Raw genomic sequence first — 60,948 nt, forward strand, 5'->3', positions numbered from 1 at the left:
GAGGAAATCCTACATGTAGATAATCATACTAGGTCTATTACATGTTCCTTTGGATTTCAACCAAAGATGAAGAACTTGATCTTCCTTCACTGTATTTGATACCTAAACTACATAAGAAACCTTACAAACAACGTTATATTGCCGGGTCTTCCAAGTGCTCCATGAAACCTCTTTCTAAAGTATCAACATCAATTTTATCAGCAATTAAGACCGAGCTTCAAAGTTATTGTGAAATTATCTATTCTAGAGGTGGCGTAAATCAGACGTTTTATACTAAAAAATTCCAAAGATCTTTTAGTGTACATACAATCTAAGACTTTTTTATCTTGCGATTGTATTGAAACAATGACAAGTATTTCCCATTCCAAACTAAAACACAAATCGAAAGAATTGGTCCTGCTTTGTATCATACAAAGAATGGCCAACGTAGATACAAGTATCTTGTGTTAGGAAGGGATAAATCGTACTTTGGAAAAAATCACTCTGATTCAAACCAAACAAAAAATGACATTTTCAAGATGCTTGATTTCTTGATTAACAACATATTTGTTACGTTTGGAGGACGTGTTTTTCAACAAACAATCGGTATTACCATGGGAACAAACTGTGCTCCTCTTCTTGCCGACTTGTTCCTTTCTTCATATGAGGCTGACTTCATACAGGAACTTCTTAGGAAGAAAGAAAAGAAGTATCAGTATCCTTTAACTTCACCTACCGATAATGTTCTCTCGCTAAATAATTCAAAATTTGGTAACTATGTTTAACGCATCTATCCCATCGAACTTGAAATAAAGGATACAACATATACAGTTAAATCTGCCTCATATCTTGACTTACATCTAAAAATTGACAATGAGGGTCGGTTGAAAACAAAACTTTACGACAAAAGAGATGACTTCGGCTTCCCAATTGTGAACTTTCGATTTCTATGTAGCAACATGTGGTGAAGTTGAAATAATCCATTCGTAAATTTTACGGACGCCATCATGATTTGGTTGACCGTCATGGAATATCTGTTTCACAGATGACGACGGATATGTTCCAATTGTCGCAACTACAATCCCATCCCCTTTTCCTCGAATGTGACCTACCGAATCAGACTTATCATCGGGTTTGTACTTACATGAGCAACACGACGGGTGCCACATGTGGAGCAGGAGAACCTGAGATCACCCACAGGTTTTGGTTGGGTTCGTGTTACCCAGTCTTTAGTTTTCTATGTTGTTTTTTGTGTACTGTTGTTTGTCTGTTGTTTTTTCTTTCTTTTTAGCCATGGCGTTGTCAGTTTATTATCGACTTATGAATTTGAATGTTCCTTTGTTATCTTTCGCCTCTCTTTCAATTACGATTTTTACCATATTTTTTTGCTTTTTTGCCTATTTACTTGAAAAATATAATAGACAGGTAGAAACTTCAAAAAGCAAAGATGATCAATAAGACAAGACACAACTGAGTCACATTGCAGAAATTGTTTGTTGACTGCTTATAGGAGAGATCACCCTTAAATGACGAATTTTACCATTTTTTTTCGTTTTTGCCGATTATATTGAAAACTTTAATAGATAGATAGAATGTTTAAAATGCAAAAATGATACGCAAGACAAGATATGCAAATAGGTCATTTAACATGTAGATAAATATGACAGTTTTCTTCCTATAGGAGGCAATGCCCTCAAATGACAATATTAATATTTTTTGTGTTTTGGGCAAAAAGTATAGAAGATATAGAAAACCCGTAAAGAGAAAAAATTATTAGCAGTACAGATTTTACAAAAAAGAGATTTTAGTCATGAATAATATTCTAGTCTTAAATATTGGAGAGTGTCCATTGATTAAGATGCACATAGACCTAGGTGAGCGACAATAGGCGCTATATAGCCTCTAATTTAACTTCTCTACGAAATATGATAGCCAAAGGAACGAAATAGTATACTGCAATCAACTATAATTATATAAAACATAACTTTCAAATTCTAATGGATTATGTCGGAGATAATAGTGCCAGAAAATAGAAAGCGTGATGGAAAAGATGTAAACATCTGCGTACGATTTCAAGCTGTGATGTACCAGAAACAAATTAGAATTAAAAACTTAACTAGTGTATGAACATTTATGCAAAATCTATCTTCAAAGGCCTAATCGTTGGTAACACCAGTCTTATACCTCAATGACAAATATGTTGTTGTACTCGCAGATGAGGCCGAAAAAATCACTAACTATTAAAAAGGATTTAGATATAAACAATTCACTTGGAAATCCTCAGTACATATACCCATATGACACTTACTAAGAAGGAAATATTGGACAATAACAAGATCTAAATGATGGTCAATCGTCAAATTTATACTGTTGGTCATGATTTGAATTCTAAGATTGATGTCTGTACGAAACATGTTTTTTTTTTAAATACGGCTATTGAAATGCATGTCAATATAAAAAAAAGGAGAAGTGGTATGATTGACAATGAGACAACTTTCAACCAAAGTTCAATTAAAGTGGATGTGAGCAATTATAGGCAACCATACGGCTTTCAACAACCCATACCGTATAGTCGGCAATAAAAGGCCCCGACATGAAAAATATGAAACAATTCAATTGAGAAAACTAACGGCCTAATTTATAACAAAACAATTTACGAAAAACAAATATGACAGACATGAACCAACGACAACCACTGAACTACAGGCTCCTGACTTGGCACAGACACAAAAAGAATGTGGCTGGGTTAAAGATGTTTGTGAGCGCTCAACCCTCCCCTAACCAGGGACAACGGCGTTACAACACAACATAAGAACAGACTAAAAAAGTCAATTGAAAATGGCTTAACTCATCAGATCGATACAAAGCAAAAAAACATCTAACAAAACACAGATCGGACGTGGCAGGGTATTTATACATCCCTAACAACAAAATAGATACAACTTTATTTCATAAATACTGTCAGCTTACATGCATGGTCTATTTAAGCAATCACAAGGTCTTACATTTTTTTTTAGAGTTTTAACGCGTTGTTTCGATTACTTCAATGCTGCAATATTATTTAATATTACAGATAGTGGTATTGTATTAGTCTAGAAAAGAGAGGCGGAAGATACCAAAGGGACATTCAAACTCATAAGTCATGAATAAACTGACAACGCCATGGCAAAATAACATAATAGAAAACTAAAGACTGAACAACACGAACCCGACTAAAACTGGGGGTGATCTCATGTGCTCAGGAAGAGTATGCAGATCCTGCTCCACATGGTCGTGTTGCTCATGTAAGTACAAACCCGGTGAAAAGTCTTAATTAGTAGGTCACATTCAGGGTCTTGAACAGTAGTCTTCAGTACTCTGCATCTTCTGTCTTTTTGTAAACTGTTTTGTGCCTAGTACATATACCGTCTGATGAGTCAATCTCTTTCAAACTGATTTTTACATTTTGTTCTTAATTGAGGTGATAGACCTTTCCTATTGCTTGTTGATGTACACTATGTATTAACCTGTGATTGTGTAAATTTTATTCAGTCCAAACTATCGATAAATACCTCGCTAATTTTAGCTTTAAAAAGATTTAAACTTTGATATTTAAAGACGGTGGGTTAACCAAAACAATATTTTCATCAATGAGATACACTTATCTGTAAAGTAAGTGTTTATATGTCAACAGAAATCTTGCATATTCTGGTGTTCTCTTGAAAAGAAATATTAGTTATAGTCTCTCTCTCTCATAGTAGATCGAGAAAAGATGTAAAGAGGGAAGAGAGAGAGAGAGACTATAAAGAAATGTTAGTTATAGTCTCTCTCTCTCTCTTTTCTCCATCTACTATTAATTGTTTACGCAAAAATCGCAAAAATTGTTAAAATCATCATTCAAGGGCAACAATTCCTATAAGGAGTTAACTGACAACTTCTGTCATGTTGACTTTATAATAGATCTTGTCCTGCTGGTCACTTTTGCTATGTACAGTTTCTCTATATTTATTATATTTTTCATAAAACAAATCAAAAATGGTAAAAAAGTTCTTTCCAGGGCAATAATTTCTACAAGGAATCGACTGTCGATTTCGGTCATTCGGAACTATTTGTTGATCTTGTCCTGCTGATCAATTTTGTACCCATCTACTCTAGTTTCTGCAAACAAACCCACAAAAATAGATAAACATTCGCAATTCAATGGCAATAACTTCTATAAGAAGTCCACTGACGATTTCTACCATGTAAACTTATTTGTTTATCATATCCTTCTGATAATTATTGGTATTGCAGTTTCCCTCTATCTGTTATATTTTAAAGATAATAGCCAAAATCGCACAAAATGGTGACAATCGTATTTATGGGCAATAGCTCCTATAAGGAGTCGTCTGACAGTTTCGGCGCAAATGAATGGTAGGTAGATCTTGACATTGAGATTTTCTTTATCCATAACGGTCTACAAGATAACTACCATATATTTGCATTTTACCTCTTGTTCCATTTTTAGCCTTGGCAGTTATATATGTTTGTTGGCTGGCGGGATTTTTGGTTATTGGACACTTTGTTTTAAACTGGATACCCTAAACATGATTGTGATTAAGTTTGGTTTCAAATTACTCAGTAGTTTCAGAGGAGAAGATTATTATAAAAGTTCACGGACGATAGACGCCATGTAATTGGAAAAGCTCACACTGGCCCTTTGTTCCATGTGAGCTAAAAATAAGAAGATGTAACTTTTGTTGTATGACTGCCAATAAGAAAACTATCCACCAGAGACCAAAATGTATAGTTATAAGCAACTATCATAATAGGTAACAATACGGGTTTCACATACCGTATATAATCATCAATAAAAGGCCCCAACATGACAAAATATAAAACAATTCAAACACAAAAACAAACAGGCTGATTCATGTAAAATGTTCTATCAACAAATATTATGTGACTGAAACAAATACACAAGAAACCTACAGAGGTCTTTCTCTCCTTGAAAATAACTGGTACAATTTAAATTATCATTCCATTGCAATCCGATAAAATGGCATTTGGGGTGTTTTTCTCTACATGATGTAGAAACAGTCATCCTGATATTGTGAAAACATATCTAAGCCTTCTTCAGATGTACTAAACTTAATTGTTCGCTTGCTTAACGCCCAACGCTTACTATGTCAAACATATTCAGGATGTCAACTTGGTCAATAACTTGTAAAACTTGTCTTCAAAGGAAGTCATGTGACACTATACGGCATAAACTTTCATCTGTCAATGAGTTTATCCGGAACGGCTACCTACTGTGTCTTTCTTCTGATATCATCAAAATGTTAAAAGATGTCTTTCTCTCGATATCAACAAAACGGATCTATCACCTAACAACCTTCAAGAGTTAATAGGCATGAATGGCTGCCTGGTATTGATAGAAAAGTTATTAAATCAGACTTGCGTGAGAACAATTCGATATACACTATTAGGACATCAATCTTTTTTTGTATATGTGTGTTTTTCCTTGAAAAAATGAACTTACATTGAGCAGACCACTCGATAAATCAGTGTCAGTAAAGTTTCCTTTAAACTTTTCGTCTCTGTTTATGTTTTGGTTTTACTCTTTGTACCTTGAGATCAAAAATAGATTAGATCTATATCGTAAGAAACAAGCTCTATGACATAATTTGTTCTGTTGTTGTCTATTTAAAAATCGTTTCTTCCATTGACGAGTTAATTAGTCCCTACAGAGAAACAACAATAACCCTAATATTGGATTATCACAATACGTTATCGTATCAGCACCGAAGCTAAAATTAGAAGTAGAACGTTTGCCTCATAAGTTACTGACATGTGTAGGTCTTTAGAGAGATCATAGCATGAGGTGTTCTTACAATACTGTACATACTTTACTTATTTTACAAGCGTATGCTGATGTAATGAATGAAATTTAAAATTCATTAACGGTGTGCTGACCATTGCCAAAAAGATAGAATTTAAAGTGTTTAATAACACATGTAGATTTAATTAATCTATTTTCTTTTCAATCTCGGACAAGGATAGAATTATTCGGGACAATTGATGCATTGGAGCATTTCGCATTATTATTTAGTATGTGTATTTAAACAGCTACTAAAGGTTAAGTAGAGTAGTAAAGTAATAGATATTTAATACATTTGTATATCGCTTTACCCAGCTGATTGTACACACAATTATGAGGCTCATTGGATTTAACTTTGGGAAATGAAGTATACACACCATGATCGTGGCAGCACACCAAAAATGAGAGAATACATATGTTAATGCGAACCACAAGTGCCTCCTTGCTATATGGTGATTCTTAATGGAACGTAATTTGCTATGCAACAAAAGTGCTTTATTTCTTTCTTTGTATTACTATTTTTCATGGAAGTGGTTGCTCAAGATGATTTTTCCGGTAAGATATTTCTCCTATAAACCTTTCCTGTTTAATTTTGACTTCACTTAAATCTACGTGTTCATGAATCTGTAAAATATATTTAAATAATAATATAGGGAATATCCTCTCTGCACGGATATAGGGGAAATGGGAGCACGTTAAGGTCTATTTGTTTTAAACATTTTCCCATCTTCTCACACAGGTCTAAGAGTCTTGTAAGTGAAAATGTTTGAAATCTACTTAAATTTGAGATGGTTACAGGGTGCACCTCTTTCAAATTACCCTACTTGTCCCTCCAAAGGTAAAACAACTGGATGTAACTTAGTGTTAACGATGCAATGACGTCAATAACAGATAATAGTCCTAGTTGGCTTCATATATTTGTTAATTCAATTGTAAACATTCCCCAATGTCTACTACGTTTTTGAATTCAAATGATTTTATAGTCATGCTTTATGTAGCAATGTCCATGATATGCACTGACCAGTGGTTTGTTTCTCCTTAGTCATTCTAGTGGATAGGCGGTCAGTGCCAGGTTATGATGTATTTGTGTGTAAACTAATTTTCACCTCTGATTTGCCCATTGATATATTGACATTGTATATGGTCACCCTAGAAGGCTTCTAAACAAATTTATAATTAGGTTTTAAGTGAAGAATATAAGAATTGTAAAGTAAATAATTTTTTTATTAAACCGATATTATCAAACAATTAAGATGAAGTAAACGGTACCGTATGTTGTATCTTTTTGCTGTAGTTTCTTATTTGAATTTTCAAATAGTATTATTCTATGCTTCAGTCATGAACGTGATCAGTTTCGTGTGTTGAGAAGTTGAAAGAAAAACGTTCGTATGAGAATTTTCTATCATGGAAAATATATTAATGAACATAATATATATTTTATATCTATGTATAGCAAAGAAAGGTTAACATAATGAAAGTATAGATTAAATCCACGTCATTTGGACTCTGGTGGATAGTTGTCTCATTGACAGTCATATTACACATCTTTATTTTATATTGATTAACAGATAGACATGATAGATATACATTTTCTAAAATTCCTAGAGCATTTATATAGGGGTTAAGGTTGAGTATTTGAGAAACAATATTAACTCTGCCTTATGTTCATGCACCTGTCCCAAGTCAGACACCTCGTTAGTGCTTTTTGTTAATGAAATTTAGGTCTTTGTTCACAACTTCACTTAGAATGCTTAGACATGAATTATAGACACTCATCTCCTTTATTTATGTATGTTTATGTGCTGTTTAGTAACTGTTTCATTAACGTTACCCAAAATATCCTTTCATTCATATTTCTTGAATTGCTCATGTTGATAAATCTCATATTTACCATCTTAAGCAGAGACCTTGAAACAGAAAACCGAATACAAAATTACAATGTATAAAGCTTGTTTGATGCCCCATGCAGACTTCGAAGACTATTGCTAACTACGGACGCTTGAAATAAAAAAATATACCGTTAGATGTGTTCATACTTTTGTCTGAGAGAACATAATTTATGTATAAGTTGTAATGGGCTTAGAACTAGTTTTCAGTGACTGCGAGTATACTCTTGTGTCGGTGCTTTGTGTCTATTGGTTTTATGTTAGTTGTTTTTGTGCCTCGTACCGATCTTTTAAGTTAAACCAATTGCAACTGATTTTTACAGTTTATTCTTGTGTCGTGCTGTTACACCACTGTCCCTCGTTATGGGACAGATTGAACATTAACACACATGTTTAACCCCGCCACATTCTTTATGAGCCTGTCGCAAGTCAGGAGCCTGTAGTTCAGTTGCTGTCGTTGGTTCATGTCTATCATATTTGTTTTTTGTAAATTGTTTTTTATAAAGTAGGTCATACGTTTTCTCGTTTGAATTGTTTCACATTTGTCATTTCGAAGCCTTTTATAGCCGAATATACGGTATGGGTTTTTCTCATTGTTGAAGGTCGTACGATTGCCTATGATTGCGTACATCCACTTCAATTGAACTCTGGTGGATAGTTGTCTCACTGGCAATCATACCACATCTCCTTATATATATAAATAGTTGTATATACAGAATGTACACAGCCATGTATCACCATCACTGCTGGTGATCCGATGGATAAATCTGTTGTAGAGTTGTCACTGGTTCAGACGTACTTATATATATATACAAGTCTAAATTGAAAACATATATATTTATCTTTTAATTTCAATGAATGCTTCTACTAATCCGATAATACTTTGTCACTGAAAGTTTCAACAAATTTATCTTAACAATCGGCAATCATTACTTAACCCCTAGTTACATTTATTTCTTTATTATTATGTTTGAATATACTTTTTAAAAATTATTATTTTATATTCAGTTTTTGAAAAGGACGCTAAGCCGTAAACACCGAACTCAATATTGTAACATAAGTATATTCTTGTTGGATTGTTTATTAAATTGTTCAAATTTATCCCGGCTTGAATCTTCATTTGATAGCCAGCATATATGCTGGTTATACTGATGTTACAAAAACTTCATGCATGGTTAACAACTGAATAATTTTAACCGGGTACGGGACAGACGATTAAATACGGACTACTAAGCTTTTGCCGTTGCATCGATCTAGGTAGTAATACAAAATTGCAAGATATCAAAGCTAATTTATGCACAAAATGAGATGAGCCTTTTCAAAATGTTTGAACATTTATTTCTCGTGATGCTTTGTTTTGAAACAAAATAATTGGAAATACTTAAGTATCAAACTTTGTTTAAGAGTAATAAGCCAAACTACACCAATAGTACAGACAGTACATTAACCAGCCAAGGAAAGCTATCTATATTGTTAAGAACACAAATATTTTATTTTGAATTGATGTTGTAATTTTAAGACATCTACACGCATCTATGCTTATGCATTGTGTAGACATGTTGGTAAATATGCAATATAGAAGTTGTTCCTCTGAGGTCGTTCATTAATTAACCCTTTTCTAATTAATGGAAAGAGAAGAATAAACATATTTTGGCAGTTATACATCTCATAGGATACACTATAATAATAATTTCTATATATTTCGCTATTCAATGGCAAAACTTTACACCATTCCTGTCTTCTCTTGGGATTTGCATAATTTATCAGAAAACAATGATATTGAATTAGATCAGTATGGCATCAATTATGCAGAAATCCAATTAGGTGCAACTTGAACAATATGAAGGCTTAACATGCATTGTCGATATATATTTCTGTTTCTTTGTAAACATAAATATATTTCTTTGTTTTTGCATAGAAGACAAAGCCAAAATTAAGGATGTATCTGTTTGAGTGTTCCAAATTGACAAGTAATGAGTTGGTAAAAATCCTAATAAATAATTTATCCGAAATCTAAATTTTATATAATTTCTTTCCTTTTTTGTGAACAACATGCACAAGGTCAGTTAAAATAGAAAAGTCTTGGGTAGACTTCTATAATTTCGTCCACCATGGAAAATGACTCTCTTATTGAAAATACAAATAGTTTGAAGAATGGTTGTCCATGTTGTCTATTCTATCGTCTTTTGGAATGAACCTAATCTTAGAAAAATCTAGAGGGTCGCGACGACACGAAAGTCTCCGCCTGCTGCCAAGTATTTAGGAGCCGTACAAGTAGTTCCGTGAAAAGTAGGTCATCTGCAATAAAAGCGAACTCGATCTGTAAATCACCAATTATTATAATAATCAACTCAATATCTAGATACACATAAGCTGTTAGATATCGGAAGGACGGACTTGTGGCTGGGTAAGCGTAACACTATCTGCTCCAGTGGCATGGTGAGACTGATCATGTCTTTTAGAATAACTGTTGTTTGGTTGCTGTCTCATTGACATTTGCCCGAGGTTTTATTTTATGTATTTTAACTCGCTTTCAAACAAAGTAATTAACTTTAACTTGAAGAGAAGCCAAACATTCACTACAGCTAGTTACATGTATATTTGAGTTTATCTGCAGACCACGTACAGTACGTGCAGTCAAATTAATAACGTTTATACAACAGTTAAGTTCAATATACATGTATGCTATTAATGATAAATTCCCGACTATAAAAAATATATTTCAGTGACTCAAAATCGTCGATCATTAATACTGACGTCTAGCCAATTAAGAACCTATATACTCATGATACGCATTGGCTCTCATCAAGGTCATGCTCGAATCTGTCAAATATTGAACAAAGTATCAACTTCATTGATTTGATATATAATATATTGTCTGCATGGTCTGCAGCTGTTATGCTGGAGTTGCAGCGCCGTCTGTCCTAACTCATCTACACAGTGTACAAGGGAGACAACTGATGAATTAGTAACGTCACAAATAAAAATGGCCATGGTGGCGAATTTATGCCATGTCCAGTCGGAAAAGTAAGGGAAATATTAATTCGTTATCCCGCTTTTGTAAATGTTTGAATCAATACCAATTGTATTTTAATTATGCCCCCGCCGTAGCGGAGGGGGCATTAAGTTTTACCCTTTGTCCGTCTGTGCGTACGTACGTCCGTCCGTACGTCCGAACATTGGTTTCCGTTCTCTAACTTGAGTTTGCCTCAACCAAATATTATGAAACTTATACACAATGCTTATTACCACATAACACAGATCAAGAGTGAATTTTGGTGGTGTCACTTTAATCGTTCTAGAGTTACGCCCCTTTATAAATGGAAAAATTACAAAATATTTAGTTTCCGTTCTCTAACTTAAGTTTGCCTCAATCAAATGTTATGAAACTTACACACAATGCTTATTACCACTAAATACAGATTAGGTTTGCATTTTGGTAGCGTCACTCTAACCATTCTAGAGTTATGCCCCTTTATAAATGGAAAAATTGCAAAATTTTTAGTTTCCGTTCTCTAATTTAAGTTTGCCTCAACCTAATGTTATGAAACTTATTCACAATGCTTATTACCACAAAACAATGATCAAGTTTGAATTTTTACCGTTCTTCAGTTATGTCCCTTTATAACTATATGCTATGCAAGCGGGGGCATCATCATGTGGACACAATCCTCATTTATATTTTGTCTAAATCGTGGCTAAATTGTCCCTTTAAACTTCTGATGTAAGTCATTTACAATTTCCCGTTTCGTTTTGTTTTGCTTTAATTGGTTTCAGTTCCAGTTCTGACGTTACATGGACCCCTTATCCGTAAGGTTTTCTGCAACTGAGGCATACAACTGTTAAGGTTTTATAAGTCCACCATTTCCTATAAGTCAACATCAACCCAAATGTTTTCCTCAAAGATTTCGAATTTATAATCATTTAAAAAGTCCAATATGAAACGGTCTTAATCAGTTTTGTCTGTTTTGGGTTTTTATAGTAACTTTTACTAGTTAAGTATAATGTGTCGCATATCAATATATATATATACGTATGAGGTTCATCTCCAAATGCTTGTGGAACTCTTTTCTAAAGACACGTTGATTTATTGTTGGAATGTCGGAAGCAAATAATGGCAAAATCGCTAAAAAAAAATTTAAGAAGTTCTCAAGTTAAATGAATATAATTTTACGAATACATTGTCAAATATTTAATAAAACAAAATTCGATAAATTGTCATATGAGTAACCGATTAATAAGCATTATAATCCGGACTTGTATCCGGGGCTTATTACGATGTGCATCCTCATACTTGTATGACAGTCATTCGTGGTATCCGTGGTTCAAAAATGCACTCGAACTAGTAACAGCAGAAATACCTACAAACATACTAACCTCTATAAACGCAACAACTTGTAATCCTTAGATTCATACAATCAACAAATAATTAAGTATCAAAGTTAGATTCAGGTGCATATCAGGGTCATTAAAAAGGTAGCAATATAACTAGAAATAATATTCAACATTACAGATACGATGACCAGTTGGATCCTTAACTTTCAGCATCAAAAATTAAATGCTCTTGTACAATGACGAGGACCATAAACATGTTATGACAATAATAATAAATTTAAATGATGATTTGTTGATTGGGTCGATAATTCCGACACCTCGTTTAGGTAAACTGCTACGGTGTCTGCACCTTAAAGAATCTTTTCAAAAACTATTTGAGGGGTCCGTATGTGGTTTGTTGCAAGGCTGAGTTTATAGAAATATGGTCAAACTTAGACTTCTCCCACGGGGTAATAAAACTGATGTTAAAAAGGGCGTCCGATTTGGCTATGCAGGGTTTATGGACATGAAAGATACACAGACACTTCCGGTCGGAATGCATAATGTTTACCCTATCCAACATACCCTCATTTTCACCCTTCATTCTGGTCAAGCCATTTTGCAGAACCTATTTATGAATGAAACATTTCTCCATGATGGTTAGGCAAACATGCAATCAATCAATCAATTAATCAACCAATTATCCATAAAATATGTGGTAAAGGGTTACGGTTATTAGAATTCTAAGATTGGGCTTCTTACTTCTTGAACTAAATAATATTTATACAAGTATTTTTTAGCAGTACGAGTAAAAATCGGATACAAATAGTACATATCCGAGAAGGACTTATTCATTACAGATGAACATAGTACTATTCATCAACGAATCGTAACGTTTTCTTACCTTCACTTTAGTATCGTTCTTTTTGATGGTGCATTTATCTCATTTAAGTCAGTTATTATAATGCAAATAAGACTTCAAAGGCATTTATATCTCAAGCTTTTATTGTTATATTGGTTTGGATTAACCCATATCCACATGTTTTCCTATAGATGCTTACTACATGTACTAGTTGGCTAACGTATAGTGCATGGCCAAAAATATTTGTCACGTATATCTTTTTCCTACACATTTCTTTCAAAACTAAATTTTTGAAAAACTTATTGTGGGGTAATTTCTAGTTGGATTTTTATCCACCTGGTACAAACAGAAGCAGTAAGCAAGCTGATGGGCGTCTTTGACCGTTGGAGATGTATAAATAAATATCTAAATCCGATTGGAAAGTGTGCGGTAAATTCATTACCTCATGTTGAGCGATTGCCACGATTTATGCACGTAAAAGAAAGTTTGCAATAACATCCTTGGGGTTCCGAAGGTGACCAATTTAAAAAAAAAACATGTCTGCCCCTAACTCAAATTCCCACTTTTTCACATACAGTGGCAGTCATATAGTACCTCCTTTTATTCCAGTCGGCCTATTTAGAAGCTTCATAATTGAACTGTTTAATCTATTTTCGTCCTGAATATACATGAAATATTCGCCACTGAACGTTTAGGAACCTTATTCAACAAAGCGGAGACAAAAGTTGAGCGAGGTAAACCGACTACGAATTTATTGCATGAGTGAAATGCCACCTTCTATTATAGCACACATTTTTGTTGTTGAGTCAAGTCTTAATATGATTTACCATAAGCTTTTAATAAGATTAATTTACCCCCAAGTCCAAACAAATAGGTGAAATAATATTTAACTGGAAAAGATTAAATATGCAGTAATAATTTGAGGTTTAAACACTATATGTAGATTGCTATCAGTGTAAGTTTATATAAAAAAAAAATTATATAACGGTTCAGGTCTGCAGGAGGTATGCACAAGGTCCAGTATCATATATTACTCTCAAAACATAACTAGCGTTAAAACGTTGAAGGCGCACAGGAGTTTACCAAATATTGCTTTACCCCACTTACATGACAAAAATGTATTTACAAAAAAGTAAATGTATTTATAGTCCAAAATATTTCTGATCAACTAATTTTACAATCAAACTGTAAACTATGATTTTCTATATTGATCTATGCATTTTAACTGTAAGCAAATATTTAAATAGTGATCTCCTTTGAAATCAATAAATGTAAGATATACCTACTTACTTTTAACAACCTACTTCTGTACTAGTAGTTCAGGTTTAATGTTTGTGGATTCCATATAACAAACATCTTCTTTGATTGTTGATAAGTTTTAAATTGTAGAAACACAAAGCGTACAAATAAGAAGTTCGTAAACGGACGATATTTTCGATTTATTATCAAATTTTACATGAAGGGTTGAGTTTTCAGAAACGGTTAAACCATGCCACGTGTTGATATGTACGTCTTGGTCAGGAACTTGTTCCCTGATGGTCTTTAATTGTATATTTCTTAATGTTGGGCTTTTGGAAATCTTGTGTTGCTGGCTGGGTTTTTGGCATATTTTGGTTAAATGTATATTCACAGCTTGTCTATGCTTGGGCAAATGGAGTTTTTCAATTTTATTTGAAAGACGAAAACCTGCATGAGGATTTTTTTTTTTTTTTTTAACTTTTGGTTTAATTGCTATGGTTTAACGGATATTTTGAATAGATATCTATAGAGGAAGGGTGGACTATGGTTTAACGGATATTTTGAATATATATCTTTAGAGGTAGGGTGGATAATGGTTCATACAAGCGCAGACGTCATGCATTTAGTATCTTTACCATTCATAATGTAACCTTGAAGCACTTAAATCAACTGCATGTCTTTTTCGCATATTCCAAGAAAACTTATTTGAAAGTTGCTGAGAAGACAGTATATAATAAATATAATTTTAATCCATCAACCAATTGTTTTGCTGAAAGACTGTCATTTTGCATATAAGTGATCCACATTACAACATGCACAGTAGTATTGTGCTGCCAAAAAGGAATGTAGAGGTCAGCTGTCTAACCCTCATTTACTATGCAAAGTATTCGAAAATCACAATTTCATACCCAATAACTACCCTAGTGGCTACCACTCTCAGAATGACCAAAAACCTTTTGGTTGAAGACTGAACTTTTTACGAATAGATCATATTCTAACATGCAATCGGAAAATGAAAATCCGAAAATATTTTTAATGGATTTTCTAAAACAAATATTTTTATTCAAAATGTATATTTTTACTATCTGAAATATTTACTAAATGAAACTTAAAAAAACTATAACAACTATATGTAATATCAATATACCAAGATACATAAAAAGAATTAGTCTAAAAAAAAGAAAACAATCACATGATTACGTATTGACCAATCTTGAAATCACATGATTACGTATTGACCAATCTTTAGTTCGTCCGCCATTGACAAAACTAACGTTATTAAGGAAATGTTTGTTAAAACACAAATAGAAGTGATTGTTTTGCAAACGCCAATTAGTCAACCAACCTTACTGGAAAACATCCGGATTTTTTAATTAGCATTTGTAATTTTTTAACTAAAGACTGGAGAACATGAAATATATAAGACTAGACAAAGTGATGCCCCGCACTCCACTCTGAAGTAATTGTATCATAACAAAGTCAATGTAGAACTTTCTTTGAGATTTTATTGTGTCTGGGAGACACAAATGATGCCCCCGCAGATGCAAAGTGTTATTTTAAAATAAGTTCAACTATCTCCCAAAAGTGCAAATATTAATAAAAATCAAAACCCTGACCACATGCACACCTTCAATATATGTACAAACAGCCAGTAAAGTGAAAACTTCCTAGCATTCAAACTGTAGGAGGAATTATCTGGAATAACTATATACCCAAAATGGGACGGACGGGTGGACGAATGAAAGGACGGACGAACGGACAGGGGTTAAACAATATGCCCCCCCCCCCACTTTCAGTTGCGGGGGCATAAAAATTGAAATTTTCATACAATAGAAAGGGTTATTTATAAAACCAAAATCTAGGCGCCTCGTGTGATCACAGACCAAAGAATCGAGTTATGAAAAAGGCGATGTGGTAGGATTGCCAATGAGACAAGTTGAACTATCACCATAGTCCAAATGACGCGGATGTAAGCAACATTTTATTTGGTTAAAACTTTATAGAAATATACAACACATTTAAGTGCAAGAATTTCCACTTCCATTTATCATTTGTATTTGGGTTTTGAGAAACCGCATTTAGACTACATACTGTAATCACAATATATAGGCAAGTAACTCTATTTAGAATATAGCAAAGTGCTCTCGACTAACGCTAACGCTCGTACTTAATCATGAAGAAAGGGATTATCATTCTCTTACATATACATAGATAAAACAAATAACATATATTACTTTTATGATTCGTTTTTATATAGTTAAAACCTAACTCCGGCTGGTTTTATTGTAAGATGTATAAATGTCATAAATAAAACTATATACTATCCACAGTTATCTTCTGAACAACTGGCCGTACTACATTTCATAACAAATATCACAGTTTATATATTGTGATTAATTTTTTTTTCTTATTTTTTACAGTCCCAATCAAGTGCTATTCCTGTTTCGGCAAGGCAGAAAACAGTTCGTGTGCTGACCCCATTGATTCTATGCATAATAACCTCCCTCAAAGCGAGTGTATGCATGGCGTATGTATGAAAATGACCAGATATGTAAATCGTAAGTTTATGATTGTTTTTTAGAAGTTCACTTTAAACAAGTAGCATTACACCAATCTGTTTCGTTTTTCGTGAGATAAAATCCATTCACCCACTGGACAAAATTCACAACAAAGAATTGACGCTTTAATTGCTGTTCTTCATCTCAACGTCACAATCTGACAAGGACATCCATGCTAGAGACGCCAGTTTGGCTGTGCTGGATGTATAAACACACAGCCACGTCCGGTAGGAATGAGAACGCTAAATCCAATGACTAGTGTATAGAGAGTGCACGCCACGTTTCTGCACGTTAAAGAACCATTGAAACAACCATTTGAGAGGTTTCTGGTGATAGAGGAGACCTGGTGTACGAAAATTTGTGCTGTTCCCCTATCCAGGATTATTTCCATTTCCAATGCCAAATTAAATTTCCCGCCCTTTACCCAGTTCAACCCACTTTGCAGAACTTACCTTTTTGATGTATAATTATTGAATCGGTCTGGTCCTGAATATACATGCCCTGGCCGTTAAGCAAACAAAAAACAATCAACCAATCAATAAAAGCAGTAAACTATCTCGTGTAGAGAGTGCCATTGTAAACATATTTTCTAAAATTTTTATAATGCCATAGTGAATTTTCTACTGAATTTAAAAAGCCAAAGCATGTTAAATGTTTCCAATATGTGTTCAATGTGTTTTCAATGACATATGAATTGACAGAACACATTCTGAACGCAAGAACATTGTTTATAGAGATAATAAAGACAATAAATTTTCGATTAGTGTAATAGACATTTAATTAGTTTTTATTCAATTGCACATAATTGTCTGATAGAGATAACCCAGTGTTACAGCACATAATTATACGATAGGATAAGACAGTATTACAGCATTTGTTATTCTTTATGCAATGCAGATTGGATTGAAGCCAATATCAATAACATACTTCAGTAATCACAACATTAACAGGGGTAATATAATAAATAATTACATTTGATCTACGACCCTCTTGAATTGGGAAAACAATTAGTAACGTTACATTTGGGTTGGCACATCTAGTGAGTACTGATGCCCAAATAGTAGATATCCATAGCAGAGGATAGTCGGGGCTACTTTCCATTACATTAAAGTATCCTATCCAGATACGGGACCCTCCCTGAATCCCATATCGCTTCATTAGCTTCTCAGAATATAAATAATTGAATTATTGTTTATCAATTATGTGCTTTTGTTTGGTCAAGATTTATTTGATATTTATTATGTGTATTTTGACCATGGATAGCCTTTATCAAAACTTATAAATTTTTTTAAATAGTTTGTTGTCCAAAATATAAAATCAAATTAGCTTCGTTAGAAGTATGTTAGAAATTTATATTTCTCTTCGTGAATAACACTGATTTTAACCGTTTTTTTCACACATGTGTTTTATTTGAAAATAAAATGCAAATAAGAATACAATACAGTTTACAACTGACATCTCCCCTGTACACATGTATACGGTCCTTGCAACAGACACCATTCGTTTAATTAACAAAATTCATGTATTTTATAATTTAGTGGCATATATAGATTATATATCTTCTAAACACAGCTTTTCATACTATTTTGTTCACACTGGCTTCATATTTATAATATGTTCATATGTTAAATAGGGGGCCTAGGTGGCCAAGTGGTTTAAGTAGTCGAACTACTGAGCCACTACCTGCCACGGTCAACAGTGAGTTCAAATCCCGCACGTGACAGGTGCGCTAGAATCCAATCTTAATTGACTACAGCTAGAATTGTCAGTTTTCCTACCGAATGTCGGTTGTTCTCTCCGGCTTCCTCCACTAATAAAACTGTCCGCCACTAAATAGCACAAAACCTGAAAATGGTGTTAAACACCAATCAATCAATCATATTAAGTATGTTAAATACTCTTTTCTCTGTATTCTGGTTGTTTGTATAGCACTGTATGCTTTTTGATATTTTATATCAAAACTAGAAGCAATAATGCGATGTAAAGAACAACTATCAATCCCCCCTCCATAAGTCAGTGAATTTAATGTATCATAAAGTTTGAAAGACATTGCAGTCAAGACTTTGTCCGATATCTTTCGTCTTCCAATTAGTCCTGTTGGTGAACAAGAAGTAAAGGTAAAAGGATTTTATTTCTTTGTTTGTGCAAATGATGCATGTAACCTTTTCATAAAGACGAGAAAGAAAAGAAGACTAATGATAATCAACTAGAGACAACCAGAATAGACTGTACGGTTGTGATCGTGGAGTATCTTTTTAAAATATCATATAAACATAATAACTAGTGAGAATAAAATAGTGTTAGTATGGCTGTCTTTAGAGTTTTTATCTGCTATGTACTGTATATACATTCTTGATAAATAATTGATATTTTCAAATTGAGATAAAACTGTTCTAGGCTGGCAATCTTTGGAAAACTTTCACTGCCAAGTCTCTTTTCTGAATATACGCCCCTTTTGTTTATGAAATGATATCATTCTTTTTACTGTATTTCAGACGTGCTTATGATGGAAAGAACGTGTTCTGCCAAGCTCAATATTCACATCATGCTTGTTGATGGAGTTTGTAGGAGGGAAAGTTTTGGAAATGGATATTTATGTATGTGTGGGAAACATCTATGCAACGAAGGAAATAGTCTAAATCTTGCCAATACATATGTGTTTTATCTATTTTTCTTAATATCAGCAAACTGGTTGCTATGGTTGCGATGACGCCACACAGAATTCTATAATAAATTTATCTATGCAAATTCCTGCAGGGCGCACGTGGTGTTCTATTTCTATTCATCGTCTGCATGTAACAGATTTTTCCATGTGGAATTCATTTACCTGCCGAAGTCATTAATTTATACGTCGTTTTCATTATATTTATCATGTTTATTTATACGAGTGTTTATTTCGTCTCGGTTTTTACGTATCTTTAATGATTAAACTATTTTACAGTACTCAGAATAACGTTGTTTCAGACGGAAACGCGAACATGCGCTTGTTACGTATGACTGTTTGCAGCAGCACTGAAGGTCAATCTTACCAATTTTGAGTACTTACATAATATACACATGTGTATCGAAAAGAGTCAAATATTTGTCGTAAATGGCATGCAGATGCAGTAATTAATGACGTATTAACATGTATTTTGTCTTGAAGAAGGACATCTTAATCCATTTTGCCAAAATTAACGAACAACAAAAAAAATCTGAAAAGTTACCACAACTACATTCGATCAGTCTATAAGTAACTTCAATACTCGTATCATGCGTATTTTGGGCATGCTTTTAGTTCTGGATAGGTGTGACGGGATTGCTTCCCTTGAGTAGTAGATACGTAGCCAGCCGTTAGGGGTTGCGCTAGGGAAGTACTTCTTTTGCTCAGTCGGTTAGAGCGCTGACTAGAAACACTGAGTCCGGGGTTCGAATCCTGGAGGAGACTTTGTGGTTTTCTAGAAAGAATCATGCTCTCCGGTTACAAAGGCAAAGTAGTTAGAAATCATGATTACTCCGATTAAGATTTATTAAATTTTAACACATTATATTATAGAATTCCTGATCTATAATAACCCTTAACAGGACAGGGGCGCATGATTTGGGGCCACTGCTACATGCAGTACATCAATATTCCCATTTGCATGGGGAAATGTAAATGGGAGAACATTTTATATTTAAAATTTAGGTTCTTAATAAAGTAATATTTTTTCTCGATCCGCGTCGATCTTCGAAGAATATTTTAAAACCAAAATTTCTGTTAAAAAATCTAGTTGGAACTGGTGAAATAAATTTGAAAAAAAGTAATATCTTTTGGGAGACTTATTTATAACAGTTTCAATTCGGAAATACTGCGACTACTTCCTTTTTTCTTTCGTTTGACTATATTGCCAGGGAAAAAATAGATAAAAGACAGATTCATTTACTATAGAACTTTGACATATACTCAAAATGTGCTATCTGTTTTAAGTCATATATTAGCATTTTGTATTATAATATTTTCAAAAATAATGCTTAATATTGTCTGAAACTCAAAATGCACACAGTAATACTATGAACTTAGTTAAGATTTAAAGACTTTTTGAATATGACAATAGTTGCGAAATAGATACTTGGCTAATTATCTCAATGTGTAAAATCAAACGTAAAATATGTATGAAAAATATCCCAATCGCGGAAAATTTTAAACTTCTGTTTGGCTTTACTGGATGTATAAATACACATCCACGTCCGGTAGGAATGAGAACGTTAAATCAAATGACGTGTGTATAGACAGTGCACGCCACGTTAAACAACCATTGAAACAACCATTTGAGAGATTTCTGGTGATAGAGGAGACTTGATTTCCAACTACTTTGTCCCCGATCGGACATCATACTCCAGCGTATACCTAAAATTTTGAAATAGTCTGTTAATTTTTGTGAATTTGTTAATTTAAGCCGTCTTGTATGTTACATTGTAATTTGAATTTGCTGACTGCAAATCACAGCATTACATGTTGAATTCATTGTATAATCATATAGTCATGTGCTTCACTTTAGGCCAATACTCTTGACGAAGACTAAATGTGTTCAGTCAAGATTCAATGGCCGATTTGATATTTTATATGCACTGTACCAACTGTTTTAATGAGCCACCGATATATAAGAACACCTTTGTATAATGTTTGTTGATATATACAATTTTATGTATATTCCTAGTTGTTTATTTTTATCCACATTGTACAGAACATTAATTGTATAAACTGTTTAATTTATTAAAATAAAATACACCTCATTACAACATTATGGTGTTTTACTTAGCAAAAGAAAGATAACTCTGTTTTTAAATTTAGAATTTGTTATCTTCATTGTTATGCCCCTTTTGATATGATAATAAAGTTATTGAATGTTTGTTCATGTCAATCAAACAAACAAATATTACAGACCCTAAATGCTGATAAAAATTGCAGCTTATGCTGATTATTGAACAGAGGGGCAATTGTGTTTTAGTCTTGGAATATTCAAGGCAGATATTTTCTTGCGTTAGTCGGTAATTTGAAAATCAAACTGCAGATCTGTTAACGTTTACTATGACAAATCAAAGCACGCAATTATGTTAACATATTAAATATAAGCAAGGCAACTTGAACAAAAGATCACTCGATTTACGGAACTTCACTCACTTAAAACATAATTTAAGTTCAAATAAATTTACTTGGACCATCTTGAAAGTCAACTGGAACCTCTTTTCGAGTCGATGCCGACTATTTCATTATAATTTAGTACAGAATAAGAATATTTATTGTTCCAATAAAGGGCCCGTGAAGGGCAGCATGACATTCCATGACAAGTATGTGTAGGTTTTTTTGTTTTATAGTATTTTGGTCTTAAGCGCAAGATTTTGTCTGATTTCCACTGCAATTTGTATACTGAATGTTTATGTCTGACTGTATTCAAGTTTAAATAATACTCATGAAAATAAGTTCTTCAGGAGTCAGGTCACAGTGTCAAAGTAATGGCGTTAAAGAAACCCATGCTTTTAGCGTTTCATAAGAATACTTGTACAGATAATTAAATCATCTTAGATTCCCTCAAAAGTTATCAATTTAGCATATTCATAATATCTTGTTTTAAATAATGTCTTTGTTGATACTAACATCAATTTTATATATATTTTGATAGTTTAATACATACAAAAATATATTAAACTAAACATGTACTGCTATCTAGGCATTATGGTTCTTTAATAATATTCCTGTCGGTGCTTGTATTTTGGCATTGCACAAAAGTCATGGTTGCTTTTTCTAAGACTGCTCGTGACGTTTTCTTTTTTTTTTTATTAAATCCGACAGAGGTGTACATATTTAAATTTTAGTCTCGAAGAACATGGTTAATTCTTTAGTTGAAATTGGGCTTTGAGCTATCTTTTTGGAACTACGAGTTCTTTCAGATCGGTACTGTTTGCCTGTTTGTTATTTGTTTTATGCTATATAACCGACCTGATGAGTCAAATCCATTCCACATTCTGTATGTGCATGTCCCAAGCCAAGCACATTTTGTTATTGCTGGTTGCTTTCAGTCATATATTTTTGTTTATTGTTTTAGTATAAATCAGGTGGTTGGTTTTCGCTTTTGAAGTATTTCAAATTTTTTCATGCCGGGGCCTTATACGGTATGGTTTTTGCTCATCATTGAAGTCCGTAAGTTGACATGTAATTGTTCGCACCTTTGTCCTTTTTTCTTGACGGATAGTTGTCTAATTGGCTATCATAACACACCTATTAAACAGTTTGCAGTTTTTTTAGAATAAAATTAACATTCAATATGAGACTGTTTTCGAATCACATACATGTAGCAGTTTTTGTTTTTCATTTAATATATATTCAGAATTGAATAAAATTCTTTAAACAATTTGCTCGCTGTGAGCAGAAATAAATGAAACTTGTATAAAAAGATCTATGAAAGAATCATTCTTTCCATGATACTATCAATAATCAATTAAATATTTTGCACACTAACATCTATTGAACAGACTTGCTCAGTTCTGATGAAGAAAATATGTACAAGTCCACATCATCTAGATACATTAAATCAAACTACAGGATACTGTTTTATGTTTAAAGTTGTATCTGCATTGGTATTTAAATAACTTAGGAACACATAAATTAAATCACTCGGCAGACCTTTTCCCAATTTTTTTTCATGAAGATTGTTGACGCAATATAGTTACTATTAGATGAGTAACTTATGTATTTTTGTTAGTTGTTTTGTCATTAGTACCGAACTGATGATTCAAGCACTTTCAAACTGATTTTTACAGTAACTGTTTGTTCTAATGTTGTACTGCTACAATACTGACAAACATGTCTAACTTCGCCACATTCTTTATGTGCATGTCCAAAGTCAGGAGCCTTTAGTCCAGTGGTTGTCGCTTGTAACCATTTGTTTGCCATCATAAGTGTTTTTAGGTTAGTTTTCTCTTTTGTATTGCTTAACATTTTAGGGCATTTTAAAGCTTACGATATATGGTATGGGTTTTGTTCATTGTCGAAGGTCGTACGATGACCTAAAATATGTGATTCTCAACATTCTATCCCAATGATATTGTATAAAACTGTATGTCAAAGGGGTGACCATTTCCGTTTTACTAACGTGAAACTGTTGGGGGGATTAAATGACATCACTATGATATTTAACAGGATAACAAGAATCACAAAAAATACTGGACAGTATCATAGACATCAATCACCAACACCCGACTCCTCCGAAAAAAATGGATGTTCAAACAAAGGCACACAACATAGAATTACACATGGTCCCAGTTGTACGTACGGAACCCGCCCCCTCCCCCTCCCCCAATACTTTTTGCCTATCAAGACTATTTGTCGTAGATTTTGCTACACAGAATATCGCTATCGGATGTTATGCGTTCGGAGAGTCTTAGAATATATACAACTGCATATTGATAAAACGATATGATGTTCACCGGAGCATATCTTTGGCAGAATTACCAACAAGCGTGTTCTTAAGGTGACATGCAACGGTGTTTATTTCCCACGCATCACAACCAAAGAACACAGTTGGATCACATCCCAACCAACTAAACTGCATCGCGCCATCAATGTAAAATTCTTCTATTGCCAGCTGCCGATACTATATGCCAGGCTGCATATAGCACGATTTTCTTGCGAAAAAAATAACATCGTCATACCCTGACCATCTAGATCATATTTTAATCCGATTGAACATTTATAGGTCAAATTGGATCGGCGCGTGCGCTAGCGTCAACTAGCCCCTCAATCTTTTCGGCAACTATAACAAACACTTCAACAAGAGGGACAAAGGATACTACAGCATTTATATCATATAATGACGAGCTCAAGACGATACTTAGCTGATTGGATAGCCAATAGTGATCACATCAGATTTTGATAAAAACATTATTTGAAATACAGCTCTAGATATTTGTTTGGATATTCGTATAAAAAAAAGTATGACTCATACCATTTTAAATTCTGAAGTGAAATATATTTCATGTTTAAATTCGATTCGTAATTTATATTTTTAGTTTATCTTAAAACTCGTCAAAAGTCAATATCTTAATTTTTTGTAATTTGGAGAATTTATACTAAGTTTTCCTTTTTTTCTATTTCCTTCACGCATTAGACAGATATATCATGTTTAGGAGAAGCATTTGTGAAAAATACGCGTCTCGAGAAGAAATCACCGATCGGCTAAGGAAATTTTTCATTTTCTCTGGTATTTTTCGAAATGTCGAATGTTCCTTAACATAATGAAGCTTTCACTTTCTTAACTAACCAATCCCTTCGGTTTTTCGTTTGAATTGTTTCACATTTTGTTATGTCAAGCCTTTTATAGTTGACTTCACGGTATAATATTTGTTCATTGATGAAGGCCATACTGTGACCTATAATTGCTTAAATCCACGTCATTTGGATTCTGTTGGAGTGTTGTCTCCTTCGAAATCATACCACATCTCCTTACTTTATGACTCTGTTGTCAGAAAAAAAGATAGGTGTTTTACGAAGCATATAAAACACAATCAACACTGTATGATATGTTGTATGTTTGAACTGATGATGTTTATTCTTTACATTGTTATTTTCAATTGGCCTACATTTTCATAGTTAACAAATAAAATTGATACTATAGTATATCAAAGGATGGGGAATGATCTTGATTATTTAACAAAACGGGTCAATATAACGGAAATAACTCTGAAGCGTTAACCATTTATAGATTTTGCTGACCTTGTTTTATCAATAATGGCGATCATCAACAAAGTACGGTGTATATGGTTGTAAATGGTTCCATTTGGGACTTATAATGACGTGTTTTGCATCCTTGTTTGAATTCCAACCTATTAATTCAATAAATATTTTATATTTGCTTCAGTAAGACATAGCTTTAGTAGAGTCTTTATTGATAATCGAGTTTGTATGCAAGGGGAAAACGCTTAGAGAAATGAGCAATATGTTTTATATCCTGGTTAGATATCTGACTTCGATGGAATTATATATATAGAAGATGGCACTATGATTCAGTGAAATGTGTTAAGAAGTTAGTTAAGGGTTCTAATGGTTTAAAACTTTATTCCTATAGACAGCTATGGAAACGAACTAATTTTCGTTTATGAGCAAAATGGAGAGTGAGTTATGGTTTGTACAATGGAAATTACGAAACTTTTATGCCAGCTTCTCATATGTGAGTATTTATTTTTTTTAATACTTAAGATATCGTCTCATTACAAATTAAGGACGAGGTAGTGTGAATAAGCACACGAGACCACACGAGTACTACATGTACACATGGATAAAAAGATATTTGAGGACAATCAAACACTAACCTAGCAACACATTAAAACCGAAGAAAAACATGTCAACTTTTGCGTCCGGTGTATCTGGTGATATAGCACTGTATTTAAAAAAAATCATACTTAAACACCATTCTTCTGGTATCCTACTTAGTAACGACATCGTGGTCTCCCAAGTTCATGCCGCTATAAGAGAACCAATGAATAGCCAGGAATTTAACGTCATTATTGAATAAAGACCAAAGAATGATGGGTACGAGCGAATTCAAGTCAATATTCCCAAAACATAAGATGTGGTATGTTTGCCAATGAGACAACAATAAATTAGAGTCAAACTGATGTGGATTTAAGCAGATATCGGTCACCATACGGCCTTCAACTATGATCAAAACCCATACCGTATAGGCAGCTATTAAAGATCTCGACATGACTAAATATGAAACAATTCATACGATAAAACCAACGGCCTGATTTTTTACAAAACAATACACGAAAAAAAATTATTACAGACAGCAACCAACAACAACCATTGAATTACAGGCTTCTGACTTAGGAGCTGGGGACATATATAATGATTTATACATCATTACGTTGTTTTAAAGATAGTTACGTTATGTCATAAATGAATCCGCGACCCTGTACAAATTTTATATTATTAAAACGAAAATGTTAATGGCAAAAACATATCGTTTAATTTATTGAAAACAATTTTCTGTGGAACGAATTATTATAAATCGCAATTTAAACCTCAAAAATGTTGTTTTTCGTCGTTTTTCACGTACATTCTACACATTTATAGATTTGTTTCCCAAAATTTTAATTGATTGTATCTCTGGAAATAGAAATGTTACATATATCATTTTTAGAACTGGAAAAAATGGAAATTATCACTCTTGCAGGAACTTCTACCTTAAATTTTATACAATTATACAGTTTATATACTGAACATTTTAAATCAATATGTGTCGCTTAAATGTATATGTTACAGAAAGAATCAATGCATAATATTAAATTGCATGTATATAGAATACTAGTAACATATCAAGCAATTAATACACAAGTATTAGCTTTTCATAAACGTCAGCAAATACTTATTATTGTTATTGTGGGTATAATAATAAAGTACGTGCATGTGATGAATGTGGACTAAAGTGTTCTTTTGTATGTTCCCAAACTGAAGAATAAGCACAATGAGTTTCAAACGAAGAAAAATATATAGTGTGTCACCCACTCCCGTTTTGCTAAATGAACTCTTCTGACATAGAAATTCGCATTAACTCCAAAGAACCAACCATCTTCGCTAGCCAAGGATTACGATCCGGCTTCCTGCTCTTCACCCTTGGCGGATTAAGTCAGAATTTCGGATCCATGAGGTAATGATTTCCATTGGTCGCAGTTGTAACAACATCAACGGTACCAACTGGCTACATCAAATAAAAAAGCGCCTTTTTAAAGAGGAACACGTGTACATGCAGACATGCAAAATTAATAAACAATTACGAGGTGTGGAGTGTGCTTCAAGTCTGTACCCCAAAACATAGGACAGTATATAGAAACACTTTTAAAGTTCTAAATCAACTTATTGCAGTTCCTGGGTATGTTCCTCGTGCAAATGAATGAATGTCAACGTATAAATTTTGTCCGCAGTGAAAGAGGGTAAAGAGAAATACTGTTTACTCGCGTAGTGGCATTAACCGTATGTGGATTCTTAAGAACTCAAAAGAACTTCTGGAAGATCTCTGTCACTCTTTGAAATAAATTCTATCAAAGCCTTCTATTTTCCCACCCTTTACACCATCATACCACATGAAAAATTGAAAACCCGTCTAAAAGAAATTATCCACAATGCTTTCTTCTATAAAAAAAAATACCATAAGCTAAAAAATTAATTGTTTATGGACATAATTTGGCATACTTTGTTAAAAAGTAGCCCGAAAAAAAACATCCTATACCGAAGAACAAGTGATCAGTGTGCTGGAGCTCTCATTTACAACATATTTGTTGAATTTGGTGGTATAATTTTCCAGCAGGTTGTCGGCATTCCTATGGGAACCAACTGTGCACCTCTACTGGCCGATCTGTTTTTATTTGCTATGAGTAGGAGTTTCTTCAGACAGTTGTAAAACACAACAAAATAAAATAATCTAGATAATTTAATTTCACATACTGGTGTTTTGACGATGTACTTTCCATTAACAATCCAATGCTTTCTGATTGGTTCCCATTAATATATCCTAGGCTCTTTAACTAGAGATTAAGACACCACATATACAGCTTCTTCTGTCTCATTTCTATGCATAAACCTCGAATTGGATTACAGTTGTCATCTCAGTACAAGAATCTATGACAAACGAGACAATTTCAATTTTGAAATTACAATTTTATTTTCCTCACCTTAGCAGCATTAAACTTACTTTACCCGCGTATGGAGTATACATTTCTCAACTCGTACAATATTCTAGAGCGTACTGCTGCTACTCGGACTTTGTAAAACGTCATCGGTCCTAGATTAGGGGGAGGGTTGAGCGCTCAAAAACATGTTTAATCCCGCCACATTCTTTATGTGCCTGTCCCAAGTCAGGAGCCTGTAGTTCAGTGGTTGTCGTTGGTTCATGTCTGTTATATTTGTTTTTCGTAAATTGTTTTGTAATAAATTAGGCCGTTAGTTTTTTCAATTGAATTGTTTCAGATTTTTCATGTCGGGGCCTTTTATAGCCGACTTTACGGTATAGATTTTTCTCATTGTTGAAGGCCGTACGGTTGCCTATAATTGCTTACATACACTTCATTTGAAATTGGGTGGATAGTTGTCTCATGGACAATCATACCACATCTCCATATTTTTATATAGGTGTCTGAGCAAAAAATTAATTAGAAGAACGTCTCGTCTTTTTTCTCAAAAAAGTTCGTCAGAAAGTTCCAAGATTTAATATATAACTATTCAGACAGAGTATCTACTTCACAAGTAACACACGATGGTCTTGAGTTATAGGTTCTAGGTGCGTAAGTTGTGTATCTTTTTATTTGCTTTACAGTTTTCTATTTATTTGTCTTTGTGCTATAATGCCCCTTTTGGTCGTATGACTCTTGGCGTTTCTCGGTATTTGTGCACTAGCTAACGGGTTTTTGTCTTTGGGCGGTCCTGTTGCAGATTGGTTCAGAGGTGCGATTCGGACAGTGTTGTTTTCATTTTGTTTACCCTTGTATTTATATTTTACTTAATGTATACTTTATCGGAAAAGTGTATACTAGAACGGCATTATGTTTTTATATCCGTTATGTACTATCAACTACAAAAAAATTTTGTTGGCGTCTTTATCAGATTTATTATCAACTACAATAACTTTTATGATGTCGTCTTTGTCAGATTTATTTGTATGTTTGTTTGAATTTTTTATTCAGTTGTAATGTATGTCTGTGATGTATGTTTACACATTTTTGTCTGCTGGTTCCCAATATTATTATATTAACCAATTAAGTCTGTTTTGGTTGCTCACCCAATTTTGTCAATATAACGGAACTATAAACAACTGTCATACAACTGGGAGGTTAAGCTAGCTATACAACCAGGTTTTATCCACGAGTTTCTTTGGGTAATGCCTGAATCAAACCAGGAATATGGCAGTTGGTATCCATTCGTTCCGTTGGTTGACATAATCAAACGTTTGATTTTGTTAGGTTTTATGAACACCTTTATGAATTTACCTTGGAGTTCGGTATTTTTTTTTATTCCTTTAGCGGAAAATCAATATCCCAGTGTTTGGTTTGACCATGTTGGCATTCCGCTCTTGATGTCGTAATCAGTGAAAAAGAATGTTCGATCCATGTTGATATGTTTTTTGTAATTTTTATTTTATCTGAAAAACAAAAAGCATTGAGATGCATAAATATAAACATATTCTATAATTTGTAAAATATTTAAATTTTCTATAACAGTCCAAAGCTAACATGTTATATATGCTACTTAAATATGTATATTTATATATATCAACAATATCATACTCATCCTTTATTACTGATGTACAAATTACATGAATACTGAGAAAAGAGTTAATGATGGCGTTGATATGTTGCTGATGTCATTTCAATTTATGTCCACGTGATCCATGATTACTAACATCGCTCATTATTCCCTTTGTAACATAAAAAAAATCATATATTCTCTTTTATAAAGGATTCATCTACAATACCATTTGTGTATAGAATTTTAATGCTTCAACATCTAAATCGTCAACGATCAAAATAAACAAAATCAATGCAGAGTCGTAAAACTTGACAATTGTGTTTACATCCGTGAATGTCTAAATGAGAAATCATGACTGTGATAGTACTTTGATTTATTTTGCTCGTTTGTGTTTTCATTGTATCAGTTGCATTTTTACTTCTTAAATCTCAATACAAATTTTTTTTTGACGAAGGAATAGAATAGAATAGAATAGAATATTTTTATTTACCAAATTAGGGCCCCAGGAGGGCATATAGCATACAAACAATATTATTATAAACAATAACATATGCAATACACAGACAATAGATATGTAACCTGTGTTATAAAAACAATAAAATAGAATAATATACTACAGAAAATACACTCAACAAAATAGTAGCAATGTACACTAATTGCATTGATGCATTATTTTGTTAGGAATGTATGTTGGCATGTGTTGAAATTCGTACACTTAATATAAGATTAAAGAGATGTGGTATGATTGCCAATAAGACAACTCTCCACCAGCGACCATATGATTTAACAGGTTAGTAAATACATGTATAGGTCACCGTACGGCCTTCAACAATGAGCAAAACCCTACCGCATAGCCAACTTTAAAAGGCCCCAAAATGACGAATGTAAAACAATACAATCTAGAAAACTAACGGTCTGATTTATTTTAAAAAACAATAAAAGAAAAACAAGTATGATACACAGCAACAAAGGACACTCACTGAATTACAGGGTCCTGACTAACCTGGGACAATAGTATAACAGCACAACATAAGAACAAATTAAAAAAAAAACCAGTTCGATACAAAGCACAAAACAACTAACAAAAACACAAAAGACACAAAGTACAGATCTTAAAGTACGTTAATGAAAGCTAATTCAAAGCCAATAACAACTAATAAGAAAATCGTGTATCTAAGACTAAATTACTTAGTTTGAAGTAAATGAATGACACTCGGGCTGAAGTTGCTTTTGACTCTCTTTAATCTCTTTGCGATGGTAAAAAAATATTTCTTGAATTGATTCCGTTTGTCCCAAAGGAATAGTTTGCAGACAAACAAATTTAATGATGTAAATTTTCTTTTTTTCATTTTGATCCTTTGTTTATCAGCTAGCATAATCAATATTTTCAGTTATATTGGGAATTATTCCAACATCAGTTATACCTCTTATGGCATTATTATTTCCTTGTTATATACGGAATATTGGTTATTTGCAGTCATTTCTTAATGATAAAGATCATAAGCACAGCACCGCTAACGTCTTCAGAGTTAATAAAAACCAAATGAACGGCACTCAACTATGCTCTTTTTTTATTTATAAAATCCAAGATGCACTAGAGATTGATTATCGATGTTAATTGTCAGTTGGGTCATTTTTTCAAACCATTTAAGCCCTCAAAAATTATCAAAGGCCGTTTTAAAAACAAATTCCAAAATAGTTTTGACCTGTCAAATCTAATCTAGTTTTAATAAAAGGTTGCTTTCAATTAACATTATACGGTATAAGAGTGTTGTGTTACTAACGGCTGTGGTTTGTTGTCCGTAACTCATGTGGCCTATTTTTGAAATTTTGCCTCTATCAAACGTATGAACCACCTCATTTTCTAGTTATACTGTCCAAAATTAATTGCAAAAAATGAAATTTGCAAGTCAGGATCCTGCGATTCAGTGGTTGTCTTCTGTTGCTGTATATCATATTTGTTTATTGTTTTGTACCCCACCCACCCACCCCCATTAAAATCAAATGGTAGCTCCCTAAAGTTGGCTGTGCGGTATGGGTTTGCTCATTGTTGAATGCTGTACGGTGACTTATAGTTGCTTACTTCTATGTCATTTGGTCTTTGGGGGAGAGTTATCTCATTAGAAACCATATCCCAGTTTCCTTTTTTTGATACAGAGTTATCCAAGACGTCTATTCGTTCCTTCCGAAATTAAACACCAGTCCAGTATTGTTTTCCCTTATGCCCTATCATGCCTATATGTTTTTGGTTCATTATGGTATAAAGATGAATTACAGATCGCCTCGCGTTTTGTTCCGGTTGACATTGTTCACGAAAATACGACACTTTGACTAAGTCACTTAAATAAATTTGAAAAATGTACTTGTTCTGACTTTTTTTGTAATTCCGTACAAATGCACTAGCGTTTTTGTTTTGTAAGTGTATGAAATTGAGAATGGAAATGGGGAATGTGTCAAAGAGACAACAACCCGACCATAGAGCAGACAACAGCCGGAGGCCACCAAGGGGTCTTCAATGCAGCGAGAAACTCCCGCACCCGGAGGCGTCCTTCAGCTGGCTCCTAAACAAATATGTATACTAATTCAGTGATAATGGACGTCATACTAAACTCCAAATTATACACAAGAAACTAAAATTAAAAATGATACAAGACTAACAAAGGCCAGAGGCTCCTGACTTGGGACAGGCGCAAAAATGCGGCGGGGTTAAACATGTTTTTTGAGATCTCAACCCTCACCCTATACCTCTAGCCAATGTAGAAAAAACAAATGTACAACAGTACGCACAGTAAAACTCAGTTTAAGAGAAGTCCGAGTCCGAGTATAAATGTAAGTTATAGATGAGTCCGTGTTTCATTTCGGGTAATCCCTTTTTCCTGAGTCCTTCCTTAATCCACAGGCGCGAGGGGTGTTCGTGTTGTAATGACACATATTGTTTTTCATTTGTTCTGTTATGTCCAGAGGATTAATTGCATCTAAAAAGAGTTTTACCAGCGACATGATTATATCCAAATGGTGTCAAGTATTGATCCTTGTCAGTGAATGTATGAATTCTCTTTTATTTTTGTAATTTTCTATGGCTTATAAGTTACGGACACCTTTAGATGGCAGATGGAAAACTAGTAAATTAAAACTGATTTTCTTAAGGATGTTCGCTCCTCTTGTTTTTGAATTATTGCCAGATATTCGGAATCCTCTAGTTTATCCATGTAGTGCCATTAATAAATTTTGCCCACTAACCCCTACTTTTCTTTCCATAATTTGATTACATGTAGTTTAAAATGTCATCTTTGAAAATCTTATAAAATCCTTTTTATATTTTCATCGTTTTTGAAAGAAAAAAGGTGCCAATGTTAAAGGTTTGAAAAATCTAGAGAGAATTATTTCCCGCCAAATTTTCAATGGCTTATATCTCGAAAACAAGCATATGGACCATCCTTAAATTCGTAAGAATAAGTAATCATTCTTGCTTTTTTTGGGGTTTATATGTGTAAAACCTAGAAAGACGCATAAAACGAAATGGAGGAATGAAATGGCTATATTTCTATCTAGGAAGCAATCAACACTGGGAAATATCTCGTTAAGTAATGAAATAAACCGTAAATTCGTATCCACAACTGATAACTTTTTAAAAATTCAGTCTTTTCGAAGTTTTTTTCATTAATAAAATTAATTTTCTAGATAATAAATTTATATGAAAACCATTAAAAGGCAATATTTTAGCAGAGGGAATTGTTTTCAAAATTCCTTAAAATCCAATAAAGTTATTAAGATACGGGTATGCTTATATCGGAAATATATGCAAGTCTAAAAAAAGAATACAAAAAGCGGCTTATATGTACTCATCCTGAAACGTAAATGAGGGAATTCAAATCCCAATTTAAGGGAAAAGAAAATATAATTTCCTAATCATACAGTAAAAGGCAACTAACTGTTGTAGATATTGCTGTAGTTTTTTTAATAACTTAAAGTCTGTACGGGGTAACAGATATCCCTAGCACCACAAGGGTCGACTGGGAATATAGTAAGACTAGACTTCTGCAATTCGACAATAAATCAGTGCTAAAGCAGGGAGTCCGTTTGGTTGTGCGGGATGTAAAATAAGTAGAGAGAGACTTTTTAGAATCCGATGCCTCGTGTAGGCATTATATCTCGCTCTCTGCAAGTTTAGGAACCCTTGCAACATATCTTTGAAGGGCCTGTTCAAAGGCAAAATTTTAGTCCTTAAAAAAATTCTAAAATACACTTATTTACAGCGGAAATCTAAATTTCAATTACCCACATAGCAGAACCTGAACTAGTACGTATTGGATTAAATGTGATTTCTTATCGCCCTGAGTATGCACGAAATATATATTGGGCAAACAACAATCATCATTCTCCTTTTTAAAGTCAACTTATTCATGTGCGGTGTTTAAACTGTAAAAATGTCTGGATGATCAGGAAAATATATGGCCCAATATTTAATTCTGTTATGTAATCAAACTCGTAAAGGGTTCCGCGGAACTCTGTGTCTCGCCTGCTATTTCTGCTGTCAATGTTAGAGTGTAATGTTGACTGCCAAAACTAAGTCCTTTCTTTGTCATGTACGGAAAAATATAAAATCGAAATCGTTGATTTTCTTCACTTGCTTTGATCTTGAAGCTCAATTCTGTCCAAATTTCATAATATTCAATTAAGGTTTAACAATGCAATGTTATTGCCTAAAATCAAGCTTAGGAATTGGCATTTAATTCCTTTTTTTTTTAAATTTAATATGCTCATTTGTAAAAGTTACATAGACAATATCCGTACATAGTATAGCAAGATATAAAATTTATTTGTACGATCTATAGAAACAGAGAAAAACAGCAGTTGCATTTTTTTGAATGAAATCAACACGACTTAATCGCGAACCGCAATGAGGACCCCAAATTGATCTGTGAGGTTTACAGTAGTTTGAATATACCCGTTAGCAACAAAAGCAGTAATGGTCAACCTGAATTTGTATAGTTATAAGATAAGATCAGATAAGAAAACTTTATTTTGATTCGGCATGGCTTAAAACATACAAACATAAGCTCTTGAGAGCTTTTCAATCGAAATGTCGATTGCGGGATAAAATTATATTGTTGCTGTTCGATCATTACGTCTGATATTTTGTTTAGTGAATGAACATCAATTCGCTAATACATGTATATATTTTTAAGATGATTAAAATGTTTCGTTTGTTAATCTTTTTTCGATTTATGCTGAGCATTTCACAAAATTCTGTCTTATGTCGTTTCTGTAGAGAATTCACTATGTAGTACATCCAATGACATTAGGGAGCTACCATTTGATTTTTATGGGGGCTAGGATGAAATTTCAAAAAAAAGGCAGGACAGGAGTTTTGAGTAAAAAAAAAGGCAGGATGAGCAACTTGGCTATGTACTTTTTGTTAATTCTATTGATTGAAATAAAAAATGAAAGTGTAAGAGTTTTGAAAAAATAGTTTACAAACTATGTCTTATATTTACATATTTTATGTCCACAGTCAGAAACCCCGTCATGTCAGTGGAATTTCAAATGTCGTATCTAATTTTTTAAGAGATAGAAAGAGAAAGGAAGAGAATTTAGTGTCGGTGGCTGATCTTTGACAGTTTCTGTTAAATTATTCACAATTTTCATTGCATTGGGACTATTTTGTCAGAGCTTGTCATATTGTATAACAACTACATGTAATTGTTGAAGACTGTTAGTTGACCTCTATATAGCTTCAGTCATTTGAGCCGAGAAAAAAGGGAAAGGTTTGAGATCTCAAAAATTATAGTTTAATTCGTTTGCCTTTCCTTAGTCTGGAAACTCGTCAATAGTTGTCTTAGGCTACGTCTTAATATTTTTTATTAATTGAAGAATTCAGTGGTGATTGCAGATATTTAATCTATAGTCTCTTGTTTAATCTATTTACCCTTTAGACTAAGGGATATTTTCAGGTTTACATATTCTACATACACCCGCCTATTGTTGAAAACGGCATGGTGAGCTGTAGTTGTCTATTGGTAATGTGTGTCGTTATGTTTCTGCCCAATTACTCCTTGTATTAATATGTTATTTAGTATGAGCACTTGGTGTTCTTTGGAGACAACCGTAACCTCCAAATGATTCCATGTGTTGATGGGTGATCGTTTCATCTCTATTTATCTGCACCGAACATTGTGTTTTCAATGAAATATGTAAAATGGTATTTGTAGTAGTTTTGTGTTAAATAGACCTGAAAATACCATATTTTAATATAACTTGCATACAGAAGTTATCTTTCTTACACTTATCTAGGGATTTATAAATGTATATAGATTCTAAGGCATATTATACTTTCCTCTCGGTGGTAAGTGGTAGCCAAGGTTTTTTTTTATAAAACGTTTGACAGTACCATAATGTTTCTCCTTTGGAAACAGATGCCTTACCATGTCGAGTATTGCCATGAGTGAAATTGACAAACTTTAGGCCTCAAGTGTTGACTGGGGATATAGAAATATGGTCACCTGGACTTCTCCCAATTGGCAGTAGATCTAAATTTCCACCCCCTCATCCCGCTCGATGCACTGAGCAAAACATACCAATTGGATTTATAATTTTATTGTTAACTTGTTCTCATCCTTATTATGCATCAAATAAATCGACATTTAGCAAAAATCTATCAATGTTTAAAATTAACTATATACAGGGACAGAGACGTGGACAATACCACTAATTATATTTTATCTTTAATTAAGTCGATAGAACTAACAACACCTGAACACCTGATACAACTGATAAATTATTTTAATACACAAATATCACTATTCAGTGACAGCTTATTAATTACTACCAATGGATTTTGAAGACAAAGTCCTAATTAGCACTGACGCAATTTTCAGGAAAAAAATATGAAAGGCATTGAATTAAAGTGAATGAAGTAATTAAGTACAATGTACGTGTTAAGCTTAAATAATAATCAAATGAATAAAAGTATAGGTTTTAAAGGTATGAATAATTGAATTAAGGATGGAAATGAATCTTTATAGCAAAGCAGTAGTTACATGCTATAGCAACACAAACATATTTACATTGTGACACATAATAAAGAGCAGAGAACAATATTTTAAGATAGTTTAATAGACAAACAATCAACTAATGAGGTGACCTAATCTGCAAAGCGGATTTCAAAGAATTACAAATTCTCTATAGATGCAATCCAGCTTTGAACATATTGATCTGTTGTCAAATTTTTATAACATTTAATGTTTAATGATAATTATGTTTATATCAGACTGCTAATACCATACATAGTTTACACCTATACTAAATATCAGGTCACGAGCATATGAAACTCAATTACTTTTACCATTATTTGCATCTCTGAGTAACAATTTATAGACATTATACACAGAGGTTTATGATATTTTACCAGTATTTTATAATTTTTTGTTTTCTAATTGCATACATTTGCAAACGCCCTAACTCGCCATATTAGAAATAATTCGACGTATTTTACCCACGTTCAAAATAGATCGACAAAAAAGTTATGGATAACTTCCAACATCATTTCTACAATTGAAACCCCATATTCCGAAGCATAATTTATCACAGACACAATGATACCATCGAACTAGTCACATTTTTTTTTAGGTTTAAACAGTATTTTATTCAAATAAATTGAATTGGATTGGGCAACAGGCAAAGGCTATGTAAGCCCTCTCCATACAAAAGGTGGTTTACATTTTGATAAACGTTAACCTTTTGTAGAATTATTCAAAGCTACCAAAGATCGTGAACCTTGCTAGGCAAAACGCTTCTGTGTTTGTAAACATGTTGAATAAGAGTGTATCAGCATACCAAGATATATTTATGTATGAATCGACAATTTTTAGTTCTTCATTGTTGTAGAAAAAATTGGCATTCACCGGTTGCCAGCAATTTTTGAATATAACAAGTTTCGATTTGATAACTGCTATTTTCCATTTATTACAGTAAATAAATAATTTGTCAAGTGTTCCCTATAGAACAAGATATTTTCCAATCAAGTCATTAATAAAAAAAAAACAAATAAAAACAGTAGAGGTAATAACGGTTCCCCTTGTTTTCGAATGAGTCAGACAGGATATCGTCAGTATTGACACGCATTTACACGGACGAATATACTGATCTAACCAAAGTTACAAACTAAAACCATTCCGTAGTATGTTATACATAAGAATAATCTTGCTAATTTTGTCGAACGCTTTGCGGAATTTCAAAAACGAAAAAGAAAGAGTTTTGGTTTATGTTGAAGAGAATGCGGAATTATTGCAAGTGGAACACAAATAACGTCAACAGTTGATTTTTTCCAGGTCTAAAGCCAAGTTTGTTATGGACCAAGAAGGGTTTTAATATAACTACTATAGTTTAAGCACCTCAAGTGGTTAATCGTACAAATATTACCACGCATGCCTGCCAGACTTATTACTTGATGAATAGAAATAGCATTAACGGTACCAATAATATAACAAAGGAAAGGGAGAAAACCGCTTTAACTGTTGGGAACTACGTGATGTCTCAAGAGAAGCAGGAAAATTATGCTTTCCGGTAGTGGCCACCTGATATCACTCCTCGTTTTAATGGAAGTTCGTTTTGTCCCTGAGTTAAGTGGAAGACTTCCTTTTGACACTCCCCCCCCCATGTATGTCTATTATTATTCCATCAAAAGGGGTTCAAAAGTTTTTAAGGCAAAGATTGGTCTGCTCGTAGTAAAAATAATTGCCCTCGTAAAGGTGAAAGTTTTCATGTTGAGATGTCTGACAAATTATTATGACTTTGAGCCATCTTAACCTTTACTGTTCGTGCATATTGTCAAAAGATCTAAGTTAAGTAGACTGTTTGACGACGTCTTTTCTTGTTACTTTTAATACATCTCGCCTGGATTGGACTTTTTAATTCACCTTTTAACCAGTTTGGTTCGTTATATTTTTACCTTTATTATCTTTGAAACACTTTATCAGTTCTAACCAAACTTTCAAATGACCTGTTTTAAATGGGTCCTATTTTATCTTTATAGCTATAGAAGGTTTAAATCAGGATCTATCTCAACAATACGACATATTTAAACACCTTGTCATGGATATGTATGTAATATTCGCCACTGAACGCTAGGCACACATTAATCTATCAACCCTTACTTACTAGCTTGACATGTTATAAAAACTGTCACGTTCACGTACAACGTAAATCTATATTGTCCGCACGCCGCCCACATATACAAGTAAGGAGATGTGGTATGATTCCCAATTAGACAACTGTCCAACAAATAAAGATGATGTTAGCAATTATAGGCAACCGTACTGCCTTCAACAATGAGAAAAATCCGAATTTATAACAAAATAATATACGAAAAACAAATATGACAGACAAGAACCAACTACAACCACTTAACTACATCCTACTGACTTTAGACAGGCATATAAAGAATGTGGTGGGGTTAAACATGGTTAAAGGCGCAAACCCTCCCCTGACCAGGGACACATGCGCATTCCTGGAACAATTATAAAGAACTTGCATTATTTATAGTTACTTTCCTTTTTGACTTATTCATTGATATATTCTTTACAGAAACGCCAAGAGTAGACCGGGGACTAAAAATATGATCATCCCTTGGACTTCTCCCATTCTGGCAGTAAAACCTTTGCTAAATTGGGGCATCTGTTTGGCTGTGCAAGATGTATAAATACGCGACCACCGTCTTGTCAGAATAGGACATTAAATCCGATGCCTCCTGTAGAGAGTGCCACGCTCTTTGCACGTTATAGAACCTTTTAAACATCACTTTTAGGGGTCCGTTGGTGGCCTATTGCAAGGCAAAATTCCTGTCCCTATCAAACATACCGTCATTTTTTAGTTATAATCCAATTTCTCCCACCTTCATCCCTGCTGACATGCACATTACAGGACCTATTTATTGTATCAATGATTAATTTGGACACTTCTTGAACATGCATGAAATATTTACCACTGGACATTAGGCAAACAACTATCGATATTCTTTACAGTTTTGTCATATGTGATATATCGATTTTAAATCAGTGTGTATTCCTTCCGTAGTAATTGATTACTCTTGTGACTGACAACTGTAAAAGGTTTAAAGTTGACATCCAGTAAATCGAAATTTCACCATAATCTAAAACTAAGTCATTATCGGAAATAGATGTCTATTCACCTAAACTTTGTACAGATGAATTCATACTATGTACCATATCGATAATCTTTACATTAAATCAATGTTTACCTCACAAAACACACTCAAATAAGGTTCCATAAAAACAAACTGATTATAATTAGAGTAATACGACAAATCGAAAATATTATAATAACGATTATTGACACTTTCTTGGACAATGGTAACAGAACAAAACAATTTAAATCATTTATTTCAACACCAATATACAGTTCTACGAAATTGAATTTAGGCTGTCGTTCGTATGTTTACTGCCGTGAGTATTCTCGTTAGAGTCAATTAGTTACAGACCACATATCGTTTTTCCTTGTCTTTTTAATGACACGACTAAGCTCTCAGAGAATTCTATACCAAATCAATTCCATCTAAGAAGGCAGACGACCGCGTGCAAGATTGGAGAAATATAATATTACTCATAGTGCAATATGGAATTGGATTATTCCGTCCTCTGTGAAAACCGGTTGTTTGGTTTTTCATATTGCTAAATTTGATCAATTGTTTTGAATTCTGGACTTTAGACAACGTGTTTAAAATCTGAAGAAATACTTTTATATTACTATACTAAAATAATTTTACACGTAGGAATATTAAAAATGTGACTGGAAAGAAAAAGAAACAAATACGTTATTGTAATGTTTCAGCTGAATTAAGTGAATAGTTGGAAAACTTTCAAATGTAAATCATGTTGAAGGACGTAACGCCTCCTTATTCTTATATTATTGTGATGTGTTCATCAGATATATCCGTGTATACATGCGAGATCTTAAAAAATCGCCAAGACTAGAAAATAAAACGTTCTTTTCAAGCAAAGTTTATTTACACACGTGCTTTGATGTGACTATTGCTGTTTCAGTAAATATACTGATATACATGTACATGCTGATGCAATCTACATTAACAGTATGAAGCGAAGCATTATCAGATATTAATCAAAATAACACATATTCAGATGAACAATAAAATTATGACGATCCGTGCGATATGAAATCAATACTGGGAGACATTCGGTTTAATTAATTTATAAATATATATTCGCAAATGAAATTCACAATGCAAAAATAATTTATAGTACATTGGGATTTAGTGAAAATAAAAAGTTTAATTGAACAGCTGTCAACTTCTTACAACTACATGCTGGCTATGTCTATTGACTGAAACGAAATATATGCTATTGTGATGTGAATATTGCTATTTGTATAATATACAATTGGACCCATAAATATGCATCTAGATAACATAACAGACTAACCTCGGACCATCTGTTAATCGTCCTCAATCTTATGTAAATGTCATTCGTTGATTTATATATTTAAAAAAAGACTTGAGTTTATGCGATTATTTCTGGATTAAATACATGTAAGATTTGTACATTGTAAATCCGGAAACATGTACGAAAATCCATGGATACCAAACGTTAAGAAGGATAATTTTAGTAACAAACTTTCCGTAAAGACGTTATTTCAAGCATGAAAAATTAATGAATACCATGCAAATCATTTAAAGTTTTTACAAATTATTGGAGAATTATGAAATGCATACGAAATATGGACACTGTAATATTTCTGTAAATTTGGAAAAAGTGGGATCATATAGCTTAAAATTCTACATATGACTTTTTAAGAAGTAGCTGTGTTCAGTGTTTTGTTTTATACAGTTTTCTATGTCAATTTCAGTGTTTTTAATGGTTTGTCTCGTTCTAACCAGCGATGGAATTGAAACAATTGATGGTAAGTTGCTAAAATCATTTTTAAAAATTTATTTAAATTTAATTCATTGGTATAAAATGCACTGAAAGTTGAACGCATTTCATTTCAGAAAAACATTATTTCTATTTTAAAGCTATAATTTGTTATTGGCACAATTTGTACTCGCACGATTTTCTAGATCGATTATCTTCATCTAGAGGGAATATGGTTTTGTCTAGTTCCTGATTTTTGAGTGAAGCCTTTTGTTACCTTAATTGTGTCTTATTTTATGTGAGAGATTGGTGATGTCCGAAGCTAGTTTCTTTAAACATATTTCCTATAGGACCACTTTCAACACACCAAGTAAAAATATTAACATGGATTTAGCGGCTGCCTTTCGTAAACACACACATTCTTTTATTCTCTTTCATATGTGAGAAGGGGTTTCCAGACTTATTCCCTTAAGGTACTTAACTGACAGACCTGTCTGGCTATGAAACATTTATAAATTAAAATAGAGACAAAAAATACCAACGGGAGAACCAAAACTCATAAGGGAGCTACCATTTGATTTTTATGGGGGGCAAGGATGAAATTTGAAAAAAATTGGCAGGACAGGAGTTTTGAGTAAAAAAAAAGGCAGGATGAGATTATTTGCAAAAAAAAAGGCAGGATGACAATTTATGTAAAAAAAAAAGTCAGGATAAACTAAAAAAAAAAGGCAGGACCGAATAGAGTGAAAAATAAAAAGGCAGGACCGAATAGAGGGAAAAATAAAAAGGCAGGACAAAATTTTTTATCCTAGCCCCCCATAAAAATCAAATGGTAGCTTCCTAAGTAGAAGAGAGACGGACAAAATCATGACATAAAAAACGAAAAACGACGAAAAGATAAAAACAGCAGTCTTCAAAACACTACATGAAGACTGAGCAACCAGAACCCTACCAAAAACGTGAGCAACCAGAACCCTACCAAAAACTTGAGCAACCAGAACCCTACCAAAAACTTGAGCAACCAGAACCCTACCAAAAACTTGAGCAACCAGAACCCTACCAAAAACTGAGCAACCAGAACCCTACCAAAGACTGAGCAACCAGAACCCTACCAAAGACTGAGCAACCAGAACCCTACCAAAGACTGAGCAACCAGAACCCTACCAAAAACATGAGCAACCAGAACCCTACCAAAGACTGAGCAACCAGAACCCTACCAAAAACTTGAGCAACCAGAACCCTACCAAAAACTTGGGTGATATCAGGTTCTCCGGAGGGTAAGCATATCCTTCTCCACATGTGGCACACGCTGTGTTGCTCATGTTAAGTATGAATTCGGTCTTCAGTCACATTTAGTTAATTCACAAACGAGGAAAAGAGGACGGGAAAATTGCATAAATATGCATCATCGTTGACGTTTAAACCAAGACAAAAGAACAGGTCGTTCTTTGCAAAATGGATTTTTTTAAAACTCCAACTTATATTTGTATCCATTAATGACAATATAGAAGTACTTGTGGTACAACTTTTTTATAAAACAAAATCTAACTTGAAAAGATGTTCCTGTTTTTCTGACTATTGCTACACGATTACTTAGTTTATAACAGAATTGGTTCAATACATGTACATGTTCATTCTATGCTTCTAATACTGGTATCTTACTTGTCCAAATTTATATGAATAGCATTGTACATATATATTTCCGCAGGTATTTAGTCTATATTTATCACATGCATTTTCTATTTTGTTTTGGACCCGTTTTATCAAACTTGCATTTTCTTCTATTATATTGTATATATCTCTTAGAAACCATAATCTACATCAAATACAAATAAAATGTCAATACCGTTCTCAAATTAGTATCGGAAAGATTTCTTTACCGTGTATCTTCATTGTGAAGTGTATTGATTATTGATGTTGAAATATACAGGAAGGAGACCTAACAATAAATTTCCAATACAGGCTTTTCTTTCAAATATGCACTGTTACAACAGTACTACATCTTAAGTGTCAGAATTATTCATTTGGAAAGCTTTAAACACATTTGAAAAAATACTAGTAATTTTATTATTAATCAAACTTAGAATAGTCGTTGATCTAAATAAACCTGATTTCTTGTCATTCTTTATATTGGAGTGGAGAAAAACATTGTCGATCGGTAAAAAAGGGAAATAACTTACTTGTAGTGATCTTTATTGAAACACACCGAAAACGATCAAGGTTTAGACCTAAAAAAATAAAACCCAAATTTTAGTACATTTTCTTTTTATATAGATCAGCGCAATGACGAGATTATGTGCTGCTATTGAAAGCGCTTCAATCTAAAAATTTGCACACAGTCAACGTTCTTACAAACCTATAAAACTAATAAAAGTAGCATTCATTTTATCTTAATAACATATGCTTGTAAAGGTTACATTAATACTACTAAGTATAATAAAATCAACTCATTCATCAATGATACCAGGACTATAATTGTGTACGCCAGACGCGCGTTTAGTTTACAAAAACTCATCAGTGACGCTCGAATAGAAAATGTTAATTGCCCAAATAAAGAACAAAGTATTTAAAATAGTCAAACAAATACAGCGCCACAAGCTTGGGCAGCTTTAAATAAAAACACTCACACTACACATGAACATACCAGAGACAACTTTTCACTCGTTAGTATAAACCATGTTTTTCATGTATGCATTTTCACACAAGTATATGTTTCTCTCCCACATTATGCTTTCGCATATGCAAAGTCAGAACTAGGATTACTTTATAGTATAACAGCACTATATATAAGTCTCTTTGGCCAGTTTAAAATCGTTGTCTTGACGGTATTCTTTTAACTTGGTATCAATAAGTCATTTGTAATCGTCATTTGTTTACGTTGCTTTGGTATTACTACCTATAGCAAATAACCGCTTGGTATGACTGTGTTTTTTTTTATCTTCACGTTAAAAATCATTAGAATTCGGAAATCTCATATTTACAACCTGCAATAATTTTTGTTATTTTGTAATCTCCAAGTCTTGCTTATTATGTCTTAAAATAATATCCGAGTTCTGCAATACAAAAATTTCTGCTCATTGTGCAGCATGAACTTGCTGTGAGCACCTTGATCACGACTAAACTGGTCCTTTGACTGTACAATTACAATGATATTGGGTACGACCCTGTCCTTGAAAACCGTACATTTCATGAGCATGTTGTTGCCACGGCGGATGAATAGGATACTGGTGTTAATGTTGTGGACGCCATTCATATGATATTGGGTCAGTATTGGTATTATTCACAGCAATATTGGCTTTCAAAGATGTCAGTGTTTTCATCTATTCTTTTGGGTTCGATTTCACTTTCTGGGAGTAGGAGGTTTTGTCTTAGGGTCAAACTGTATATGGCCTGGGTTATCTACCTTCAGTTTCAAATTGTTATTTTGCAATTCTGAAAACGTGACAATGACACCTTCAATCATTTTGTTTGAATATTACTGTTAATAAGAATGCCATATGACTATGAGTATAAACATTGTACACTGATTGGTAAATTGATGACTGATGATTGTTTGGTGGTAACTAAACGTGTGATGAACACCGTAGGGTCTGCAACATTAAGAAAAACACACAAACAGTAATGTAAAACATGTAATATATTGAGGATTCAAAAATCATAAGTTAGAGAAGGACGTAAATCAACATGGCCAAAAGAAAAAAGATGAACAGATAAACAACAGTCCGCAAAACACAAAGCACTACATAGAAAAAATGAAGAAGTTCGAAGTAAGATGTGTGAATGGCTCCTGAAGCATGATGCGAAGCTATGCAAAAGAGACAACTTTTGAATACTAGTAAATGGATGATATAGACCTTCACTTCGGGAGAGTGATAATGTTTGTGGAAATATTGAGCATATTTGTGAACCATATACTATGTGTAACACCCTAACCTGGTAATGTATATATTGTATTTTTACATTCTTTTTTTCTTCTTTAGTAGGGCGTTATGCCGACCCCGTCAAATGTTATGAGTGCCTATCTTACTCACATTCCAATAATAACTATTGTGGAGATCCATTCAACGCAAGCCATCCTAACGTCAACCATTCTCTCTGTCGTGGACAATGTGTCAAATGGGTTCGATCGCCAGTTCCCGGTAAGTATATTTACACAAGACTTAATTCATAACTAAATATTCCATTGTACTGGTAATTCTTTCTCAATATGTATTGATGTTTTTTTATGTGAACATTCTAATAGGATTAAAAATAAAATAAACAAAAATGTATATTGGATTTTGATTGAATTATGCAACCTGGGATGCACAAGGTACTAGCATAGAACTCTCCCAATCATACGTGTATTTCACACAAAAAAAATATTTTCTATTTTTTTTTAATCATCCTCGATAAAATATAGTAAGGAGATCTATTAAGATAATCGAAAATGGTCTCCTTCCCAAGCAAAAAGAGATCGTTAGATTTGTGTGCAATTATGATTATATAAAATTAATATGATGCGTTTTCTGTGCTTAGAAGCATAGATAATAGTGGTAGCAATAGTCTTATTACAATTGAATTATTTGGCTCCCGCCATCTTATTGCACGAGCTTTTCCTGACTTTGAGGCTAAATAAAAACGTGCCCAAAAATCCATTAACCATTTGGTTACTGACATGTAGAAGCACTACATATAGCTTAAAATCACATGCAGCGTTTAACTTAGCCGAGAGATTTATAGCTGATTAATATCGATTCATTAGATTAGAAAGTTCTATTTGCGTGAATTGTAATAATGAAATGGTGTATAATCTATCGAAGGTCACTGTCTAAATCACATTGTGCGAATTTGTGATGTAATATCGTTTCTAATGACCTGTCAAGACATTTCCTCAAGAGCCTTTGTACTCCTTGTGAAACCCAATAAAATTGTTATTGAAAAAGTTAACACTTAGAAAACGTCATAAGTCATTCAATCGAAGTTCATGAAATGGCAAGGAGCATAAATGGAGAGGCGACCCTACAGAGACATTTATATGTTATAATTTGTTATATTAAAGATCAATAATAAGTTGCTGAAAGAAAACTGTAATGGCATTTTCATGCATACAATAGTTAATTGATTTCCGATTGCTTTAGGTGGCTTCAGTGCAAAACAGTTACATCACGAATAAGACTGTATATAAACGTTCACTTATTGACACGACCTTCATGTAATGACGTCACAATTTAGGATATAAGTTTTAAGTATTACCATTTATAGCGTCGAAATCGGGTCATGATACTCATATGATTGTCGTCAAACGTTAACGTTTCGGTTTCCGGACAATGTCTTTTGAGCCATAAATATATAATTTACCGAACTTGGTTAAAAAAATGTCCAGTTAGGCGATGGGCCTCTGTGGACGAGTGGTCTAAGTAGTCGAACTGCTGTATCACTAGCCTGTTAACACTGAGGTAATGAGTTCGAATCTCGCACGTGGCAGGTGCGCTTGACTCCAATCTTAATAGATTAGGATTCTCAGTTTTTCTACCAAAGGTCGGTGGTTCTCTCCGGGAACTCCGGCTTCCTCCAACAATAAAAACTGACCTCTACGAAATAGCACAATAGCGCTGAATGTGGCGTTACACGCAAATCAGTCAATGAATCAATCATTTCAATGAGGTGAAGAAGTCCCTTATTTATTTTGAGGTAACTAGTTCAAAGTTCCAGGCCGCAGCAGCAATTGGTATACTAAGATTGGGGCAACATGTTGGTTTCCGGAATAAATATTCTGAACCTTAACTTCAATATCCACCATTATAGCCTAACATTCCCCCTTAGTGAAAAAAAAGTCTCTATTGATTTTTCAAAGAAGTTTCATTATGTCAAAGATCAAGTCGCGGTGCCTATAAATCTACTGAAATTTTGGAGAAAATTTCGTTTCAAGTCAACATCTTTTGAGTCTTTTATCAGATCTTTACCAATCATTGTTGGATTTTGCTCCGTCGGGCACTTTTCAGATATCTCTTGAACCATATATCAATCTTAACACACACGAGCCTTATTGGATATGGTTTTCGGATAATATCTTTTGAACGATATGTCCAACTTGTCATTTTACTTTATCTTACATGTATCTGTATTAAATTCGACTCAAACTGAACAAACAGTAGTACGCATTCCCTGTAGCCATTTGTTACGATATTTCTTCTTTTTTTCTTAGATGGAGTTGTAAACTTTCGCACAAAGAGGAGATACATTGCCTGTTTTCGTTCATAACTATTATTAAGAACATATGACTAAAATCAAACTGGAAGTTTTTACTTTATATCTAAGTCCTCCCCCTTTTTAATCTTGATCAGGGGAATAACAAAAGGCACACATAGGATCGTAAAAATCAATACAAAACAACTTCACTCTATAATATAAAGCCGGAATAATAGACAATCTGGCAGAAATTGACTATTTCGGAAATTCGATGCATTTTATAATTCTTTACATTTTTTATATTATTCCAGGTGTTTACAGATATCAACGTACTTGCTCAGATAACCTGCGAATTTTAATGACTATTCATTTAGTGTGTATGGAAGAATCAAGACCTGGTACGGGACGAATTTGTTTTTGTGAGAAAAATGACTGTAACGCAGCGAATAGTATTAGAAAATGGAACATGTTTTTTATAGTTACTGTTACATTGTTATTGAAAATTGTATTATAAATTTTATAATGCTCAATTGAAAATGTATCAAGTTATAAGTATTATACAGCACTGTATAATATGATATTCATCGAATATGCATGAACTAGTTTCCACTAGACACTTAGCAAGTCAAAAATCACAGTTCGTTTTAAGTTAAACTGTTATTTCAAGTATATTTAATACTGTATTTTATTCTGGAAAAACCTCAACCAATACTTAATTCTCGAAACACGTCTTCCAATAGATATTTGACGATTCAAGCCAGAAGTCCTAACAGAATTTATCCATTATTCCTTTTTTGTTAGTTCACCTGGACCAAAGGGCCAAGTGAGCTTTTCTCATCACTTGGCGTCCGTCGTACGTCGTCGTCGTTTTCCCATTAACTTTTACAAAAAACTTCTCATCTGAAACTATAGCCATAGGACCAAATTTAACCAAACTTTGCCACAATCATCATTGGGGTATTTAGTTTAAAAAGTGTCCGATGACCCCGCTTGCCAATCAAGATGGCCGACATGACTAAAAATAGAACATAGGGGTAAAATGCAAATTTTTTTCTATTATTTTGAAAACCGTTATAAAAAGAGACAATCTGACAGGGGCAGGAATGTTAAGAATGTTGAGCTCTACCAATTGTCTATTTACGTAAAAATTGTCAGGGGACGTCTTATAGAAGTAATTGCCCTTAATTGACAAATTTTACCATTTATTTTCATATTGCCTTTTATCTTGAAACTATAATAGATAGGGAGAAAATTTAATATGCAAAAAAGATAAGCAAGACAAGATCTATAAATAAGTCATATGGCCGAAATCGTCAGTTGACTCTTTATTAGAGTTATTGCCCTTTGATGTCATGAATTCTATTCTCATCTACAATATTGGAGAGTGTCCTTTGTTGAATATACACATAGACCTGAGCGACACGTACACGTCAGGCTCTGTAGAGCCTCTAGTTTTTCTTCTATTTGTTGTAATCAGCGCACAGTTTGTGGTAGATATGCTAATGCAACTCGTGAACTCTGTTTATATCTGCTGGGTTTTTTCCGTATTGAAACGATCATGTTTTTGTTTTCTTTTGAATGAATGCTTATTTAACAAAAGTATAATCCTGTGTATGTAATGGTCGTCGCCTTCTTTATATGACCTCTAAATTTGTCTCAAAACTCCACAAAAAACCAATGGGAAGACTTCTTTGATGAATCTTAGTGTGGTGTTGGGCTGCATTGAAATCATAATGGTTTTATTTGCCTAATGAGACGACCTTTAAACTTAACATAATTCACGCAAAATGAGAATTCTCATTTTTTGTAATGAATCTACTTTTTTCGAGTGAAGATTTGAAAATAAAAAATATAATATGGTCACATAAGAAATTTTGTCTGGATGACTTACAGTTGACATAAATTCAGCTATTGGACATTGACAATCACATATAATTGACAGTTTTCGTCGTTGAATACTGCATTGTATATAATATGAGAACTTAATAATCATGTACGAGTTTTGTTCTGTTGATAATTACAGAAATTGAACCGAAAAAATGCATGCTAGAATAATAATACTTTTTCATCAGCATTAGTGGATAAATAAATCCTCAGACTTGCAAGGTGAGGCTTTATACATGTATGGGGAATCATTTCCATTTTTTGCCTGAAGGGTTTTCAAAAGGGATTTTTATTGCATTTTGTAGCCTAGAAAGTATAAATTATGTATTATCGGGGTTTTTTTTAATAACAGTACAGGCTATATAGAAAATAACAATAAAAACATCGCATTAAATCTATGTAATAGTTTGAATTATGAAATATTGCCCTGTGACTTAATTTAAGGTCTAAGTATATAAAAAGTTTTATTTGTACAATCAGTCTAATGCCTTTCGTTGAATTTATCAATTTATAAATTATAAATATGTAATTTATATTAAACACTGGATAAAAAGAATGATCCCTTGATCTTTCAAGGTTAAATTGTTATTTGTGATATTAAAGTGGGTATTTTTAGGCTCCTTTGAGCCTTTTGTTTATATACATCTAGTTGATAATACGAAAAAATTGCAGATTTTATTAATACGTAGATATGTTAGTTACAAGTATTTATAAATATTTAATCAGTGTTCAGCATGTCCAGAACTGTAATAAATATTTTAATGACAGCCAGATATGAATTCATAAATCGAGGCGCACTAGAGTATCAACTGTTTTTTTTGTTATTAAATAACTTTAATACTGTCAAGTTTTTCTGTTATATCGTACCTGATTGTTACTGAAATATAAACGACGGTTTATTAATACATTTCAATTTCTATGTCCAATTTGAAATTATCATGTCCAATCTTTTTGTAAAGCAACGCTTTCGAAACAAGAAGTAAAAATGGTCGTACTAGTCTTGCTTAAAATGTTATTTTCATCTGTTTTTTTTTTTAATAATTTCTGAAATTTCACAAATGTTTAAGATCATTTGCGTTTAGTAACTTTGCATGGAAAATAAAGTTGATGCGAATTTATCTTTTTAATGTTTCAGTTTGAACACTTATATCTATATATATATATTGCATTTTTATCAAAAGTAAGCTGAACACATGGTTAAGGTTTATACATCAAATAGTTTTTACAATGCTAGTTGTATAAGCATTATTTTTTTTAATGGCGATCACTTACACATGTACACATGTATATTAAGGAGTTATTATTTACGGTATTGGAACAATAAAATGTTAGATAAATCGAAATAAGTGATAGTATATATATAATGCCCAATTATTTTATTAATATACATGCAGTTGACATCATTCATGTAATATGAATTAACAATTTGTGAAAAAAAAATCAAGACTTAATTCTCGAAAGTTTTAAGAGTACTATTATGACCTTGTTGAAGGTTGTGCATAATTTGTGCCACAATCCCTATAGGTTGTTAACAAGTCTCAAATCTGATCTATATATACCTTGAGCGTATGTATAAAGCCAAGGGACAGCACTCGTCAGTCTACCACAATCCCGTCCTCGTTATCAGCGGATGTTTTACCATTGCCAGCATATTCAGTTAGTGGAACTGTAACAGTCACTATTACGACTATCTGGTTTCATTACGCTGGTATTTAGTTGAGTTGGATTCGCTGACATTTAATTGAGTTGGATTCGCCGACTGTTTGGGTTCATTGTAAAGTTTGAGAGTTGTTTATTTTTATTTTTCGGCTATTGGCCCCTGATGATGGTGACCCGTCCTTAAATCAGAGTTATTTTAACTTTTGCTTGAATTAACAACGTTGTCATTATATTCAATGTAACATTTGATATAAACTTATTAAGTTATTTTGTGATGCACGCAAATATCCCTTTTGTGTAAATCTTATAGCAAAAAAAAAGTCTGATGTGTCGCCTTTGAATATTTTATTGACGAGGAAAGGCAGGAGTGATTTGGTTTATTAGTGAATAATATGGTTAATCCACAACACGCAACCAAAGTTTTTCCATAAGATGAATTGAACTTTACCAATTGGGACCCTCGGCTCAACATTTTTCCTGTGAGCAGCATTTCCTTTAAGGAAATCGTTAAAAGAAACGCAAGTCCTGGCAAATTTTATCAAACGGGATATACACCATGTGCAGTTTATTATTACATATAAACAGAAAGTTCAAAATAGGAAATATAGTTAAGTCCTAAACCGACCCTCACTGTCAATGTCAAAGTAGGTCAAGATACTAGGCAAATCTAACTGTATATGTGGTATCGTTTGTTAGAAAACTCAATGGGATAGATGTAGTCAACTAAGTCATCAACTTTATATGTAATAAAATGACAAAAAAAGAAATTGAGAGGTTCCTATGGTGTCTCCAACATTGAGCATGAGTCAACCCCTATATCTCAAGTCTTGTAGCTTGATCCCCTAAACACAGACACGTTATGAAGTCAAAAGAAACAAACGGTCATCTGAAATAAATACTTCTTTCTCAAGGGGTAAACATGGTAAAGAGACAGAAAAATACCATGGCTCCGTGTTAAAGGCCGTACTTTGACCTATAATTGTTCACTTTTTACACATTGTGACTTGGATGGAGAGTTGTCTCATTGGCACTCATACCACATCTTCTTATTTCTATAAACAAAGCAAGCAAGCCAACCAAACCTTTAAACTTCAAGCGTTAGGAAAATAGCTCTAAAAAGTGTGGATATTTTATGTTATCGTTTCTCTAAATAATGAAAACAACACGTTATAAATTTCATGCGTCCGAAGCGCTTTTCTGGATTTACCTTCATCAGGAACGCCAAGGATGTATAAGAACTAAAACAGTTGAAGCGATATATAACTAAAAAGAACCTAGAAAATAGCCAAAATACATCTAAGGCCAACTTTGCCTGAGGGAGTTGAAACCTGAGTTTCTCTATAATTTCAAAATTTAGAAACGGACTACTTTAGAAATGTTTGTCATAAATCATGTCAGTCCGAAGTACTGACTACTAAGCTGATGATAGTTATTACCCACGGGGGCTGATAGTCCACCAGCAGAGGTATCGATTCAGTGCTGTAAAAAATGAAAACAACACGTTATAAATTCCATGCGACCGAAGCGCTTTTCTGGGTGTATCTTCATCAGGAACGCTTAGACCCGAATATTTGAAAGCCAAGGATGTATAAAAACCAAAACAGTTGAAGAGCTATATAACTGTAAAAGGACCTAGAAATAGCCAAATCCATCCAAGGCCAACTTTGCCTGATGATTTTTAATTATATAACAAACGACGAAAAAAAGTAGGCTTGTGCAAATTTTGGTTAGAAAACTAGGGTGTACAGCTAGAATAGTAAAAGTAGGTGTTTACTATATTATGCTTTTAAAAAATATGTAAACAAGTATAGGTCACGGAGCTTTTTCTTCAAGCTACAGGTTGTGCAAAATTGTCAGATGTTGTAAAAATCATACCTGTATGAAAAGAAAGATAACTAAACGACATAATTAAAAAAATGTATAATATTTTTATTGTAGTGCTTAACCTAGGACATGGTACATGTAATGCAATTGGCAGCTTAATAAATATCTCTTTAATATTACTTGATAATTTGTTTCTGCTCCTACGTGAACATGGCAGGATTTATTCAAAATACTAAATTTTATATACAAAGATGAACTGAAAAATCTAACCCTAAACCATTGACATGTTTGGGATAAGTTCATTGTGGAAATTTAGTACTAATCTAAGTCTTCCGATGTTTAAAAATTATATCTAATAGAAATAAAGCCATGAAAACAGAACAGAACTTTCATAGAATATTACAAATAGAAGTACAGGTCACGAGACAGCTGAAGGTTTCCTTTGCTGTTCTTGATTTGGTACCTTTACCCTATGTTGAAAATTTTAAACCATCTATAATAGTTGAAATGTATAAATTCCCTAATCGAATATGTGGAGAGGAGTTTTCAACTTTCAAATATGTAACAGAGGATGGAAACGAAATTATAAATATTTTTTAAAGTGCTAAAACGACTAGGAACTTACCTCTCTGGGTAATCGCTCTTTATTGTATATGCAAATAAAACGAGAATCAGGCACCTGTGTGAAAACATTTTGCGCTTACTCCGTTTTCTTTTATACCAGTATGTAATTTGACTAGCAACATTAATAAAACACTAGGATTAATAAGTGTTATTAGGTGACGCACGTTTTACTGTGAATTCTATCAAAACGATCGTTTTGCTTGCCATCACATGTGATGGAATTGATAAAGCCGATAGACGTGTGACTCCCTAGTATCGTCTTACGTGCTACACTATTATATTTCATCGAAACCAGAACGTGTCTTCAACAACATGTGTACATATTAGATATAACATGTACAAAATGATGTATACCCACGAGGTCGACGTTGTCCCGATTGGATGTATCTAACTTACACCATGGTATTATTGGTAATGCGAAAGTATAGCTGTCGATTTCTTCAGATGGAACAATACATCTGATGAATTAATAGATTTAAGAAGATGTGGTATGAGTGCCGATGAGACAACTCTCCATCCAAGTCACAAATTTGTAAAAATGCTTTTAAGATGGTCTATGTAATGGGAACTCTCATAAACGTAAGGCAAACTCTTCTTATTTCAAGCACAGTGTCCTAAACACGTGATTAATACTACCGTCCATATCTTGCATCGCAACAAGGTATTGTTTTCTCGGTATACATGTTATGCCCTTCTTGAATTTTGATAGGTACTAGTATATGGGCGCTCAACCATCCCTTATGACCTCTGAGAGTGTTTTCAGGCAGAAAACACAGCGACTATCTGTCCCGTCGATAAAAATGTGCTGCAATTAGATTATCTGTATTTGATACAACATCTTCGGATGGAATTTGCCCTAATTTGCCAGTGTTTTTTTAAATATAATAATAAAAAAATTGAAGTAAGATTCAGCTTTTAAGATGGTTTATACATTTATAGGTACACCTTCAAACTATATAGCCCCTATTGGCGATCCGTAGCGTGCGCGCCTCAATGGTCTCGTGGTTAATTAGCCTCGATCGAGGAAGGATGCATTTGCTGAAGCAAAAGCTTATGGTCAGAAAAAAATGTTGGAGCAGGGCAGGATATGTCTTCCTTCTATCTGTTATCTTGTGAGCTACCACGTCCACATTCTTAATTCTTTTGGTAAAGTAAGTACAAAGCAGGGTATCTTTATACATGTACCACATCAACATGTTATCGTCCTGAATGTTCATGTTATATATGCAACTGGAGGTAAAAAAAAAGCATCTATCAGTCTAAAGTTTTGTTTCTTCGCAAGTATATTTTTTAAAGGTTTTAATAATACAACTACTTTACTGGATGGTGTTACAATTATATGCAATTTCGGTTCATCAATGTATAATAAAACGTCCTTACGGTAAATACCTTTATATACGCAAAAATATTTTGACATATACAATGTATCTGTGAATTTCATTTTAAAAAAAAACTGGCAAAGTCTATTTAATGTGTTACAAACACTGTAATTTGTTTAAAAAAAAAAAGAAATACTAAAGAAAATAAAGATAAACGATTATGGTAAATTTAAATGAATAAAATAATTAGATGTGGTATGATTGCCAATGAGAAAACTCTCCACAAGAGACCAAATGACACAAAAGTGTACTGTAAATTCAGAAATCATTGCGTGCATTTATTGTTACGATTTTGTCATTCTAGACTAAAATGCGATTTTATTTTTTGCGATATTGAGAAAAATACTGTTTAATTCATATAAAAATTTCAAAATACGAGTCTACGTTATTGCGATTATAACCCTGTCGCATTTTTCGCAATAATAAAAACATCGCAATAATTTCTGAATTTACAGTACAACTGTATATCACCGTACGGCCGTCAACAAGAAGTAAAGCCCATACCGCATAGTCAGTATAAAAGACCCAAAAATGACATATGGAAAACAATTCAAACGATAAAACTAACGGCCTAATTTATGTACAAAATAATGAACGAAAAACAAATATGTTACGCAGCAACAAACGACAACCACTGAATAACAAGCTCCTGAATTGGAACAGGCAAATACAGGATGTGGCGGGGTTAAACTAGTTTAAAGGCGCCAACCCTCCCCCTAAACTGGGACAGTGGTGTAACAAGAACAAATTATAAAATAGTTGAAATAGGCTTAACGCATCAGATGGTTATAAATAGAAATACATCAGCAATTTTGCAAATATAACAAAGAACCGTAATAGGGTTCCTTTAAAATTCACAACCAAACTGGGACATCTGACGCTAAATAAGTCCTTTCTTCTTTTGGTGGCAATGTTGTCGTCTATTTACCCTTTTTAACCGAAATTTAATTATGACGTCATATTTTCTTGGTTTCTTCTGAATTTCCTATTGTGACGTCATGAAAAAAGTGACCATGCCTGATGACGTCACATATCAAGAACACAATTTTCTGCAAATCTTTGAAAAGGAAGGAAAAAAAAAACATTAGGGAAACAGATTTCACCACTATAACTCGTGTATAACGATATTTTTCCACTCTCAACAGTTGAATCTTAATTGTTTTAAAAGCTCGGCAAGCCTCGCGCTTTAAATATTAAAATTTAACTGTCTCGAGTGTAGAAATATCGTAACATACTTGTTGCTGTGGTAGAATCTATATGTTATCAACTTACCAGATATTATCAACATGTTTGTGATGTCGATACTAAAATTATGAAGTGATGAGTTCAAATTTAACTCTGATGGAGTAAGGTAGTCACTTATCTTCCAAGCTCTTCAGAAGCAATTCTGTATTGTATACACCATACATGCATGTTTGTTGTTGCATCAAATTCAGTGGTTCTGTTTATAAATATTTCTTTCATCTCTTTTAAATGATACAAAATACAAATCCTCTTTTTGTACATTTGATATCATATTATTGTTAGATAATAAATGACGTTTTAATTTGAACACAAAGGTACAAATAAAGTGCGGGCAGCATCAATGAAAACCGACACAAATAGACAAAACGTCAGTGCAGATTAAAAAGATGAGTATAGATCTCTACTAAAGTTACAACAAACAGGGAAATCCAAAGCGTCTTATACTGTAGTTCAGTCATTAATATCATATTTTTGTTCTTTAGATTTTTTTTGGAATTTGATTTTGATGCATGTTTTTGATAGTGTGTGTTATATTCAGAGCTTGAAGGGTCGTCAAGTTGGTTACTTATTCCTTATTCATTACTTATTCCTTCTATACTACTTATTCGTTATCTTTTCCTTATTCACTACTTTTTCGTTATATGTGTTCACTTTTTATAACATTTTTTTGCTTTGGTCATTCTTTTTCTAATTTTAACGACATTTTGAGATATTTTGAAAGAGGTATGTGTGCCAACCACATGTTAACATATTTCAGGTCGAACTCATTGTGAAAACATGTTTACCGTCTCGACCTTCGGCTATCTGGTTTTAATAAATTGTCTTTTTGATTCATTTTTTTCCTTCTGTCCTATGTAAGTTTTAAGTTCTTCGATGCGAATTTACCCTCTTAGCGTGTATTAGTCCTATAATATAAGACTTCGGAGTTTCATATCATTTACATTCAACGTTTTTTATCGGATATTTTTTTTTTACTGTCAATGTTGAAACCCGAAGTCTTATCGATAGATGCTATTTTCTCGTAGCATTTTCCCAACGAATTTTTGTGGGAACTTTGAACAGCAATTTGACAATGTTTTCAACAGTTTTAAGTATACTTATATCATCATTCTTATAAATAAACATCTCAAATAAAAAATAAAATGTCTTACCTTATTCAATGACGGAGGTATATCCTATTTTCAAACACTTTTGTAGCTGTCCCCCCCCCCCCCCCCCTCATTTTAAATTATCAAGCGGATCACGTACGAGACGTTCCGCATGTCTTTCCGAACGAATAATCAGATGTATATATATTTCAGAATTCTCCTTGGAAAACGAATTTTGTTTTGAGTTTTGGATGATAACAAATGGTGAAATGATCGTATATAAGTGACTTCAAGCCAATCACCAAATATTTCTATACACTTACGAGGCGACCGTAGCGTATTCATAAAAAGGGCAAAGGATGATTATAGAAATGAATATCGAAAATTGAGAACGGAAATGGGGAAGAGGCAAAAATTCGACCAAAGAGCAGAAAACAGCCCAAGGCCAACAATGGGTCTACAACACAGCAAAATCCCGTACCCGGAGTCGGGCTTCAGCCGGCGCCTTAACAATGAATGTATAGTTCAGTGAAAATGGGCATCACACTTTACTCCGAAAAAATATCCCCAGTTTCCTTTTTTCTTTCTTCTTATTTTATATATATGTTTTAAAACTTTACGTACAATTTCCTATAGATCTAAGCTTATTTTCATGTTGTCTTTCTGTTTCATTTACGATCCAACAATATCCGTATTTTAAGCCCACCCTCTAATTTTCTACTGACATCGCCTGAAAAATATTGCCATTGTTGAATCGTAAAGATAATTACAAGAACACTTTTAAAATGGAGAAAAGAAGTTTAAATATTAAATGTGTGGTTAGCTTCAATGAAACAGTAACCCAACAACAAAAATATTTAAAGAGAAAAGCATACAATTTGACCTTACACAGGAATATTGCAAGCTTCAGATCATCCAAAATCAAAATAAAGTTCCAATAACAAACAAACAACCAATTGAAACCCAATTGTCTTATCTATATAAAGCGACCGTTAGAGATATACTTTAAGTAACCAACATTTTTTAAATATAAAAAAGAAGATGCGGTTTGATTGCCAATGAGACAACTATTCACAAGAGACCAAATGACACAGTAATACACAACTATAGGTCACCGTATGACCTTCAACAATGAGCAAAACCCATATCACATATATATATATAGTCAGCTATAAAAGGCCCCGAAATGGCAAATTTAAAACAGTTCAAACGAGAAAACTAACGCCCTAATTAATGTTACAAAAAATAAATGAAAGAAAAACAAATATGTAACACAACAACAAACGACAACCACTGAATTACAGGCTCCTGACTTGGGACAGGCACATACATATAGAATGTGGCTGGGTAAAACATGGTAGCGGAATCCCAACTCTCCTATAACCTGGGACAGTAGTGTAACAGTACAACATAAGAACGAACTATGAATATCAGTTGAAAAAGGCTTAGCTCATCAGATGGATACAAATAGAAATGCATCTAACAAAAACACAAATTGGATCGGTGGCCGGGTACTTGTAAACTTCCACAACAAAAGGACTCTAAGTACAGATCTGAGAGTACTCGCAGTTTCTGACAGCTATGTCAAAGCAAATAACAACTAATAAAAAAATCATGCATCTAAGACTAAATTATCAATCAGTACACATCCAACATCCAATGGATCTAGTATAAAGAGGTCATAAACAGTCAGAGAAAACATGCATGACCTTGTGCGATGCCAAGATACAGGTATCGACAGATTGTAGATCCATGAATGTGCATATGTTTATGACAATATTGTTTAGTATAATAAAACCGATTTTTCCATTTTCTATATCTAAGTTACTAGTAAATACTCTAGTTGTTAAGTTCAACAAAAAATAATTGTGAGAGTGGACCGTGACAAGCTGATAAATTCCTTTCCACATACGAGTGGTGAGCTAGCCAATAGTCATTCACCAGGTGTTCTCTGGTCTAAGTTGTTAAGCATCATCACAAATTAATTTAAAGTTGTAAAAGCGGGCGAGACGATGCAAGTTTCTCAATATACAAGTTCATACAACTTGGATGAGCGAGCCCATCCTTATTATCAATATTTATTGAATACATTTTAATTACAGAGTTGCTTTATATATAATAGTTCAAGAAAAACACAAAAATGATTTTTGAAACGTATAAGTGTTTTATATAGATTAGACCGTTGGTTTTTCCGTTTGAATGGTTTTACACTAGTAATTTTTTGGGGCCCTTTATAGCTTGTTGTTCGGTGTGAGCCAAGGCTCCGTGGTGAAGACCGTACCATGACCTATAATGGTTTACTTTTATAAATTGTGACTTGGATGGAGAGTTGTCTCATTGGCACTCATACCACATCTTCCTATATCTATTTATTATTTAAAGAAAAATAATCTCAGAACTGAATAGTGAGTTTTTGTCCTGTGACTTTTTGTCCGTGACTTTTTGTCTGTGATTTTTTTGTCCTGTGACTTTCTGTCCTACATTCCAGTTGAAAAATTGCCAAATGGGTTGTCCGTTTAGCGGTACGGGATGTATACATACGCAGCCCCGTCTGAATAGAATGGGACGCTATTTTGATGCCTTGTGGAGAGAGAATACCACGCTTATAGAACCTCTACAACAAACCCGGACAACAACCTCATTGAGGGGTCCGCATGTGGCCTATTGCAAGGCAAAATTTCGGTCCCTATTCAATGTACTCTCATTTTCCAGTGTCAGTCCAAATTTCCTAGATATGGCAACATTTTGTGCCTAATATGAAATTTTTCGGACATGCATCCCAGTTGACCATTATTACAGAACATACCAATTGTATGTATTGGTTATCTTTTCTCGTTCTCAACATGCATGAACTATTTGCCACTTGCGCTAAGCTAAGCTACCAACAACAAATCATCCTTGCTTGCACAAAGCCTTCTTTTAATATTACCGTCAAATTCGTTTTCTTCACGCATTCTTAAAAATATAGAATCGGCACATGTTTTGAAATAAAATGGCGAGATCAAAAATGTTTGTCAGCTTCGAAAAAAAAAAGGATGAGTTAGGAACATAATTTTGCAATTTAAAGACGGTAAGAGATACTTTTCATATATTTTAATGTTGTTCCTATTAGTTTTATTAGTTTTTGGAGTGGGTGATTAATTTTAAAATTTGCTACGAGAAAATAGCATCTATCGATAAGACTTCGGGTTTCAACATTGATAGTAAAAAAAAAAAATCCGATAAAAAACGTTGAATGTAAATGATATGAAACT

General features: G+C 33.3%; 1 protein-coding gene across 1 annotated transcript; it reads left to right on the top strand.

Moving 5' to 3' along the window:
• Positions 1 to 25,431: 25,431 nt before the first annotated feature.
• Positions 25,432 to 51,284, top strand: LOC127730097 (protein quiver-like). Its single transcript, XM_052238148.1, has 4 exons — positions 25,432 to 25,862; positions 41,816 to 41,869; positions 45,801 to 45,959; positions 48,303 to 51,284. Exons 1-4 carry the CDS (start codon positions 25,814 to 25,816, stop codon positions 48,503 to 48,505), a joined length of 465 nt encoding a protein of 154 aa, XP_052094108.1. The 5' UTR covers positions 25,432 to 25,813; the 3' UTR covers positions 48,506 to 51,284.
• The last annotated feature ends 9,664 nt before the right edge of the window (positions 51,285 to 60,948 follow it).

This window comes from Mytilus californianus, unplaced genomic scaffold (genome assembly GCF_021869535.1).
Source record: "Mytilus californianus isolate M0D057914Y unplaced genomic scaffold, xbMytCali1.0.p SCAF_2, whole genome shotgun sequence".
NCBI lineage: Eukaryota > Metazoa > Mollusca > Bivalvia > Mytilida > Mytilidae > Mytilus > Mytilus californianus.

Bases quoted from the DNA above. Each gene is read 5' to 3' on its own strand.
- LOC127730097 (XM_052238148.1), top strand. From the start codon at position 25,814: ATGGTTTGTACAATGGAAATTACGAAACTTTTATGCCAGCTTCTCATA. The intron at 25,863-41,815 runs GTGAGTATTTAT...TGTCAATTTCAG, and splicing joins TTTATGCCAGCTTCTCATAT to TGTTTTTAATGGTTTGTCTC. The intron at 45,960-48,302 runs GTAAGTATATTT...ATATTATTCCAG, and splicing joins GGTTCGATCGCCAGTTCCCG to GTGTTTACAGATATCAACGT.